This window comes from Nicotiana tabacum, chromosome 10 (genome assembly GCF_000715075.1).
Source record: "Nicotiana tabacum cultivar K326 chromosome 10, ASM71507v2, whole genome shotgun sequence".
In the NCBI taxonomy this organism is placed as follows: Eukaryota; Viridiplantae; Streptophyta; class Magnoliopsida; order Solanales; family Solanaceae; genus Nicotiana; species Nicotiana tabacum.
Window position 1 is genome coordinate 25,899,707 of NC_134089.1, and position 72,089 is coordinate 25,971,795.

At 37.6% G+C, this 72,089-nt stretch overlaps 3 protein-coding genes and 1 pseudogene across 3 annotated transcripts; 2 read left to right on the top strand and 2 right to left on the bottom strand.

Moving 5' to 3' along the window:
* The first annotated feature begins 9,061 nt into the window (after window positions 1-9,061).
* On the top strand, window positions 9,062-12,198 carry LOC107810854 (laccase-17-like; annotated as a pseudogene).
* A 12,838-nt stretch (window positions 12,199-25,036) lies between these two features.
* On the top strand, window positions 25,037-28,609 carry LOC107810853 (laccase-4-like). The gene is made up of 6 exons (XM_016635682.2): window positions 25,037-25,222; window positions 25,311-25,462; window positions 26,144-26,388; window positions 26,685-26,813; window positions 26,935-27,897; window positions 28,275-28,609. Exons 1-6 carry the CDS (start codon window positions 25,103-25,105, stop codon window positions 28,403-28,405), a joined length of 1,740 nt encoding a protein of 579 aa, XP_016491168.1. The 5' UTR covers window positions 25,037-25,102; the 3' UTR covers window positions 28,406-28,609.
* Window positions 28,610-37,931: 9,322 nt separating this feature from the next.
* On the bottom strand, window positions 37,932-40,861 carry LOC107802478 (laccase-17-like). The gene is made up of 6 exons (XM_016625990.2): window positions 40,705-40,861; window positions 40,435-40,586; window positions 39,939-40,183; window positions 39,718-39,846; window positions 38,336-39,301; window positions 37,932-38,262 (listed from the first exon to the last, which is right to left on the bottom strand). The coding sequence occupies exons 1-6, from the start codon at window positions 40,822-40,824 to the stop codon at window positions 38,132-38,134; spliced, it is 1,743 nt and encodes a 580-aa protein (XP_016481476.1). The 5' UTR covers window positions 40,825-40,861; the 3' UTR covers window positions 37,932-38,131.
* Window positions 40,862-53,786: 12,925 nt separating this feature from the next.
* On the bottom strand, window positions 53,787-54,644 carry LOC142165041 (uncharacterized). The gene has a single exon (XM_075223685.1). It carries the CDS (start codon window positions 54,642-54,644, stop codon window positions 53,787-53,789), a length of 858 nt encoding a protein of 285 aa, XP_075079786.1.
* Window positions 54,645-72,089: the final 17,445 nt, after the last annotated feature.

The window sequence follows — 72,089 nt, forward strand, 5'->3', positions numbered from 1 at the left end:
TGATGTTGTGTGCTGGTGAGTTGGGAGTGAGCCTGAGGGGCTGATACTATACTGAGATTTACATATTGAGCCCGAGGGGCAAGCTTTTGATTTATCCTTACTGTGGAAATTATTTGTCATTACTCCCTGCAAAAAGAAGAATTATCTGATACTCACTATTTTACTGTATAACTGATTTTACCGCTTGGGATAGCGCTATATTGTGCCGTTATGAGATTTCATGTTTTCAGTTGTTATTTATTTTTATTACTCACTGAGTCGGAGTACTCACATTACTCCCTGCAGTAACGGTCGGGTGGCTCTCAGTAATGGTCCTCATGAATTCAAAGGGCAAAATGTGGTGAATAATGATGTCGACATTATAGATACAGATAAGAATCAAGCTTTTTAGCAGCTTATGAGAAGGTGCCCAAAATGTTCTATAATATTTTGACTTGCGGTGTAGCATTTGGGAGATATGAAATGGTTTGTGGGATTTGAGACAGCATGGTTTCGTGATTCAAGGTCACTCCAGAGGAGTGTAGATGGAGTATATTATGTGTTGAATGGAGAAGTATTATTTCCAAGGAAATTAAGGGAAAATTGGAAGGAGGTAGGTTGATTAGCCATAGTTGAATTGGCATATTGGTGTCAGTGATCAGTTCCTTCAGTGTGAGCAAGTTATGCAAGTGATTTGTGGCGGTACGTGTGAGGCTTGTCGGCCGCCGTAATTTATTTTGTTCAGAAGCATTCTTCTGTTATGGATTGTTATGTGGAGGCAAATCCCGGAAGGGTTATGGTGGCTTGGACCACTACTTAAATATTGGCATATTCGACGGTTATGAGAATTCACCTGTATGTTGCTATAGTTCTCCCGAAGTAAGTTAAATGGAAAGCCTTATGTGATGAAATATTAGCCTATCGGTGGTTCCAGAGTTGTGATGGAAATCATGTCTATCGTATATCGGCACGTGAGATGCAGTGAGTGGTATGGAATTTGAAGTAAGGACCAAGGTCGCAGTTTGGTCAATGACTATGATGTCACAAGCTCGGATGAGCAGGAAAGGAGTTCCAGTGTTTTGAGTAAGATGGGTATTGATGTCAGTATCACCTGAGACCGGTGTTCTGTGAGAAAGGCTTTGCATCCTGGTTAGGGATTCTTGATCACTTTTCAGTGTTAGTGCAGCCGGTGGTTTGAATGTGCGAACCCGTTAATTATTTCGGAAGATGGTGGGAGATTGTCCCACAGGAAGATTGTATAAGTGTGACATGTAGTCACTAGATTGATTAAAGATGTAAACCAAGTATGACGTTTGTGATGGTGTCGTTAAATTAAAGATTCATGCCTGGAGGGCACTTGGCATATTGGGTTGTGAACTGGGGAGGATTACCCCGATTGTGTCGGTTGTTCTTGTGTGCTATGAGAAAAATGGGAGTTATTATGGACCTTTGAAAGGTCATCAGACTAGTTCAGTGTGATCAGAATCGGCTTGAAGTCGATGGATAGATTTAATGTGAATAATGGCTCTATATCAGGCCAAATGTGTGCATTTTAGTAACGCGGTCCTCATGGAGGAGTAGTTAGGTTGATGTTTCATTGTCAGATATTTCGCGTAGTGATACATTGCACCGTGTGAGTTGTGAGACGACTTGATAAATTGTTATGTGTTGAGAATCTGTGTAGGAATGACGTTATATGAGCATCTTGGCTCTTGAAATTCAGATTGTACATCGCACCTCAGTTGTGCTTGAGTTTTGTAGCTTATAACGCTATATGTCCCTCAGAGTTATTATTATGCACTTAGCATGATTACGACCGATACTCGGTATTTTTTTTGTAATGAGCAAATTTGGCTCGATGTGCATCTCCTTATGTGAGATCTATGTGTGGATCGGGTGGCACGCCGCCATGGGTATGTTATCTGGATTGGGTTGCACGCCGCAACAGTGTGATGTTGAGTATAGTTTTCTATATGCTATTTTGTATGCCTTGCTTCCTATTTTCTAAGGAAAGTCTGTATTAGTGTGTGAGATTGGTAATTCCTTCCAGAGTTTGTTTTCCTTTCGTACCGCGTTCAAATTGGTAGCTTATTGGCATATTGAGGCATCATATGCGACTTTTGATTATGTCTGGGGTGTCTTATTTCCTGAGCAGTTCGTACCGGGTGAGACGAGATCATTGAATTTGAGATTAGTGTAATCTAAGTATATGAAGTAAATTAAGGAGCTAAGACCATGATTTTGCTCAAAATGAGGTGATAGTTCTTGCCAGGAGTATAGAACCAACGAATCGTTGTCTCGACAGTGGTCATGAATTTATGCATACCTCATCCGTTATGTCAATATTGTAAGAGTTAGAACAATACCTATGTACATCATGCAGAACATGAGATGTGTAGCGATTTTCTTCTAGGTGATTAAAAAAAAGCTTCAGATGATTAGGGCGAATGATCTTCGGATGATTGGGGAAATAGTATTGCTAATTGAAAGTGACTTGATGAGAGTATATGTCTTATAAAAAGGTAATGTTATTAAACTAATGATATTTCGGTAGTATTGCGACATGTTCTTGTTGGGTCCGTTGATGGTACTGATGAGCTTGAGGTACGACTCTTTCGTTTGAGTCATTTTTCATGACTTGACTATGTTCAGGTCGTTTCTTATTGGTGCACGTATTATGAAAGTTGTGGCTTAGGCCTGTATTGAGGGTCATTGATGAATACGAACTGATTTGATTTCAGCATGTTTGATGGGTAAATATCGAGGTTCGGTTTTAAAAAAAATGTTACTATAATTGCTAGAGGAGAAATGGCCTCATGAATGGTTGATCTGAGCAATGGTTATGATTTATTGCGTGTTTCAATTATCATTGGCAGTATATGAGAGTGTTGGAATGAGACATTGGCTAATAAGAGATTTCTATCAGTATTTGGTTGTTGTGGGCAGCTGCTGTGAATGGAAGTTATTGCTGCATTTGTTTGAGTTATTGGTATATCATACAATTGCACCTAAGGTTGCAGGCATGGTCTATTACAGCTGGTTCAAACTTATTCTGAATGTAGGTGTGAGGTTCTGATCTTGTGTATGATTCCGAAAAGGTGAAATGTGGCTCTATGATTTATGGGCTAGACTAGATTGTGTGATCTTAGTTACAACGCGTTATCGGACCCATGTGAGATAGGGTGACGTGGGATTATCTCCGGGTTTATGCTTGATAAGGTCATTCAGCTTTTCGTTGGCTTCTAGGACAACTCTGGATACGCTCGAGGACGAGCGTTTGTTTTAGTTGGGGAGAATGTAACGTCCCGAACCGTCGTTTCTTGTATTTTCATCCCGTATTCCCCGTTAAATGCTTATTCATGTTTCAATATGTGTACTTGGTGAATTTGAGTCAATTTGGATCGAGTTTGGTATGAAATGGGACAATTAGTCTCTTTAAGGAAGAATTAGTTTGGAAAAGTCAACCGGACGTTGACTTGTGAGTTAGAGGGCTCGGAATTTATTTTCGATGATTCGGTTTGTTTTGGGGGATGATTTAAGGCTTAGGAGAGCAACCGGAAGTAATTTTGGAGGTTCGGTGTAGAAGTTAGCCTATTTTGGCGAAGTTAGGATTTTGGCGAAATCTGGTTGGTAGGTGAGATTTTGATCCGGTGGTCGAAATGGGATTCCGAGAGTTGTTGTAGCTTCGTTAGGTGATTTTGGACTTGTGCGCAAAATTTCAGTTGATTCGGAGGTGATTTGGTCGGGTTTTTGATCAAATGCGTATTTTGGAAGTTTTGGAAGAACTTAGGCGTGAATTCGATGTAACTTGATGGTTTTGATGTTGTTGAGATGTTTTGATGATTGGAATAAGTTTCAATAATGTTTTAAGATATGTTCGTGCTTTTGTTTGAGGTCCCGGGGACCTCGGGATGATTTCGGATGGCTAACGAGAACTTTTGAAGTTGGAAATTTCATAATAGACGAAAGTTGTAAATGAGTGCGCACAAGGCCTCAGTTTGAACGATAATATCTCTCGTTATATAAGGAGTTGTGTGATCTAGAACCTATCAAATTAAAGCTCTTTGAGTCTAGTTTCCAAAGCAGTAAACCGTTCGTCATTTGGAAGTGTATTCAGGAAGTTATGACCATTTCACTGGTCAGGTGTCAGAGCGCGCGAAGTATTGCGCGAAGTTGCGCGTTTCGCGCGTCTGAGGCAGAAAGCTCAGCAAAAATGCGCGAACAACGCGCGAACTCGCGCGACTGGAGGGTTTTTAAGTACTCTAAAGACTGGAAATGAGAGGAATTGAGTCATTTCTCAAGCTTAGAGCTTCCTCTACATCCCAACTCGACCAAGGCACCAATTGCACTCCTAAGTCAAGCTTTTAAGTGTGTTTTCATGGTGATTTCACTTCACAATCACAAGTTACAATATGATTTTGATTGGATTTCATAGAATTTCTTCAAAATCTCAAGAACACTCCAAAGTTGACTTTCAAGATTTGGTCTACAAGAGGTAATCCTACACCTTAGACTTACATATATGGAGTTAATATGGAATTATGAGTATGAATCATGTATTACAACTTATGGTATGTTGATTGGAGGCCATAAATTCCCAATTTAAATACATGAACATGGTAGAGATTTAAAGGTGTTTAATTGATGGAATTTTGTTGGTTGGGTATGAATGGATGGTCATACATGTGTAGTTGGAAGTTATAAATTGGTTAGGAATGATGGTGAGATGAATTGTTGGTTAATGGTAATAGTTGGAAGAACCAATACTATAGTTATGAGGTGTAAATATCTATGCCTACAAGGTGTTTGATAATATGCCTAAATGGCATAAGTTATGGAATTTAGTACTAATATTGGCCCTATTGAATGACGTATTGTAGATTGAAGTTTACCTAAGAGTAGTGGATCATTGTAGTACCATTAAGGGGCAAGTCCCATATATGTATGGTTACAACCCCGTCTTTTAGAAATCGAACTTCATCGATGTTTGTGTGATTTTTTTGGCAGATTCGTCGTACGAGGAGGCCAACCGGAGAGGCAAGAGCATAGCGAGCTAGAGGTGAGTAATGATTTTAAATGATGCACTGAGGGTTTGAAACCCCGGATTGCACAACATACTGCTATGTTGAGATGAGACACGCGTTGTATGACGAGCGCTGGGTTATTTACTATTGGGGATTGTGACTTGGTCCATCCCAGTTGATATTTTTACCACGTAATTGATAAAGATTTATTGTTTTTTTTACTATGATTGGGCTTATTGCCATATTTGGGCTTCGTGCCAATTATCTGAAATCTTTTGTGAATTTACATCACTATTTTCCTCACGAATTGAAATATTATTTGAACTCAGTCCAATTGAATTATATTATTTTGTGAACTCAGCTACATTTATACTCAACTCGAGATTTAATGATATTTATAATGCTGTTGAGCTGAGCACTATTGTTTTACTGATGCCCAAGAGGCTTATGATTATTTTCTGGACTGATTGAGGCCGAGGGCCATACATGAGGATATGTTGAGTGATGTAAGGAGGCTTTCAGGCCTCGAGTGTTATATGAGGAGGCTTTCAGGCCTCGAGTGTTATATGAGGAGGCTTTCAGGCCTCGAGTGTTATATGAGGAGGCTTTCAGGCCTCGTGTGTGATGTGTGAAGGCTTTCAGGCCTATTGATATGGCACTTGGGCTGTAGGAGCCCCTCCGGAGTCTGTACACACCCCCAGTGAGCGCAGGGTACCCAGGTAAGTTGGGAGTGGGCCCGAGAGGCCGTTGCTTGTGTGTGGTGAGTTGGGAGTGAGCCCGAGGGGCTGATGTTGTGTGCTGGTGAGTTGGGAGTGAGCTCGAGGGGCTGATGTTGTGTGCTGGTGAGTTGGGAGTGAGCCCGAGGGGCTGATACTATACTGAGATTTACATATTGATCCCGAGGGGCAAGCTTTTGATTTATCCTTACTGTGGAAATTATTTGTCATTACTCCCTGCAAAAAGAAGAATTATCTGATACTCACTATTTTACTGTATAACTGATTTTACTGCTTGGGATAGCGCTATATTGTGCCATTATGAGATTTCATGTTTTCAGTCATTATTTATTTTTATTACTCACTGGGTCGGAGTACTCACATTACTCCCTGTACCATGTGTGCAGATACAGGCAGAGCTGAGTTCGCTCCTGAGCGCTGATTCTTTCCAGGCCAGGCGGTGACTATGAGTAATAGGTAGCTGTTGACGTCCACAACCCCGTTTTCTCCCTTATCTTTGTTATTTATGATAATTTCAGTCTTTGTAAAATATTAGTAAACTCGGTAGTAGCTCATGACTTGTGACACCCCGATTTCGGGCTGAGTTGGGATGGTTTTCCTTGTTCTATCACATATATTTTGCATTTAAGATTATATTGCCCATGATTTAGACTTATTCCTGCTAAATAATTATAAAGAGATGTACTGTTTTGTTGATTGGCTGGCCTTGTCCTCACGAGAGGTGCCATCACGACCGGGTTGGGATTTTGGGTCGTGACAATGGGCGTGAGTGTTGGCCAGTCAAGATCGCTCATGTCCAGAAGATGAAGGCAGCAGATATGAGCATGTTGAGATGGATGTGCGGGCACACCAGGTTAGACAGGATCAGAAATGAGGTTATTCGCGACAAGGTGAGTGTGGCCCTATTGAGGACAAGATGCGGGAAGCGCAGCTTAGGTGGTTTGGTCATGTGAGGAGGAGGAGCACCGACGCTCCAGTGAGGAGGTGTGAGAGGTTGACATTGGAGGGCCTACGGAGAGGTAGAAGTAGGCCTAAGAAGAGGTGGGGAGAGGTGATTAGGCTAGATATGGTGCAACTTCAGCAAATCGAGGACATGACTCTGGATAGGAAGGTGGGGAGGTCGAGGATTAGTGTAGTAGAGTAGGTAGTCTAGAGTATTCATAACAATATTATTGGCACGCAGTCTCGCTTTTTGTTGGTACTGTAGATTTTTATGACTATCTGTTGTTTTTCTTTCACTGTTGATCACCTTACTATATATCTTATTGTTTTATTATGCTTTTATATGGCTTTTTGGTACTGTCCCTTCTTGTCTATATTTTTATTAATGTGGTGCTTATGTTTTCCTGAGTCAGGGGTCTATTGGAAACAACCTCTTTATCCTCACAAGGTAGGGGTACGGTCTGCATACACACTACCCTCTCCAGACCCCCACAGTATGGGATAACACTGGGTATGTTGTTGTTGTTGTTGTTGCTAAGAAAGAGTGTAAATATTTTTGTTAAAACTCTTTACTCGCATCTTTGATTAAAGAAGAGAATAAACGTTTGTAAAGTATGTATTGTTTGAAACTCTCAAATAGGAAACAAAAAAACAAACTTAGTGAGATAACTCGAAATTTTATGAATTTTTTTAAAAAAAATTCTTTCAAAACTCTTAAATATAATATTTTTTCTCTTATCTTTCTAAAAATATGTAAACCTCCTATATAATGAAACAAATTAAAAGTAAATATAAGATAATTTTGAAGTGGAAAAATAAATAAACAAACTAAAATAAAAATATGAACAACTTTTTATTTATAATTCTAATTTATCTTTTAATATACTTAGTTAAGATATTCCTCGTTGAGAGTATATGTGTAGGTATTCCATAGTATTCGAAATTGAATCATATTATAGGAATTTTTAGTGTAACTAACCCATCTTTCTATTGGGTGAAAAACTTTTTGCAAGAAACTTTGTCACACTGTTCAATACCTCTCTCTAAAATTTAGAAATTATTTTAAATGAACATCGTTGGTGAAGAAAGTCATTTTTCTTCTTATAATTAAAAAAATAAATTGATTTTTGATTGGCAGATGATGACTTATTTTCTAGAAGACATTTTCTTTCCTTCTAACATGACTAGAATATCTAAAGTTCATAAATTGGCAACTGTTGTCGAAGAAGTTTTGCTTAACAGCTTGTTTGGATGGTTGTTACGCATCGTTTCATGTATCGTATCGTATTGTATTGTTTGATAAATATAATATTTGGATAGATTATATCGTTTGCCATCGTTTCATGATATCACACACCAACAATATGAAGAATAAACTTGCAATATTATAAAGAAAAATTATGATACAAGGTAAAATTACTATATAAAAAAGTAGGGTAAATGATAAAATAAAATAATTTAATAATAATAAAGGGTGAGATTGAGAGAAAAAGACAAGGTAACGACGCGACCACACCAAATCGGTTGTTACATAAAGTGGCACATTTCGTCATTATGTAACGATGGATTTAACAATACGATACAATAAAATTTAAATAACAATCAAAACAAATATTGTATTTAAAGTAACAATACGATACGATACAATGGGTAACAACCATCTAAACAAGATGTAAAAGAAATAAATGTGTCGCTAGCAAATTGATAAATCATTTTCCCCGATATATCAAAAGATCATACATAAAAATATTCGAATTCCCATTGGCCTCAAAGATTTTTCATATATTAAATTAACTTTGCTTCTTCAAACTCCAACAAGGGGCGGAATTATAGCCCAGATTATGAAATTTATAATATTATTTGATGGCCCCTATTTCACTTTATCTAAAGGAATAGGGATCGATTTCACTTAATACTATTTTTTCTCCTTTTTTTAACGGTATACTCACGTTATAAAAGTCCTAAATCCGCATCTGACTCGAACGAAGAAATATTTTGATAATGACAATGCTTGTAATGCATGATAAAAACTTTTTCCTCAGGCTATCATCTGTGTATGGAAGAGTGTCAAAATCATGCCTATAGTTAGCTAGCTGTCTATGAAGCTTTAATTAATCTTAGGAAAAATCTATAGAAAATGAAATTCTGCATGTCAAATATACTATACACATCTTGTATTCTTTGACACCACTCCAAAGTTTGTTCTACAACTACACTTGGTCTAACCAAAGATAGCTTAGAATCAATCTATTTCACTTTTCTCTTCAACAATATTATCTCTTTATATTTTATTTCACCAAATCAACCAAACATCATATGACAATCTATATATACATATGACTTCCATGCAATTCCAGAACAACAGCAGCAAGAACTTTACAAAAAAGAAAAAGCAAAGTGATCATTTTCTGTGCAAAAATGGGTGCTATTGGAATATTTTTTGTCTCTCTCATTGCATCATGTCTCCTCCATAGCGTTTCAGCTACAACAAGACAATATAAATTTGAAGTATGTATATTAATTATTACACAGTTCCCTCTTCTATATCATTGGATTTTAATTTATATACATTGACATTATAAACTTTTATGTTACCGGTGCATTTTAACATGTTACGGCTGGTTACCAGCCTTAATTAGTAATATTTTAAAACAAAAATCTTTTAATTGACCTGATGGTATTAAAATTCTTTTACAACTATGTAATCATTTTATGTCTAGAATTAGAATTATCTAGGTTACCAATCTCTCTTATTATAGATAATTAATCATATATAAATTTCTTTTAGGCGATCAGATAGTATACTAAGCTTAGCTCTATATCGTTTTGTGTTTAGAGTTAGCATGACTAACATTACCATGGCCATAATTTTATTGTCTTTTGGGTAAATTTCAGATCAAAATGCAAAATGTGACAAGACTATGCCACACGAAGAGTATGGTTACAGTGAATGGACAATTCCCTGGACCTAAAGTTGTGGCAAGGGAAGGTGATCGTCTTGAAATTGAGGTGGTCAATCATGTTCAGAACAACATCTCCATCCATTGGTAATCATAAGAATTCTATTATTTTCATGATTTAATTCATAGGGTTGAACAACCAATTAATATTTCACGATTAAGGGTGTCTTCTTCTTACAAATTAACTTTACTCCAAAGCTTAACTATATATTTGCTCCTACAATAGGCATGGAATTAGACAGCTTCGTAGTGGATGGGCAGATGGACCAGCATATATAACACAATGTCCCATTCAAACTGGCCAGAGTTATGTCTATAACTTCACTATAATTGGCCAAAGAGGAACATTTTGGTGGCATGCACATATTTCATGGTTGAGATCAACTGTTTATGGTCCTATAATCATTCTTCCTAAGAAAAATACTCCTTATCCATTTGCCAAACCCTACAAAGAAATTCCCATCATCTTTGGTAATAAGCGATCATTAATTAATTTGAATATAGGAAGTTATTAAAATACTAATGATGAACTGATGAATACAATATGTCACAGGAGAATGGTTCAATACAGATACTGAGGCCATAATTTCCCAAGCTTTGCAAACAGGTGGAGGTCCTAATGTTTCTGATGCCTATACTATCAATGGACTTCCTGGCCCTTTGTACAATTGTTCAGCCAAAGGTAGTAAACTTCATTTTGTACCATTACCATGCTATTGTTAAATATATTCTGTAATCCTTTCCAAAATGAATAACATAATTTGGAGTATATACACAAAGTCAAATTTATATTTCGGAAAATAAAATTTGTCATCGATTGGATACTGTTTTTAATTAAGGTAACAGTTAAATGAAATTTCATACAATCTCAGCATCATAATTAAGGTTGTTTGATTTTTCATATGATCACTATATATGCTAAAGAATATTGATATATTTGAATGTGCTTTATACAGATACTTTTAAGCTGAAGGTGAAACCTGGAAAGACATATCTTCTTCGATTGATCAATGCTGCACTTAATGATGAGCTTTTCTTCAGCATTGCAAATCATACTCTTCGAGTTATCGATGCAGATGGCGTTTATGTTAAACCCTTTGAGACAGATACACTTATTATTACACCGGGACAAACTCACAATGTTCTTCTCAAAACTAAACCTCATTTTCCTAATGCGACATTTTACATGACTGCTCGGCCATATGTGACAGGCCCTGGCACATTTGACAACTCTACAGTTGCTGGAATTTTAGAGTATGAATCAAAATCAAAACCCCATTTGAAAAACCTACCACTCTTTAAGCCATTACTACCAGCTCTCAATAATACAACTTTTGTCACCAATTTTACGAGTAGATTAAGAAGTCTTGCGACTCCTCAATTCCCTGCGAATGTACCTCTAAACGTCGATAAACAATTATTTTTCACAGTAGGTCTTGGAACAAGTCCTTGATCAAAACAAAAATTGCCAAGGACCTAATGGCACAAAATTCTCAGCTTCAATTAACAATGTATCATTTGTGCAACCTACAACTGCACTTCTCCAATCTCATTTCTTTGGACAATCCAAGGGTGTATACAAGCCTGATTTTCCTTATAGTCCTTTAAATTGGTTTAACTACACTGGGAACCCTCCGAATAACACCTCAGTTAAGAAGGATACAAAACTTATGGTTTTGCCATTTAACACGAGCGTGGAGTTAGTGATGCAAGACACAAGTATTCTTGGTGCTGAAAGTCACCCTCTTCATCTTCATGGATTTAACTTCTTTGTCGTTGGCCAAGGGTTTGGGAATTTTGACCGCAATAAGGATCCAGCAAATTTCAACCTTGTTGATCCTATTGAGAGGAACACTGTGGGTGTCCCTTCTGGTGGTTGGGTTGCTATTCGATTTCTAGCAGACAATCCAGGTAATTTGATGTTCTGCATGCATTCAAGCATTTTACTAATATCATTCATCTTATAAGTCTCTAAATCAAAGTAAAACCACATAGATACTATATAAGTTATAGTATATATTTATTCACAAAAGAACATGATAGAATAATTATGACGCTATGTACATGGGCAAAGCTATATGGTTTGAAGAGGATTCAATAGAACCATTTGTCATAAATTATATTATACATTAAAATAACGTAAAAATAATATTTTTAATATACATAGATACTTGAACACCCTTTTGACATACTAGAATCTTTTAGTGTAGCATCAAAGGTGGCTCAAAATTTGTATGGAAATGTTGTAGGTTCTAATCTAGGTGTGAATAATTAATGCATTTTTAATTCGCGTGTTAGTTAATTTCTGGCTCCGCAAAATAATGACATATGATGTTGTTTGTTACCAGGAGTATGGTTTATGCATTGTCATCTGGAAATTCACACAAGTTGGGGACTGAAGATGGCATGGTTGGTCCTAGATGGAAAACTTCCCAATCAGAAGTTGCCTCCTCCCCCGATGGACCTCCCAAAGTGTTGAGAATTTAATTTTGTGCAATTTTTGTACCTATCATTTGTGTTTTCTCATTTTTTTTTTATCAGTTCATGCTCTTTATAATTGATTACGTGTGTGTGAGAGAGTCGAGAATTTTTGTAAATTCAAATCTCTGAGAAATTTGGAATCAATAATTAGAATCATTACCTTCCTTTTGAATAATCTTTATCTTTATAATAATTGACGTTTATATCCTTTAAAGCACATTTTAGAATATGGTGTCCAAAATGTATAAGTGCTTTATAAAATAGTAGTTTTTTGATAAGTAAAATGGTAAAATTTGTTTGTTATTTTGAATCTTTGACCTCAGTCCTCGAGAACATATCCTAATCACAAAGGGATCATAACTGGAATTCCAATGTCGTGAATCCATCAAATCTCAACTAATCTGTAATTAGAAAAACGAGGTTTATCGTGACGTTTTGATGTCAACAAGGTTGAACTGCTGACCTCTCTCAGCTGGAAAGAGCAAACGAAACTAGGTTGAGGGTCTATTTCGTCTATTATTGTTAAAATAACATTTAATCATACTTGAACAGATTTTTTTAATTTAAAAAATAACAAAGCTACTTCTGCTTATATTTTGACCGACTAAGAAAATATTAGCTTTTTATTCTTCCGTAAGCACTTTCTTCTTCTTTTCTTCTTTTCTCATTATTCCTCTTTCTTCTTCGTCGTCTTCTTCTCCTCCGGCATCTTTTCTCCTCCTTTCTGTAACAACTCAGTCGGTCATTTAGAGAGTTGTAGCCCGTTCCCCCATTTTTCTTCTCCTTATATGCTTTACATTTGTTATTTGAGTTATCGGGTTAGTTGGTTCAGATCCGGAAGAATTTCGGAATGAATTGAGACACTTAGTCTCATAATTGAAAGCTTAAGTTGGAAAAATTGACTGGATATTGACTTATGTATAAACGACCTCGGATTTGAATTTTAATGGTTCCGTTAGCCCCATTGGTGATTCTGGACTTGGGAGCATGTCCGGATTGTGATTTGGAGGTCCATAGTGGAATTAGGATTGAAATGGCTAAAGTTGAAATTTTGAGAAGATTGAGTGGGAGTAGACTTTTTTTATATCGGGGTCGGATTGAATTCCCGAAAGTTGAAGTAGTTTCGTGGTGTCATTTGTGACCTGTGTGCAAAATTTGAGATCAATCAGACTTGATTTGATAGGTTTCGGCGTCGTTTGTAGCATTTGGAAATTTCTTTTTTTGGTGTAAAGAAAAATATTATTAATCTCTCAACCAACCAAATATAAAATTTCTTTAAACTGTACAAACTAGAAGAATAAGTACTTACCTTCCTCTATGATATACTAGAAAACAACTCCTCTATCCATTTCCTTCTACCATCCCCCTCTTTCCTAATACTTTGCATATTCACTCGTAATTCAAGCCTAATGAAATTTCAAAGTTCATTAGGCTTGAATTAGGGTGTGATTCGTGTTTTTGATGTTGTTTGAGGTGAATTGAAGGCTCGACTAAGTTCGTATCATATTTTAGGACTTGTTGGTATGTTTGGTTGAGGATCTAGGGGCCTCGAGTTGATTTCGGGTGACTAACTGATCAAGTTTTGAAGTTGATGAGTTGCTGCAAAATTTTCACTACTGGTGTAATCGCACCTGCGGAGTGGGCACCATAGGTGCGAGCCCGCAGAAGCGGGAAGAAAGCTGCAGAAGTGGGCAAGGAAGAGATAAGCTGGGACCGCATGTGCGAAGATTCTCCCGCACCTGCGAGGCCGTAGAAACGGAGTTGAGGGGAGTCAGCAAAGGTCGCAGGTGTGATTGTTTTTCCACACCTGCGATTGCGCAGATGCGGGTCAGGTGTCGTAGAAGCGAAGGCAGCTGGGTTAAGTGATTGCGCAGAAGCGGAGTTTCTACCTCAAAAGCGGGACCACAAAAGCGGATTTTGGGACCAGAGGTGCGGTTAAACTGGGCAGAACATATAAATGCTAGGGTTCACGATTTTGGCTTCATTTTAACATTTTGAACTCGGAATTGGGCGATTTTTGATAGAGATTTCGAAGGGATTTTTGAGGTAAGTCACTTTTGGTTAAATTTCTTCAATAATTATGTTTTCCCATTGATTTTCTCACCTAGTTGGTGTGTTTTTAAGGTGTAATTTGGGAATTTGAGGCTAGGAATTTGGAGAGTTGATTTTGGGGATTTGAGTGTCGAATTGGTATCAGATTTTGATAAATTTGGTATGGTTAGACTTGTAGTTGAATGGGCTTTCAGGTTTTGTAATTTTTGTTGGATTGCGAGACGTGGGCCTGCGGGCCGACTTGAAGCCGATTTCTAATTTTGATTCATAATTTCGTATTTTTCTGGTGGAATTGATTCTTTTAGCTTAACCGACGTGTGGCTAGATTCGGGACATTTCAAGTTTTGGCTCAGATTGAGGTAAGTAACAGTTCTAATTTTGGTTTTGAGAGTATGAAACCCCGGATTATGTGTTATGTGATTGTTTTGGAGGTGACGCATATGTTAGGTAACGGGCGTGTGTGAACCATGAAAATTGTGACTTGGTCCATTCCGTAGAACTGTAAAGTTGAATAACTTGTTGTTAGCTATATTTTCTCTATGTGTTATAGAAATTTGACTCTAAATCATGTTAGAAATTATTTTTAGGCTATATGTTGGTATTGTAGGGACCCACAGAGGCCGTGATACCTGTTGAATTATGTCATGACCCGAAATTCTCACCAACGGGACCGTGATGGAGCCTAAACATCACACTAGCTACGTAAACCAATGTAAGAGATTTATTAACCATTTTCCTTTACAATTCATTGAATAAAATAAACAAGTTAAAATAAGTGGTCATAACTGCGGAAGTAAGTAAACACTGCTTTATTTATAAACTATTGCCAGAACTATTACTACTACTACCCAGAAACTTGTATCACAATCCGCGAACATCCTATGAATTACTACAAATATTGGTATGAAAGAAATTACATCTGTTTGAAATGAAAGAAAAATAGAAATGTAGAAAAGTAGAAGGGGACACCAGGGCCTGCGGACGCCTACAGGACTACTTTGGGTCTCCCAACTGTGAACCTGCAGCCAATCTCTCAATCAGCCACTGCCTGCTCCGAAATCTACAGAGAAAGTATAGAGTGCAGTATCAATACAACCGACCCCATGTACTAGTAAGTGCCGGTCCTAACCTCGATGAGGTAGTGACGAGGCTACGACGGGGCAATTACAATATAACCTACATACAGTATATAATAAAGCGAAAAAGAAGTACGGTACAAAATGAAATAGTAACTTGCAACAAAAATGAATACGGAACTCAAATATCTTATCAGTACCAGCTATAACCAATCCTTAAGTGAGATACAACACTACAGAGTAACTTCACAGTAGAAGAAGGATACTTAAACAATAAACTAATGTGGCGCGCATTCCGATCCTAACATATAATCAGTAACAGTATGAACATTCACCCTTATTACTCCTTATCAATCCACCCTTATTCCTCCTGTTGCGGTATATAACCCGATCCTACTATACAATAGTAATTCACCCTTATTACTCCTCAATATATCACCCTTATTCCTCCTGTTGCGGCGCGCAATCCGATCCCACCATATAATAATATTTTACCCTTATTCCTCCTCAATATATCACCCTTATTCCTCCTATTGCGGTGTGCAAACCAATCTTACCATATCAGTACCAATCACATAATAAGGATAGAAATTTTACAATTTGGCTCAAAACTCCTTGCAATATTTAACCTCAACTAAAACAAATGAAAAGTGGTAAAATTATGAAACTTCACTTGAATTATACTACTCAGCGAGACCAATCCAAAGTATATTAATAAACACTAATATATATATCTTAAACCAATAATATGAAACGATGAAACCACGTAATGTTCAATATTTTTAACAACGAAAGTAATATCCGACAAGTAGCAACTAATCATGAAAATATCAATAAGACAGGTAGCAATTAAGGCACAGAACAATACATTAAGAATGGGAAAAGAACAGTGAAAACAGATAAATTGGCGTCGCATAAGTACTCGTCACCTCACCTATACGCCACGCACATGGAATTTCACATATCAATTAAGTCGGGGATCCCTAATACCTCGAGTCAAAGTTAGACCAAACACTTACTTCGATCCACAGGTCACTCACTGCTCAATTACCGCTTTTCCTCTAGTTTCCACCTCCGACCCACTCGTATCTAGTCATAATTAACTTACTAACATCAATTATCGCTAAAGAAATCAATTTCAATACATAATTATAAGTTTCCCAATATTCTCCCAAAAAGTCAAAAACCAACCCCAGGCCCGTTTGGTCAAAACTTGAGGTTCGAACCAAAACCCATTCACCCCCGAGCCCGAATATGTAATTTATTTTTGAATCTAACCTCAATTTGAGGTCTAAATCCTCAAATTTCGAAATCCCTAATTTCTACCCAAACATCTCCAATTCCACCATGAAAACCTTAGATTCTAGGTTGCAATCTTATAATATGAAGTGAAAGATTGAAAGAAATGAGTTAGGAATCACTTATCTATGATTTGGAGAAGAATTGGTCTTTAGAAAATTGCCTAGAGAGTTTCTTGTTTTGAAAATTTGAAGAATGATTGAAAATCCCGTCTAAGTCCCTTTTACACAGTTGCAGATGTTGCATTTACGACCTGAGCTTCGCAATTGCAAAGCTCGCAAATGCAAGAAAGGTATCGCAAATGCGAACCTGTCGCATTTCTGCTTCTGTCGCAAATGTGTAGGACCCCTTCCCCAGACCAACTTTACAAAAGCGAAGGATTGTTCGCATTTGCGAACATAGGCTTGCCCAGCTTCTCTTCGCATTTGCAATGAGAAGCTCACAAATGCGACCTCAACAGTAATCACAAATGCGAACCTTGACCTCGCATTTGCGAGTCTGAGGCCTTCAACATAGCTGAAGAACACCAACAACTTTTCTAAGTTCCAAATCACTCTGTAGCCTATCCGAAACTCACCCGAGCCCTCGAGGCTCCAAACCAAACATGCACACAAGTCTTAAAATATCATACGAACTTACTTGTGCGATCAAATCTCCAAAATAACATCTAGAACTACGTATTTAGCACCAAAACACATGAAATTTGTAAGAACACTTTGAAATTCCTATTTTCACAACCAGACGTCTGAATCACGTCAAATCAGTTCTGTTTCTCACCAAATTTTATAGATAGGATATAAATATTATATTAAACATGTACCGTGCTCCAGAATTAAAATAAGGGCCCGATACCAACGAGATCAAACATTAATCAAATTCTTTAAATCATTAGATTTTCAGTCTTATAATTTTAATCAAAAATTTATTTCTCGGGCTAGGGACCTCGGAATTCATTTATGGATATACGCCCAGGTCCCATATTTTACCAAGGACTCGCCGGGACCGTCAAAATATGGGACCGGGTCTATTTACTCAAAACGTTGACCGAAGTCAACTAAAATCAACATTTTAGGCCAAAATTATTATTTCATCAATTGTCCACGTAGAAGCTTTTCGGAAACGGGCCCGGACTGTACACACAAATTGAGGAGAGATAAAATGAGGTTTTTAAGGCTTCGGAACATGGAATCGAGTACTAAAACATAAGATGACCCTTTGGGTCATCACATTCTCCACCTTAAAAAAACCGTTCGTCTTCGAACGGACATAGGAAAGTACCTGAGCCGGTAAATAGGTGGGGATATCTGCTCCACATATCGGACTCGGACTCCCAGGTAGCTGCCTCAACAGGCTTACCTCTCCAGTGCACTCGAACCGAAGGATAACTCTTCGATCTCAACTGACGAACCTGCCAGTCTAAAATGACTACCGTCTCCTCCTCGTCGGTCAAGTCCTTGTCCAACTGGACAATGCTGAAGTCTAACACATGGGATGGATCGCCGTGATACTTCCGAAGCATGGACACATGAAACACTAGATGCACAGTTGATAAACCTGGTGGCAGCGCAAGTCTGTAAGCCACCTCTCCCACTCTATCAAGTATCTCAAAAGGCCCGATATACCTAGGGCTTAACTTGCCCTTTTTTCAAACCTCATTACGCCCTTCATAGGCGACATCCGAAGCAACACTCTATCTCCGACCATGAATACCATATCACGAACCTTACGCTCGGCATAACTCTTCTGCCTGGAGTGAGCTGTATGAATTCTATCCTGAATGATCTTAACCTTATCCAAGGCATCCTATACCAAATCTATACCCAATAACCGAGCCTCCCCTGGATCAAGCCACCCAACCGGCGATCGACACCGACTACCATATAATGCCTCATAGGGAGCCATCTAGAAGCTCGACTAGTAGTTATTGTTGTAGGCAAACTCCGCTAATGGTAAGAACCTCCAAGTCAATAACACAGGCGCGGAACATATCCTCCAAGATTTGAATGGTATGCTCAGGTTGTTCATCCGTCTGAGGATGAAATGTTGTGCTCAACTCGACCCGCATACCCAACTCACGCTGTACTGCCCTCCAGAAGTGTGAGGTAAATTGCGTACCTTGATCAGAAATGATAGACAAGGGCACACCACGAAGACGAATGATCTCACGGATATAAATCTCTGCCAACCACTCCAAAGAATAGGAAACTGCCACAAGAATGAAATGCGCTGACTTGGTCAGTCTATCCACAATAACCCATACTGCATCAAACTTCCTTTGAGTCTGTAGGAGTCTTACAATGAAATCCATAGTGATATGTTCCCACTTCCACTCAGGATTCTCTATCTTCTGAAGCAAACCACCAGGTCTATGATGCTCGTACTTTATTTGCTGATAATTTAGACACTGAGCTACATGTGCAACTATGTCCTTCTTCATCCCCCTCCACAAATAATGCTGCCGCAAGTCCTGATACATCTTAGCGGCGCTCGGATGAATAGAATACCTGGAACTGTGAGCCTCCTCTAGAATCAACTCATGAAGTCCATCCATATTAGGCACACAAATACGACCCTGCATCCTCAAAACTCCATCATCTCTAACCGTAACCTACTTGGCATCACCGTGTCACACTATGTCCCTAAGGACAAGCAAATAAGGATCATCATACAGCCGATCTCGGATGCTCTCAAATAGGGAAGACCGAGCAACTATGCAAGCTAAAACACGATTGGGCTCAGAAACATCTAACCTCATGAATTGATTGGCCAAGGCTTGAACATCTAATGTAAGCGGTCTTTCACCAACTGGAATGTACACAAGGCTGCCCATACCAGCTGACTTCCTACTCAAAGCATCGGCCACCACATTGGCCTTCCGAGGATGATACAAGATGGTGATATCATAGTCTTTTAATAGCTCCAACTACCTTTTCTGCCTCAAATTGAGCTCATTCTGTTTGAACAAATACTGCAAACTCTTATGATCCGTGAACACCTCACACGACATGCCATATTGATAGAGCCTCCAAATCTTCAGCGCATGAACAATGGCTGCTAGCTCCAGGTCATGAACTGGATAATTCTTCTCGTGAACCTTCAGCTGCCGTGAAGCATATGCAATAACCTTGTCACCCTGCATCAATACCGCAACAAGTATAATACGAGATGTGTCACAATATACGGTATAAAGCCCTGATCCCGTGGGCAACACCAATACTGGCGCCATAATCAAAGCTGTCTTGAGCTTTTGAAAGCTCACCTCACACTCGTTTGACCATCTAAACGGGGCACCCTTCTGAGTCAACCTAGTCAATGGGGCTGCTATAGATAAAAACCCCTCTACAAATGTCTTTTCGTGCTTTCCAAATTCAGCCGCTCACAACTTACTACCGGGACATCTGGGTTTGTCCTCTGTATGTGCCTGAACCTTCTGAGCCTCGCTTCCCGCATCTTGTCATTAATGGGAGCCATACCCACTTTCTCCCGAATATTCTCATTCCTAATCTTATCCATCCTAGTGTGCCCGCACATCCACCTCAACATCCTCATTTATGCTACTTTTATCTTTTGGATATGTGAGTTCTTAACTGGCCAACACTCAGCCCCATACAATATGGTCGGTCTAACTACCACCCTATAAAAATTACTTTTGAGTATCGGTGGTACTTTTTTGTCACACAGGATTCCAGATGCTAACCTCCACTTCCTTCACCTCACCCTTATACGGTGTGTGAGATCCTCGTCGATCTCCACATCTCCCCTTATAACCAACCTAAAGTACTTGAAACTACCTCTCTTAGGGATGACCTATGATTCAAGCCTCACGGCCATGACCGCCTCTCTCGGCTCGACGCTGAACTTGAACTTTGGGTATTCCGTCTTAGTTCTGCTCAACTTGAAACCCTTAGACTCAAGGGCCTGTCTCCGAACCTCCAGCCTCTTGTTAACACCACCTCGCGTCTCATCAATTAGAACTATGTTGTCAGCGAATAACATACACCATGACACCTCCCCTTGAATATGGTGTGGTAGTGCGTCTATCACCAGGGCAAATAAGAACGGGCTGAGTGAAAATCCTTGGTGTAACCACATAGCAACTAGAAAATGCTCCGAGTTGCCTCCCACAGTCCTAACCAGAGTCTTAGATCCATCATACATGTCCTTAATCGCCCTAACGTAAGCAATCGACACACCTTTTGCCTCCAAAAATCTCTAGTGAACATCTCTAGAGATCTAGTTATACACTTTCTCTAGATCAATAAACACCATGTGCAGACCCTTCTTCATATTCCTGTAATATTCCACCAACCTGCTAATAAGGTGGATAGCTTCTGTAGTAGAATGACCCGGCATGAACCCAAACTGGTTGTCAGATATAGACACCACCCTCCTCACCCTCACTTTTACTACCCTCTCCCAAACATTTATGGTATGACTCAGTTATTTGATACCCTTATAGTTATTACAACTTTGTATATCATCTTTGTTCTTATACAACAGAACCACTATACTCTACCTCCACTCATCCGGCATCCTCTTCGTCATAAAAATAACATTAAACAGCCCAATCAGCCACTCCAAGCCTGCTCTTCCCACATACCTCCAAAATTCTACCAGAATTTTGTCTTGCCCGGTCGCTCTGCCCCTACTCATATTACACATAGCCCCCACGACCTCCTCAACCTTGATGCTCCTATAGTACCTAAAGTCACGGTGACTCTCGTAATTCCCTAATTCACCTATCACAATATCCCGATCTCCTTATTCATTCAGAAGCTTATGAAAGTAAGACTGTTATATCCTCTTAATCTGGGCCTCTCCCATCAATACTCTACAGTCCTTATCTTTGATGCACCTCACTTGGTCCAGATCTCGAGCCTTCATGTCTCTTACCTTGGCTAACCGGAATAACTTTTTCTCCCCGCCTTTGTATCTCAGTTCCTCTTACATACAACCAAAAGCCACAGTCTTAGCCTCCGTAATTGCCGGCTTAGCCTCCTTCCTAGCTACCTTATACATGTCCCTGCTCGCTCTCCTCCCCTCCTCACCTGTGCTCCTTACTAACTTCAGGTACGTTACCTTCTTTGCTTTACTTTACCTTGGACGACTTCATTCCACCACCAGTCGCTTTTGTGCCCCCACAGTAGCTCGTCGAGACTAACACCTCTTTTACAGCCTCCTTTATACAGTCTGCCATCGTCGACTACATAGAGCTCGCGTCCCCACTACTCTTCCAGGCTCCCCTAGCCGATAAACTCCCCTCCAACTCCTGAGATTTATCCTTAGTTAAGGCTCCCCACGTGATCCTCAGTCGTTCTCGTACAAACATTTTCTTCCTCTTCAACATAATACCGACGTCCATCACCAAGAGCCTATGCTGCATCGCGAGAATCTCACTCGGGATAACCTTACAATCCTTGCACAGTCCTCTGTCATATCTCCTGAGGAGGAGATAGTAAATCTGAGTCTTTGCCACCGTACTTTGGAAAGTAACCAAATACTCCTCCCTATTCAGAAAACTAGAGTTTGCAATCACCAGCTCAAAATCCTTAGCAAAATCCAATAACAAAGTACCTCCCGAGTTCCTACCCCCAAAACTGAAGCCGTCATGCACCTCGCCATAGCCACCTACAGTCGACCCAATATGTCCATTGAAATCCTCTCCTATAAATAACCTCTCAACAGGTGGAACATTATGCACAATCTCATCCAACCCCTCCCAGAAGTGCCTTTTAACCTCCTCATCCAGGCCCGCATGCGGCGCGTAAGCGCTAACGACGTTCAGGGTGCACTCTCCAACCACCAACTTAATAGTCATTAATCTATCATTCACCCGCCTTACCTCTACCACAGACTCTCTATATTCCCTATCCACCAAAATACCCACTATATTCTTACCCTTCAGGACTCTAGAGTACCATAGCTTATACTCGTACACATCCTCGCCTTCGATCCTACCCATCTTGTCTCCTGGACACACGTTATATTGACCTTCCTCTTCTGGAGGATCTTCACTAACTCTATAGACTTACCCGTCAATGTTCCTATGTTTCATGACCCAATTCTCAACCTATAGGCTCCCTTGTTCCCCTTACCTCCCTCCCACCCCATGTTCCCCGTCCTACCCCTTCCCCCGAGGACATGACTTTACTCTACCATCCCATATTACAACCACTATACCTACAACACACTAAGGAAAAACACTAACAAACAATAGGCAACAGACCAAACTAGAAGAAAACAAGTTGTAACTACATGCATGCTAATATGATGATTAAACTAATGCGAACTATAATGGCAACAATTTAGTTAACACAAAGAAGGGAAATAGGAAAATGGGAGGTATCAACTTCCGAGAATAGAACCTGTAAATTGTCTTGGTGTACACGACGATCTTGCGGCACCTGGCGCATTCATGTCCAACTTCCCACTGCCCTTTGCTGACAATTGCCCGGGCTGCTCTCCTATGTTTTCACACGCACTTTCCGCTCGAGTCCAATAGCCACTGAATCTTACCTGAAATATATACAAAATACCACGAAATCAGGGGGGCTGTCACCGCTACCACACCAGCAAAATCGAAGGGAGAGGAAAAAAAAAGAAAATGGGGAGAAGAAAAATAGTGTGTGTGTGTGGGAGGGTGGGGGATTACACGCAAGTAAGAAGAAGAAGAAAAGAAAGGGAAAAATGTGTTGTGGGTGCTGCAGTCGCCGGAAAAGAGGTCGGCGGCGGGAGAACGATCGCCAGAAATGCCGCTCCTGTTGGGATTGGGAGTGGGGAGAAGAGGAGAAAGAAGGCAAAGAGTGAGAGGAGGGATATGGGAGGTAAGAGAGATGAGGGAGGGAGAGGGACTTACCTGCTGGGACGAGTGGTCATCGGTGCCTCTATTGGTCGCCGGCCGACCGTTAGTGACCGTTAGAGCAGAGATTATAAGCGCCTCTTACGCTTATAATGTGTAAATATTCATATACATAATATTAATATTCATGTTAAAAAATCATTTATATATTAATAGCACAATAATATTACAAAAAAAATCATGTATTTATTAATTGCACAATAATCTTACATTATATTAATGGTTCAATTCTTATTGGCCACAATCTCTTGTAATAACTTTTTTTTTGAACTCTTAACGGAAATCCTGCTTCCGCTACTGGTTGCGTCGACGGTTGGAAACTTGGAATTTAAAATCTCTAGGTGAATTCTTTCTAGTTTCAGCTACAGAATAGAAGCAATTAGCGAGTTCTCTGTAAAATAATATCCATATTCGGAAGTGTATTATTGCCTTAAAGAGTTCACTCTAATTGGAATTTTTACAAATTCACAGATATGAAAAATAAAATGAGCTATCAATAAACATCAAAGTTGTTATTAGGTACACAACAATTGAGAAAAATGAACAACCGACAGCAACTAACAGAAGATGAAGTTAAGATTAAGTCCCTAACTTGATTAGTACTTAAGTGTTAAAAGTTGGAGAATGAGTGCAACTGATTAACTTAAAATTTGCCAATTGTTGGTTCACGAATTATCCAAATATTTTCTACTTTAACTTGATATGAGTATTCGAATTTCAGCTCCAAGTTACAGATTGCAGCTGTCATATATGACGTTGATATTAACAAATTAATTATTTATCCATAACAATAGTATTAGTCATCACTATACTTGCAAACGTAACCTTTATTTTCCTCTATTTCAGCTAAACACTAGTATTAAGTTGTGTAAAAAACACAATCAGATTACTTATTAAGCATTACAGGTAAATCTCTTGATAAAAATTAATTAGTAATCTGTTAAAAATAGTTCTAACATACCTACTATTACATTAGATATTCTCTGTAGGTAGTCTCCTTATACGACCAATATATATAGCTTGAATCCTTCGAGTTTTATGGCTTGCGTGTAGAGGCAGAGTCAGATTTTAAGGTTTACGGATTTTAATTTTACCACGGAACCTATAGCTCATCTTAGTTACTGGATCACAACTAGATATTTATGTGTTTAATAAATTTTCTAGTGTAAATATAATATTTAAGCTAAAGTAACTGGGTTCGGCAACTCGCACATAATAGGCTAGCTCCCTGGGGGCAATTTGCCCATGCAAGAATTCATTTTTTGTCTTCTTGTCGTAATCAAGATTGCAAAATTGTTGTTATGGGTACTGAGGCAGCTGCCACAATGTTAGAAAAATTAAAAGCAAAATCTTTTTTTGGTCATATACAGGATTCAATTCATAGACATCAGTTCCTAGCTATCAAAAGAAAAGAAAGAAGCTGCAAATATCCACCAGAATTCATTGAGAAACCGTTATATATGTGGAATATGAATAGAATAAGAGAATAATTATCAAACTTGAACATCACTCAAAAATATGGTTGGTCCAACACCCTAAGCAGGTTAATATGGAGTCTATAATTTCCTATTTAACCACCAAATTGACCAAACGCTCAAAATATATATAAATGTTCCATTTTCATTATCATCCAAAGCAACTCAGTTTTCAACTCATCACTCATCTGTATATCCCAAACAAAAGAATCCAAAACATGGAGTACTCTTTTGTGAAGAGTTCAAATCTCGTTTTGTTGACTCTATTTGTGTTGGTTTTAGTTGATACACTAGCACTTGCAAAGCATGCAGGGATTACCAGACACTACAAGTTTAATGTACGTGATATATATATGGTTGATTACTTCCCATTAATGCATAATAGGTTCATGATTATTTTCTTTTAAAATGTCTCTGACATTGCAGATTCAAATGCAAAATATGACGAGATTGTGTCAAACAAAGAGCATTGTAACAGTGAATGGCCAGTTTCCAGGGCCTAGAATTATTGCAAGAGAAGGAGACAGACTTGTTATCAAGGTTGTTAACCATGTTCAGTACAATCTCACCATTCATTGGTACGTAACAATCTTTCCTGTTGCGAGCTATTTCTTTCCTACGGAGTATTATATTTTAACACAAACTTTAAGTTATATACATTGACGGTATAAAGAATTTTTACAACTGACTATAGCATGTGATTACTTTATATTCTGTGCTATCATATCAGACTTACTATGAAGATTTAACTATTTCAGGTAAACTTAATTAAGCTTATAGTGTAAACAAATTTATATACTGTACATGCAAATAACTTAATCTCCTTAACAAACAGAGTAATCAAAATATAAAATACTCCACCTTGCCTATGGTTCAGCTATACATGTTGTTCGGACTCTTCAAAAAGTGCGTGTTAAATGCTCCAAAAGCAATGCATTATATTTTTGGATGACCCGACATGAGTATGACAGCATAGAGAGTCCGAACAACATAGTGGCTCAGCAGTGACGGACCCAAAATTTTTGCAAGCGGGTTCAATCTTAGAAGTACATAACTTTAGTCGTAAAATAGTAGTTGTCCAGTGGGTTCAAATAAAATATTTATACAAAATTTACGCAGTTTTAATCGTAATTTATACATATACACAATATTATTTTTTGATGAACCGGGTTCAGTTGAATCCGCTTGCCACCACGTGCGTCCGCCACTGTTGCTCAGTACGTCTAGTCTAATAATATATGCTTATTATGTTACTCCAGGCATGGAGTGAGACAACTAAGAAGTGGATGGGCAGATGGACCTGCATATATTACACAATGCCCTATTCAGACAGGCCAGAGTTATGTATACAATTTCACAATAACTGGTCAAAGAGGAACTTTATTTTGGCATGCTCACATCTCATGGCTGAGAGTTACACTTTATGGACCCATTGTTATTCTTCCAAAGAAAGGTGCTGCTTATCCTTTTCCACAACCCTTCAAGGAAATCCCCATTCTTTTTGGTAATATTCAAACTTAATTATTAATCAGTTATATCAATACTCTTTTTATTAGTCTATTGTCATACAGTATAAGGGATCCCTTGGAGCAACAGTTAAGTTGTTTGCGTGTGACCTATAGGTCACGGGTTCAAACCGTGGAATCAACCACTGATATTTGTATCGGGATAGGCTGCCTACATCACATCCTCTTGGGGTGCGGCTCTTTCCCGAACCCTGCGGGAACGCAAGATGCCCTTTTTATTGTCATACAGTAATTTTTAACCAAAATTACTCATATATATTTGCATGGATTATAGGTGAATGGTGGAAGGCAGATACAGAAACAATTATTAGTAAAGCCCTTCAAACAGGAGGAGCTCCAAATATTTCTGATGCTTATACCATCAATGGTCTTCCTGGACTTTTCTACAATTGCTCTGCTAAAGGTATAATACTCACTATAACAGTAAAATCATAAAAGTATTTTTTTGTCACGTAACTATAACAGTAAAGTCATAAAACTATTTTTGTCACACTAAAATAACTGAACTTTCATACATTTTACAGATACATTCAAATTGAAGGTGAAACCAGGGAAGACATATTTACTGAGATTGGTCAATGCTGCACTGAATGATGAACTTTTCTTCAGCATAGCAAATCACAACCTTACTGTTGTAGAAGTTGATGCAGTTTATGTAAAACCATTCAAGACCAACACAATTCTTATAACACCAGGACAAACCACAAATGTCCTATTGAAAACCAAACATTTTCATCCTAATGCCACCTTCCTCATGGCGGCTCGGCCTTACGCCACTGGTCCTGCTGCCTTTGATAATTCCACCACCACTGGAATCTTAGAATATCATCAACCCTCTAATAACACCAAGAAAAGCAACACATTTCCTCTGTTAAAACCAAAACTTCCCATATTCAATGACACAACTTTTGCTACAAGTTTTGTCAAGAAAATCAGAAGTTTAGCCAATGGAAAATTCCCAGCCAATGTTCCTAAAAAAGTTGATAAACATTTTTTCTTCACTGTAGGATTAGGATTGAATCCATGTCCTAAGAACCAAACATGTCAAGGACCAAATAACACTAAATTAGCAGCTTCTGTTAACAATATATCCTTTGTTCAGCCAAATGTAGCACTTCTTCAATCTCACTTTTTTAATCAATCCAAAGGTGTTTATACCACAGATTTTCCAGCCAATCCACCATTTAAATTCAATTACACAGGAAATCCACCAAACAATATTTTTGTTACCACAGGCACAAAAGTTGTGGTGCTACCTTTTAATACTAGTGTGGAATTAGTTATGCAAGATACAAGTATCATTAGTGCTGAAAGTCACCCACTTCACCTCCATGGTTTTAATTTCTTTGTAGTTGGTCAAGGTTTTGGAAATTATAATTCTAGTAAGGACCCTGCTAATTTCAACCTTGTTGACCCTGCTGAAAGGAACACTGTTGGTGTACCCCCCGGAGGTTGGGTCGCCATTCGCTTCCTTGCTGACAACCCAGGTATTAAATTATAGTTTAAGTTATATATACTGATAGTGCAATTCAATCGGTTGTAGCAGGTTAATGCTCTGTCATTCAAGTTACCATATATGATGGCTACGGAAGTTACATATTATTGTACGTCAATTTAACCTGATAGCTAGTGTAAAAATTCACTACCATGTCAGTGCACAAAGCATAAACAACAAACCCTTGTGGAAATGTAAGGTTGCGTCCAATAAACCCTTGTGGTCTGACCCTTTCCCTGAATCGCACGCATAGCGGGAGCTTAGTGCATCGGACTGCCCTTTTACAATTTGAATTTAAATGTTGAAATATCTATTTTGAGTTGAAATTTTTTTGACATGAAATTTATGAATGTGTATATGAATTTTTAGGAGTATGGTTCATGCATTGTCATCTTGAAGTTCACACAAGTTGGGGCTTGAAAATGGCATGGATGGTTATGGATGGAAAAGGTCCCAAGCAGAAGTTACCTCCTCCACCAGCTGATCTTCCTAAATGTTAATACTCTAAAAGCACCTTCTTCTCTTTTTTGTTAAGGAAGAACATTTCTCTTGTTTTTCTTCCCTTTTATTATTGTTTAGAGTATCCTTTATTCTTTGAAATTTTTTGGTTGAACACACTAGCCTTGTAATACAATTAGTTTCTTGTTAAGGAGCTGTAGGTGCAAGTTTTGTGAAATTGAAAAGAAAAACATGAATTCAGAGAAACATCTTAGTATAATGATTTTTGTTCCTTGTTAGTGTTTATCTTCTTGTTTGGTCTTGCATATTATCACTCAACAAGTATGAAGAGCAAATATAATACTCACAATACACAAAACTATGAGAAAATTTAATTGCACAGAAGCGTTTTGGGAAATCACCGTGGATAAATATCAGAATGAGAGGGGGTGCACAAACTTGAATATGCACAAATTATTTATTTAGAATCCAATATTAAAAATTTCGAACCTATAAACTTTAAATCCTATCTTTGCCTCTGAATCCAACTATTATTTTCTGTAAGAGCTTTTATATGTGGAGATAAAAAGAGTCTACAGAACCCAGCAGAGATAGTTCCTAGAATGTGATTGGATTGTGAACTTAGAACAGCCAAGTCTAACCTGCTATATTCTAAAACAGAATATCTTCAAAAATATGCAGTTCGTCCAAGATATTGGAATTCTCAGTGTAAAACGGTCAAAGCTCTTTCTGATCGGTACTCACCTCTTAAACATTTATACAACGTTAACCAATTAAATTCAATACAATTTGTGTCACGGCCGGGAATTCCCACTTCAGGATCGCGATGGCGCCTAACATTTCACTCGCTAGGCAAGCCAACATTAGCGTATTTGTCGATTTTTAACAGTTCAAATTAAATAATAATAAAGAAACCGAAATAGCTGAAACAAACTCTAAAGTAAGGAGGGGGAAATATAACAACTAAAATCTCTAATACAGCCCGAATCTGGTATCACAAGTGCACGAGCTATTAGAATAGTACAAATAAAGGTCTGAATAAAACATAGAGTTGTCTGAGAGAAAGTACACTACTAGTAAAAAGAAGGGGACTTTAGGGGTTGCGGACGCCGAACATCTGTACCTCAAGTCTCCACACTGATAGCCAACCCGAGCACGCTAATGACCGCCACTGGACTGACTCCAAAATCTACACAAGAAGTGTAGAGTATAGTATGAGTCTAACCGACCCTTTGTACTATATAAGTGTCGAGCCTAACCTCGACGAAGTAGTGACGAGGCTAAGGCGGGTCACTTACACTATAATCTGTACGCAGTATAAAACAAAGACAGGAAAGGAAAATACAGAACGAAATAAGGCATTTAACCGAAGAAAATAGCGCAATCCTCAAAGAAAACCAGTGAATGTCAGAATTACCAATCCTTAGAATTCCGTATGAATATACCGAAAACCAACACAACACAATAAGGAAATATGAACATATAGACTGTTGCGACGCGCAACCCGATCCCACCGTACAACACAATCCTTCCTTATTCCACCGTAATAATATCAATAAATATATATATATATATATATATATATATATATATATATATATATATATATATATATATATATATATTGCAGCCCGATCCCACCATATAATCAGAATCAATATCAAAATCCTCCCTTATTTCACAGTATCAATCCATCCTTATTTCACCTGTTGCGACGCGCAACCCGATCCCACCATATCACTACAAATTCACCATTATTCCACCATATCAATCCATATTTATTTCACCTGTTGCGGCGTGCAACTCGATCCCACTATATCAGTACAAATTCACCCTTATTCCATCATATCAATCCACGCTTATTTCACATGTTGCGGCGTGTAATCCGATCCCACCATATCAATACAAATTCACCCTTATTCCACCATATCAATCCACCCTTATTTCACCTGTTGCGGCTTGCAAACTGATCCCACCATATCAGTATCAAATAATCAAGGAGTACAATTAAATATATAACTCGAATCACAAGAACCTCTACGATTAACGAATATGAAGCTGAATCAGAAAGGAATCCTCTTATCAAATTAAGGATTTGCCATTTGTAATATTAAACGGTAAGATAAGTCCAGTAAATGAAAATTAATGGGTGCAAGTAAGTCAATTAAGGCAAATAACAGTGAGTCATGAAAGCATGAGAAGATCTAATATTTTTAACATGAGACCAATGATTAACAAGTAGCAAATAAAGGCATGAGGAGCATTTAAAGCACATAACAGTTAAGACGTGGAAGGAAATAATTAAGGAAATGCAGAAAAATAAGGAACAAGCAATTCGGGTGTGTATAAGCACTCGTCACCTCGCATATACGTCGCAACACATGAATTTCACATAGCACATAGTTTAAGGGTTCCTAATTCCCTCAAATCAAGGTTAAATCCAACACTTACCTCACTCTACAGTCAACTCAAAGCTCTACCGTGCCTTTCCTCTAGAATCCCCCTCCAAATCACTCGTATCTAACCACAATTGACTCGATAATGTCAAATAATGCTAAGGGAATCAATTACAATGCATAAAGTTAGGATTTCCACACTTTTCCCAAAAAGTAAAAAAAAAATCAACCACGGGCCCGCTTGGTCAAAATCCGAGATTCAGACCATAACCCATTTACTCATTCACTCCCGAGCCCGATTATGTAATTAGTTTTGAAATCCGACCCTAAATTGAGGTCTAAATCCCAAATTTGCAACCCCCCCCCCCCAATTCTTCCTAAATCCCTAGTTTTCTACCATGGAAGAATAAAGACTAAGGCTATAAATTAATGGGTGATATTAGAAATAGAAGAAAATGAGTTAAAGTATACTAACATATGAATTGGTATTGAAATTTCTCCTCCAAATTGCCTGTAGGCCGAGCTCTAACGGAAAGATTATGAAAAATGGGTGAAATCCCGTTTTTGAAATATTTAAGTCATTGAGCGTCAGGTGTTCATCGCGATCGCGTGAAATCTGACGCGTTCGTGAAGAGCACTGCCTATCTGGCTTACGCGATCACGAGTAACTCCACGCGTTCGCAAAGGTTTAGCCCGCTTCACCTCCGCGTTCGCGAGCCTAGGCTCGCGTTCGCGTAGAGTAACCTCAACTCCCAGCCCCCGCCTCTCAAAGCTACGCGTTCGCGTTGGTATGGACGTGTTGGTGAATGGCAGTCCCCCCCTTCTTCGCATTTGCATCCAAAGACTAGCGTTCGCGTAGGGTAATTTCCCTCCCTAGCCCAAATCACTCTTCGCGATGGCAAAGAAGGAAACACCAGGTGACAGCAACAGCTAATGAAAATCAGATTTTTCTAAGTTTAAACCATCCGTAGTCTATCCGAAACTCACCCGAGCCCTCGGGGATCTAAACCAAATATGCACACAAGTCCAAAAATATTACATGAACTCGCTCGCGCGATCAAAATGCTAATATAACACCTAGAACTACAAATTTGACACCAAAACGAATGAAATTTTTAATAATGCTTAAGAACTTGCAATTTTTCAACCGGACATCCGAATTACGTCAAATCACTTCCGTTTTGCACCAAATTTTGCAAGCAAGTGATAAATACAGTAATGGACCTATACCAAGTTTCGGAACCAAAATACGGACCCGGTATCAACAAAGTCAAACATCGGTCAAATTTGTAAATTCTTTAAACTTCAAATTTTTGACAAAATGCGATAACTCGAGCTAAGGACTTTCGAATTCGATTCCGAGCATACGCCCAAGTCTCAAATCACGATACGGATCCACCGGAACCGTTAAAATAAGGACCCGGGTCCATTTGCTCAAAATGTTGACCTAAGTCAACTCAAATGGATTTTAAGGCACGAATTCATATACTAATCAATTTATCATATAAAAGCCTTCCGAAAAAAGGCACGGACTGTACACGCTAATCGAGGAAGACTAAAATGAGCTATTTGAAGTTTCGAAATACAGAATTAAGGGTTAAAGCTCTAGATGACTTATCGGGTCATCACAATTTGCAATGACATTTAACTTCCCGCAGGAAGAAGTAAAAACCTGCAGTCAAGGATGTTAAGAACAACTATAGGAACTTGAAAAGGGACACAATGTTGGCACAAGTACCTCCTTGTGACACGAAAAGCAGCTGCTTTTGTACTTAAATTTTGATACACGGGTCTCACTCCTAGTTCTACTGTGAGCAGGACTGTTGAAAAATGAAAATGGAGAGTGAAAACTGTTGCGGAAGCCAAATGTATAGAGTGTGAATAAGTCACAACTACTATACCAAAATTTATGACAGCCACCAAATAATAAATAAGACAACAAAGCAACAATAAAGGGAACACCAGAATTTACGAGGTTCGGCTAATTTTGCCTACTCCTCGGACACAACCAATATTTTATTCCACTCCAAAAATACAAGTGAAATAATACTAAAAAGAGAAGATACAAATGCCTTAAACAGATGAGAAGGCAAATGAGAGGTGTATATAAATCCTAAACATTAAGCCTTCTTTTATAGGGGGAAAATCCCCCCAACTTTTGTTTTCCCACCGATGTGGGACAAACATTTTGTCAAATTCAAAAAATCTTCACCTTGGCAAAATTCCACATCTTCAATTTTCTCTCAATAACAAATTTGGTTGTGTCTTCATCTTCAATCTTCAGTGTTCAACAATGTTGATCAAATCCAAACAATGTTGAAACTTGATCGCAGTCACCACCTTTGTCAGCATATCAGCAGGATTCTCCGTAGTATGAATTTTCTTCACTGTGACTCCACCTTCTTCTATGATTTCTCGTACAAAATGATACCGAACATCAATGTGTTTCGTCCTTGCATGATAAACTTGGTTCTTCGCTAATTGAATAGCACTTTGACTATCACAAAAATTGTGATACCTTTTTGTTCAACATCAAGCTCCTTTAGCAATCCTTGAAGCCAAATTGCCTCTTTCACAGCCTCTGTAATAGCCATGTACTCTGCCTCTGTTGTAGACAAAGCAACTGTTGACTGCAAAGTAGACTTCCAACTAACTGGTGCCTTTGCAAAAGTAAACACATAACCAGTAGTTGATCTTCGTTTGTCCAGATCACCCGCAAAATCTGAGTCACAATATCCAACTACAGACTGATTGTCTTCCTGCTCAAAAACTAACCCGACATCTAGAGTATTATGAATATACTGTAGAATCCACTTCACAGCTTGCCAATGCTCCTTCCCTGGATTGTGCATATATCTGCTAATAACTCCAACAGCTTGTGAAATGTCAGGCCTTGTGCAAACCATTGCATACATCAAGCTACCAACAACATTTGCGTATGGTACCTTTGACATATACTTTCGTTCAACCTCATCCATTGGCGACATAGTAGTACTTAACTTAAAATGGGAAACAAGTGGAGTACTAACTGGCTTAGTCTTGTCATCTATGCCAAAACGTTGAAGTACTCTCTTCAAATATTCCTTTTGAGATAAACAGAGTTTCTTTGAACGTCTATCTCTAATTATCTTCATGCCAAGAATTTCTTTGCCTCACCCAAATCCTTCATCTCGAACTCCTTCTTCAGTTGAATGTTCAACTTATCAATTTCTTCCAAATTCTTGGAAGCTATCAACATATCATCAACATATAGGAGAAGATATACAAAGGAACCATCTTTAAGCTTGTACAAATACACACAATGATCGTATTTGCTTCTCTTGTACCCTTGCCGCAACATAAACTCGTCAAACCGCTTGTACCATTGTCTAGAAGATTGTTTCAATCCGTACAACAATTTTTCAAGTTTGCACACCATATTTTCTTTTCCAGCAACTTTGAATCCTTCTGGCTGAGTCATGTAGATTTCCTCCTCCAAGTTTCCATGTAAAAATGCAGTTTTTACATCCATCTGAACTAGTTCCAAATCCAATTGTGCTACCAAAGCCAACATAATTCTAATGGAGGAATGTTTTACAACTGGAGAAAACACTTCATTGTAATCAATTCCCTCCTTTTGAGCATATCCTTTGGCCACCAATCTTGCTTTGTAGCGAACATCTACTTGGTTAGGAAATCCTTCCTTCTTTGCAAATACCCATTTGCACCCAATTGCTTTCTTTCCCTTCGGGAGATTGGCCAATCTCCATGTATGATTCTGATGAAGGGACTGTATTTCATCATTCATGGCAATCCTCCACTTATCTTCTTCTGAACTTTGGACAGCGTCTTTATAAGTAGTAGGAACATCATCAGCTACAATTGAGGTTGCACAAGCAACCGTCTCTATGAGACGAACATGTTTCGTTATTGTTCTTTTTGGCCTGCTGGTTGCTATTGATTCAAGTTGTTGTTGAGGTTCCTGAGTTGGAATCTCCTCTACTGGCTCTCCTTCCAGAGGGTAATCTTCATTTGTTTCCTCATCTGCTTCTTGTGTAGGAAAAATAAATTTTCCCTCAAACTCCACCTGCTTAGAAGCACCTTTATTTTGTTTGGTGTCTTCTGTTACCTTATTTACCATAGCAGATTCATCAAAGGTAACATCTCTGCTGAATATTACTTTCTTTGTCATAGGACACCATAAGCGATATCCTTTGACTCCAGAAGTAATTCCCATAAAAATATCCTTCTTTGCCCTTGGATCCAATTTTGACTCCGTCACATGATAATATGCAGTTGAGCCAAACACGTGCAAAGAGTTATAATCTACAGCAGGTTTTCCATACCATTTTTCAAATGGTGTCTTGCCATTAATAGCAGCAGATGGTAAGCGATTAATGAGGTGGCATGCATATGTAATTGCCTCAGCCCAAAATTCTTTGCCCAAGCCAGCATTGGACAACATACACCGTACCTTCTCCAGCAAGGTCCGGTTCATACATTCTGCCACTCCATTTTGTTGTGGTGTATGTCTAACAGTGAAGTGTCGGACGATGCCATCATTTTCACATACCTTATTGAAATGATCATTTTTGTATTCACCTCCATTGTCTGTGCGAATACACTTGATCCTCCTGCCTGTCTGATTCTCCACCATCGTCTTCCATTTGAGAAAAATTCCCAACACTTCATCTTTGCTCTTCATTGTATACACCCATACTCTTTGGGAAAAATCATCAACAAAGGTTACAAAATAGTGCTTCCCACCCAATGAAGGTGTTTTGGAAGGACCCCAAACATCAGAGTGTACATAATCCAAAATGCCTTTAGTATTATGGATCGCTGTACCAAATTTAACCCTTGTCTGTTTCCCTTTGACACAATGCTCACAAAACTCCAAGTTGCAAGCCTTTACTCCTTTTAACAATTCTTGATCTGATAGAGTTTTCAAGGATTTTCCTCCAGCATGTCCCAAGCGCATGTGCCATAGCTTGGTTGCTTCTGCCTCTTTGTCGTCACTGGATGTCACTGTCGCTGTCCCAATAACTGTACTGCCACGATAGCGGTACATATTATTATTCTTCCGATTAGCCTTCATTACCACTAGTGCACCGGAGCATACTCTCATCACTCCATTTTCTGCAATGATTTTGAACCCTTTTGATTCTAGGGCTCCCACAGAGATGAGATTCTTCTTCAAATCCGGTACATATCGAACATCTGTTAATGTTCTGATCATTCCATCATGGTTCCTTAATCGTATTGAACCAATGCCATATGAGGTAAGAGGGCTGTTATCCGCTGTGTGGATGACTCCATATTCTCCTTCTTGAAATTCCACAAACCAGTCCCTGTTGGGACACATATGATAGCTACAAGCCGAGTCCATCAACCATATGTCTGATGATGTTGATGACTCTGTTGTAACTAATGAGAAGTCTGAATCATCACAATCAGCTACATTTGAATCCATAATGGCCTTTCCATTGTTATGTTTGGCTTTATTCTTCAACTTCGGACAGTCTTTCTTCCAGTGCCCTTTTTCTCGACAAAAAGCACATTCATCTTTGCTGGGTCTGGATCTTGACTTGGATCTTCCCTTCTTTGTCCTCGTTTGATTTTGAGGACGACCCCTCTCCGCCCTTCTGTTTTTCTCGCTTTCTTTGTTCATAGCTGTACAAAGCCGAACAAACTTCTCTGAGAGAAACTTCGTCATTTCCATGGAGTAGAGTAGTTTCAAGGTGCTCGTACTCATCAGGAAGTGACGCCAACAACATCAAGGCCAAGTCACCATCATCATAAGTTGTATCCATATTTTGCAAATCTGTGACCAACTTATTGAAACTGGTGATATGTTCATTCATCGTGGTACCAGGAACATAGGTGAAGTGAAACAGTCTCTTCTTCATGTACAATTTATTTTGACTGTTTTTCTTCAAAAATTTATCCTCCAGTGCTTTCCATAATCTACTTGCAGAAGTTTCCTTTGTGTATGGATATTTCTGCTCTCTAGCAAGGTAGGATCGAATGGTACCGCAAGCAACACGATTGATAATTCTCCAATCTTCTTCTCCAATAGCATCTGGTCTCTTTTCTTCAATAGCAAGATCTAGCCCTTGTTGAAAAAGGACATCTAGAACCTCGCCTTGCCACATCCCAAAATGCCCGGACCCGTCAAAAATTTCTACCGCAAATTTCGCATTTGACACAATTCTTGTCATAAGCGAAGATGCCAATGATGACGTATTGTTGACACTTGATGTAGATTCTTCTTGTTTATTATCTCCCATATTTGACACAAATATTATTTAATAGCTGACGATACAAATCAAGATTATTTCCTTTCTGATGTAGAAGATCAGACTAAGCTGCAACTACAGAGTATACTCAGACAGAACCTTGACACAGTTACCAAGATAAATCTTTTCTGATGTGGAAGATCAGACTATGCTGCAACCACAGAGCATACTTAGACAGTACCTTGGCTCTGATACCAATTGTTGCGGAAGCCAAATGTATAGAGTGTGAATAAGTCACAACTACTATACCAAAATTTATGACAGCCACCAAATAATAAATAAGACAACAAAGCAACAATAAAGGGAACACCAAAATTTATGAGGTTCGGCTAATTTTGCCTACTCCTCGGACACAACCAATATTTTATTCCACTCCAAAAATACAAGTGAAATAATACTAAAGAGAGAAGATACAAATGCCTTAAACAGATGAAAAGGCAAATGAGAGGTGTATATAAATCCTAAACATTAAGCCTTCTTTTATAGGGGGAAAATCCCTCCAACTTTTGTTTTCCCACCGATGTGGGACAAACATTTTGTCAAATTCAACAGAAACACCCTCAAAGGAAGAGGGGCACTGCTTAACTAACAATTCTGATTGCATCTATGAACATTCGGCCAATGCTGTTCACTACCTTATTAAATTGGTCCCTTGCTTGTGGAATTTATCTATTATTACTTTCCGCATATCAATGTTGTTTACTAGTTATCTAATTTATTTTCTTGTAATTATAATGCTTCTGCTGCTCAAATTCTCTTCCTCATTCTGTAAAGTTGCTAATTGATCCTTTCTTCTGTAAAGTTACATGTTAGTTATTGTTTCTGTGTAAATATATACACTTCAAAAGTTTGAAGAAATGAAATCATTTGATATGAAGGAATTGAAGTGAACGTTTAAGAGAAGTGGCAACAAATTTGATGGAGAATACTTTTGTCAAATAAGTGAGGAACATTGTTGACAGTTCTCACTGTTCAAGGTAACAGATCGAAAAGAATAACACATTAACTTAATAAACAAAAATTAGCCGGAACGAATAAGGAAATAAAAACACTCAAGAAATTGCAAAGCGAGCCGTTAAATTTCTGTTCTTGTTCAACATTTTGGAAGATCTGAAGGTGGAGGAGGCAGCTTTTGACTCTGTAATGGCCCATCTAACACGATCCAAGCCATCCTCAGTCCCCAGCTTGTGTGCACATCAAAATGGCAATGCATAAACCATACTCCTGTTTCATACTTGCACTTTAGGATCATCATTTTCGTCGAAGAAAATTGATTTGTTAAGGAAAAAGTTCTTACCTGGGTTATCTGCAAAGAATCTAAAAGCAATCCATCCACCAGCCGGGACACCAACCGTGTTCCTCTCAATAGGATCCTTGAGATTGAAGTTGGCAGGGTCTTTGTTAGGATCAAAGTTGCCAAACCCTTCACCAACGACGAAGAAATTGTAACCGTGGAGGTGAAGGGGGTGATTTTCAGCGCCAAGAATGTTAGTGTCCTGTAGCACAACCTCAACGCTCGAATTAAATGGCAAGACAACAGTCTTTGTTGCATTGGTTACAAGAGTGTTGTTTGGTGGTGTTCCTGTATAGTTGAATGGATTTAGAGGGTTGGTTGGAAAATCTGTGGTGTAAACTCCGTTTGATTGTCCAAAGAAATGAGATTGCAGAAGTGCTGTTGTTGGAAGAGCAAAAGATACATTATTTACTGATGCTGCAAATTTTGTGCCATTAGGTCCTTGACACGTCGTGTTTTTGGGGCATGGGCTCGAACCTAGTCCTACTGTAAACAGAAAACGCTTGTCAACAGTTTGTGGAACGTTTGCTGGGAATTGAGCACTGGCTAAGCTGCGGAATTTCTTGGTGAAATTGGCAACAAAACCTGTTGCAGTTATATTTGGTAGAGTTGGTTTAAAGAGCTTGAGTTTGTTTTTGTTGGTGGGAGAACCATTTAAGGGGGGTTTATATTCTAGGAATCCGGCAACAGTGGAGTTGTCAAACGTTCCTTGGCCGGTGAAATATGGCTGAGCCGCCATTAGGAAGGTGGCGTTGGGGTGAAACGGCTTTGTTCTAAGAAGAACATTGGTGGTTTGGCCAGGGGTAATAAATACTACATTTGTGTCAAATGGTTTGGTGTAAACAGCGTCTGCTTCAACAATGGTGAGGGTATGATTGGCAATGCTGAAGAACATTTCATCATTCAGTGCAGCGTTGATCAAACGTAGCATGTAAGTCTTTCCCGGCTTCACCCTGAACTTGAATGTATCTGGAGAAAAATTATAGGAAACATGATACATTAAATATACTTTACTTCAAAACCGACATTAGCCTCTCTATCTTCACAAGATAGAAGTAAAGCGTGCGTACACATTACCCTCCCCAAACCCCACTTGTGAGATTACATTAGGTTTATTGTTGTTGTTCAAAAGCTACATTAGTACTATCCTAATTAACCTAGTACTGGATTAGTGCATGCTCTAATTTGTATTGAGATTTTTAAACCTCAATCACTATATTCTTAAACTTTGCATGTAAACAATGTTAGTTATTATCATTAACCTTAAGTGCTGAGAAAGTAGTGTGAGTTGTGTAATAATGCACTCCTAAATACAAATGGCTATAATGATGGTTCTTCATTATGAAAACATTGTGTTTATCATTAATTATAGCCATTGATTATACCTTTAGAGGAACAATTATACAAGGGCCCTGGGAAACCATTAATGGTATATGCATCTGAAACATTTGGACCACCTCCTGTCTGAAGAGCCTGGTTAATTACAGCCTCAGGATCTACATTCCACCATTCCCCTGAAAAACGACAGATCATTAATACTTTATAAACTAATGTAAAAAATTTGACTATGCAAAGGTACAAAATGGTTCTGGTTTATGATACTTACCAAATATGATTGGAATTTCCTTGTAAGGTTTCTTAAATGGATAGGACTCATTTTTCCGTGGCAGGATGATAATAGGTCCATAAACTGTTGCTCTCAGCCATGAAATATGAGCATGCCAGAACAGAGTTCCTCTCTGACCGATGATCGTGAAGTTATACGTGTAACTTTGGTTAGTTTGTATCGGACATTGTGTTACATATGCTGGTCCATCTGCCCATCCGCTTGTAAGTTGCCGAATTCCATGCCTGCATACCAAGAAACATTAGATTCAGCATCTTTTCTGAATGCAGGTAAGTGTTTGAATTAACTTTCTTTTTTGATAACTGTAGTGTGCGGGCCAACTTGCGCACATCTCGACTAATTCCACTAGGTACCTGCTATCTCCCACCAACACAGGTACCGAATAACTCTATCTACCAAGGCTTGAACAGATAGGAAAAAATTACTTAGTGTTTTCGATACTGTTTTTTTTCATGGTTAATTTCTGAGTTCTTACCAGTGAATTGAGATATTTTTGGATACATGGTTAACCACCTTAACGATCACTCGATCACCTTCTCTAGCAACAAGACGAGGGCCAGGAAAACGTCCATTCACGCTAACTATGCTCTTCGTGGTGCATAATCGCGTTACATTATGCTGCACAATCTGTAAGAACAAATATGAAACAAAAATGTATTTAGCTTCAATGACATTAGAGTCAATCAGAAGAAGTAAAGGTAAATTAAGTCATATGACCACTTTTTTCGTTGGAAGTTTTGCATACATTGAATGTATAGTGCCTTGTCGTGCAAAATGCAGACTGAGGCAATAGCCAAAAAATGGAAATTCCAAAGAGCAAAGATGCTGCCACAGAAGTGGAACAAGAAAGATTACAGTAGCCCATGTCTTGGTTATTTTTGTGTTAGGATATTAATTATCATATCTAAGGGGACTATATATAGGGACATGATTAGGTAATAGTACCATTGGAATTATGACTAGAATAAGAGAATTCAAGTGGTTTGAATGAAAGAAAGGTTTCATTTTCGCTTTGCTGTTGGTCGACCTTAATTTTAGAGTGTTAATAAAGTAAGAAAATTCTCATCTAAATGTTCAATCTAATCTTTATTACCAAGGCGAATCCATCCTAATATGAACTTTTCTTAATCGGCATTTACGATTAGTTTAATCATGCTTAAAAGTAAAATTATAGATAAACAAATGTCCCTGTGTTGTAGTTAAAATGTTCAATCTTTTCTAACCCCTCTTGTTTTGTTTTACTATTATTCTGTGGTTGGACTGTTATGATCCTTATAAAGAGGAATGAGCCAGTTAAACTAAGTTTTTATGTCGTTTGTATTAATTATTCACCTAGGATATACTACGTATAATTAGCGTGAATAAAGCATCTTGACGTGATTATTTTCTAAATCAACGACCACATCATGCTCTGTAAAAAAAAAAAAAAATTCTTGAACGTCGTTCTGTTGATTCCGCTTATTATTTATTTAATACATGCTAGGAGTCAAACTTAACATGAATTCCTTTATACTCAGTCGCAACCATAATTAGTTTTGCTTTATTTTATTTTTGTCGTTATTTTCCAAGAAGAATCAAGTCATAAACCATATTCAACTATGATCATAGGAGGAGTATGCATATATAGCCGAGTCATTTAATATTCTAATAGTAATTTCTATTGACCATTGAACAACAATAAATCAGACAATAAAAGAAAAATATACCCAAAAAAACACAAAAATTTAATATGTTTCGGTCAATTGACCTACGTCCACAAGCAGAGATGAGCAATTCACTATATAAAAGAGAGTACAAAATATTGAGAAAACAAGCTCACAAAGAGGCAAACACAAGTGGCAGACTAACACATGTCCCGAAATTCTCCCCTAAATAAGATTCTCAAACTCCTTAGAGACTACATTGTGGATGCTACTAAATGGGAAGAAATTATCCTCAATTTATAGAAGTACAAAATATTTTGCTCTAAGAAAAAGAACAAGCTAAATATGAGAAATTTATAATTTTATTTGAGGAAAAGAAAAGCTCAATTATGATAAATATGTAGCCCTTCCTTTCATGGAATAGAAAAATCAAATATAGTAAGAAAATAAGGACAAACACCTAAAACTTTGCTCTAACTATTTATAACTTAGATTATTAGGTTATGACGACCTTCAACAATTTGTCACTCAATATAATAAGCCTAATTTGGTAATATAGAAATAAAGTAAATGACATTTTATAAGTGGCGGATCCATAATTTTATACATGGGATGAACTTGTGACGTGAAGAAATTCTTGACCCCCCTTTGCCATTTTACTAGAAATTTTCCTCATGTTAAGGCGATTCAACTAGTTTTTTTTATCCTACTCAGTGGCGAATTCAGAAATTTACCTAATGTAGATTTGAAAGAGTAAAAAAAAATATTTTCAATAAAGGGTGTTCAGTATATGTTATATACATCTAAAATTTAATATTTTTATTATATATACAGTGTTATTTTTCGTAATATATATTAATTTTTGTGGGTCCCAACTATTTATACACTAAGTGTAGTTAGTTGTAATTTCTTAGAGTTAGTTAATGTGTATAAATAGGATTACTGACTAGTCATTGTACCACTATTCATTTTCGCCTTTGAAGGATAAGAACAGAAGAGCTTTATTTCAGTCTTCTTCTTGTTCTCTCACCTTCTAGAATCTTCAGTTCCTCCATAGCCAAAGCTTCTCAACATGGTATCAGAGCTTGGTGCTCGTTTCTCTAAAGCTCGGTTGTGATAGAATTGGAGTAATTTGATTGCGTTGGTAGATTCTCAATTTCATCGATCGATCGAGCTATTTCTTCAACACAAAAGACTTCTCACTCATTATAGGGTTTGAGAATTCTCAATTGTCTGGTTGAATCACGGTCAAATCGAAACTAATTTCGTGAGAAATCAACAAATTGAAAGTTTATCTTTCAGAAGCAATTTGTTTCTGCTACAATGGCGATCAATGAAGAAACTGGTGATTCTTTATTTGTGGCTTCAATATATACGCCAACTACAGAGCTGGTTGATCACAATCATCCTCTTTACGTTCATCCTTTCGATACTCAAGGTTTTGTACTCATTTCTATTCAGCTTCAAGGTTTAGAAAATTATTAGATTTAGAGTAAATATATGAAGTTGTTTTACATGGTAAAAATAAATTAGGCTTTGTTATAGGAACTTGTATAAAGACTAGATATGATGCTAGTTTACATGAATTGTGGGATAGATGCAATGCTATTGTGCTTGCTTGGATAATGAACACAGTTTTACCTAATTTGATCAGCTCTGTGATCTATGTCTCCGATGCACACACTGTTTGGGAAGACTTCAAGGAGAGATTTGATAAGGCAATGCATGCAGGGCTTGTTATTTGCACAAAGAAATTGCCACATTGACTCAAGGCATATCCTCTGCCTCAGTGTACTAGACTAAACTGAGAGAACTCTGGGATGAGTATGAAACACTAATACCATCGCCTTCTTGTGGCTGTGTTGAATCTAGGAAACATATAGAATATTACCATATACAAATGCAATATCAGTTCCTCACTGGTTTAAATGAATCATATGAGAATGAAAAAAATCAAGTGTTTATGACCCAACCCTTACCAAATCTGAATCAGGCCTATGCTATGATAGTAAATATGGAAATCCAGAGGATTAGTGGAAAAGGTGTATATGCTGAAAGCAATGAAGTTGCAATGATGAGTATCAAGATGTATACTAGAGGTTACAATGGTGGAGGATAGCCTAATATCAGTTCAAATAACTCAAATGGAAGCTACAAATCTAGGAATTCAGCTGGTAAAACTGCAGTCTAGTGTGATTATTACAAATACAAAGGTCGTACCAGAGAAAATTGCTTCACGCTTCATGGTTATCCATATGATTTTAAGAACAAGAGAAGAAGGGGAGATCCACATGCTCAAGCCAATAGTGCTGTCAATTCTGGTATTTCAGAGCCACAAGGATAGGGACATCAGGTGACAACTACTCCAGCTCCAGCTCACTTTTTAACTCAAGAACAATATCAGCAAATCCTGCATCTGTTGAACAAGGACAATGAGGTTGAATCTGTAGCCAATGTTGTTGTTGCAGGCCCAACAGGTATTGTACATGCATTCATGACCAGTTTAGTGCATAATAACTGGATAATAGACACAGGTTCCACAAACCATATGGTTCATAGTTTGAATGTGCTAGAGACTTATGATGAAATACTAGAGAATGCTAGAAGTAAGGTTCATTTACCAACTGGAGAATATATGCCTATCACTCATGTTGGTATCTGTTCTTTCTTCAAGAATAAGAAAGTTTAATACATCCTTCACATTCCAGAATTTAAGTATAATCTCCTCTTAGTGTCTAAACTCACAAAGGAATTGAGATATCTTGCAACATTTTACCCTGACTTCCGTGTCTTTTAGGAACTCTCAAGTGGGAAGATATTGGGGATTGATAAGGAAGAGCTTGGTTTGTATATCCTCAAGGCAGATGACAAACAAGTGTTCAATCAACAAGCTTCTCAACTAGTATTTCTTTCTACTTCAACTGTAAATACCATGTCAGATGACATCAATAAATGTGATAATCTAGCAGATAATAAGTCATGTACTGCATCCTCCTTATGGCATCAGAGCTTAGGTCATGTACCTTTGAAGGTTTTGAGGTCTATGAAAGTTTTGCATGACATGCATTTTAGACAACATCATTGTATTGTGTGTCATATAGCCAAGCAATCAAGGATACCTTGTCCTGTTAGCTCCTCTTACTCTAAATCTACTTTTGATATGGTTCATGGTGATGTTTGGGGGGTCTTATAGAGTACCTACTCATGATGGAAAAAGATATTTCTTAACTTTGGTGGATGATTACTCAAAATACACTTGGATTTTCTTACTGCACTCTAAGTCAGATACCGTTGAAATATTGAAAAACTTTGTAGCACTAATATCCACACAATTTGATAGCAAGCTTAAATGCTTAAGAACACACAATGGAATAGAATTTCTCAATGATCAACTACAGACCTTATTGAAAAGACAAGGCATTGTACATCAAACCTCTTGCATATATACTTCTCAACAGAATAGAATTGTTGAAAGAAAACACAATTCCAACTTGGATATGGCCAGAGCTCTTAGATTTCAAGCTCATTTGCCTCTCAGGTTCTGGGGAGAGTATGTCTCTATTACAGTATATCTCCTGAATAGATTGCCAACTATTGTGCTACAAGGCAAATCTTCCTTTGACAAACTCTTCCAAAAGAGTCCTTCTCTGCAACATATGAGGGTCTTTGGAAGTCTGTGTTATGTTACCCAGGTGAGGAAAGGTGATAAATTCTGTCCCAGAGCAATCCATGATGTACATATGGGCTACTCATCCTCACAAAAGGGTTATGTTCTATATGACTTGTGCTCAAAAAGATTTTTGTCGGCAGGGACACTGTCTTCAAAGAAGAAGTATTCCCATTTAAACATATGTCCTCAGGTGCATCACCTTTGTTCCTTGTATTAGAGCTTGTAGAACAACCAACTCAGTCACCTGTTGTTCCTAATGCTACTTCCTCACCAGCAGGGTCTCCAACTCTTACTAATACTGATCTTGCTAACCCCAGTTCAGCCTTCCACTCTCCCAGCCACTCTCATTTGTTCTCACCAGTGTCTCCTACTACTTCAGCTAGTGAACCATCTGCCCTTCCTGTGCCACTCAGGAAGTCTTCAAAACTCACTAAATCACTTGTGTGGCTAGCTGACTATGTAGTTCCACCAAAGAAGTCAGTTTGTCCTTATCCTATGACCAATCATGTGGCATATGATTATCTGTCACCCAACTGCAGATTTTCTTTTGCTGCATTCTCAACCATTGTGGAACCTATATCCTTTGTAGAAGCCAACCAAGACCCTAAGTGGGTTGAGGCTATGAAGGCTGATATCACTGCTCTTGAAGAAAATCACACTTGGTCCATTGTCTCTTTGCCTCCTAAGAAGGTTCCTAGAGGCTGCAAATGGGTATTTAAAGTCAAGTATAAATCTTCTAGTAAAGTGAAAAGGTATAAAGCCAAACTGGTAGCTAAAGGTTATAGTCAACAGGAAGGTTTGGATTATGCAAAAACCTTTTCTTCAGTGGCTAAAATGGTCACTTTCAGAGCTACAATTGCCTTAGTTGCTGCTTCTGGTTGGTATGTATTTCAGATTGATGTTCATAATGCTTTCCTTCAAGGAGATCTTCTAGAGGAAGTGTACATGCATGTTCTTGATGGCTTTTCAAGTTAGGGGGAGTGTCAGCAGGTATGCAAACTCCATAAGTCATTGTATGGATTGAAACAGGCTCCTAGACAATGGAATCTGAAATTAACTAAAGCTTTGGTGGATATGGGCTTTGTTCAATCTCACTATAATTACTCTCTTTTTATACAGAAAGTAGCCTCAGAACTGGTTGTTATTCTAGTTTATCTGGATGATCTCCTGGTAACTGGAAATAGTCTAGCACTAATCAAACAGGTCAGAAAAATATTGAAAGAGAGATTTATGATGAAAGACCTTGTTAAACTCAAATACTTTCTTGGCATTGAATTCTCTAGGTCTCAAGAAGGCATAGTAATATGTCAAAGAAAATATGCTCTTGAACTAGTGTCAGAGCTTGGCCTAACAGGAGGTAGGCTAGCAGTCCCACCTCTTGAATTCATTCATAAGCTCACATCCATTGAATTTGACAAAGAGATACCAAATGACAATACTACAGTGGATAAGGAACTTGAAGAAAAAGGAAGTTATCAGAGGCTAGTTGGCAGATGTTTTACTTGACTATGACAAGGCCTGGCATTACCTTTATGGTTCAAGTACTCAGCCAATACATGCATGCACCTAAGCTATCTCACATGGAAGCTGCCTTAAAAGTAGTAAGATATATCAAGATTGCACCTGGCCTTGGACTGTTCATGCCCGCTAAAGCATGCAAGCAGTTAGTTGCATATCGTGACTCTGATTGGGGTGCTTGTGTGGAGACCAGGAGGTTAGTGACTGGTTATGCAGTAAATTTGGTGAAGCATTGATATCTTGGAAGTCCAAGAAATAAGGAACATGACACATCTGAACAACAGAGCAACTGGCAGACCTATTAACTAAGGGTCTGTGCAAGCCACAACATGAATATCTCGTAGGCAAGTTGGGCATGAAAGATGTATTTCATCCCTCAGCTTGAGGGAGAGTGTTAAGTATTGTGGGTCCCAGATATTTATACACTAAATGTAGTTAATTGTAATTTCTTAGAGTTAGCTAATGTGTATAAATAAGATAACTGACTAGTGATTATACCACTATTCATTTTTGTCTTTGAAGGATAATTATGGATGTTTAATGGGTGGGTCGGGCCGAGCCGGGTTGGGAAAAAAGGTGACCGGGCAGTTTTCAATCCGGGCCGGTTACGAATTATTCGAAATCAGGCTTAACGGGTCCGGGTCCATCCGGGTAAAAAAATGAACGGAAGGGTTATGGATCCAAGGGACTGGGTGGGGCCAGGTTAGTGTTATTTTTTTTTGTATTTTGTATAACTATCGTAATTTATATTAATATAAAGTAAAATTAAAAAATTAAAAAAACAGTCTTATAAAATGAGTGTTTGAATAAAAGGATGCAAAGACTTTAAAATCTTTATATTTGAAATTTTGAATATTTCATTAAGAATTTAAAATAATAGAATACAATGACGATAGAAAAAAATTGCACTTATAATTTCCAATAGTGTTTTTTTTCAAACTTACAAATTGAAGTTTACATTTAACAACAAGTAAATTAACGAAAAAAGAGTAAATTCAAAGGTTTTGCATTGCCTTAGTAAGTTCTTCATAATCAATATGAACTTTTTGGCCATCTTCTGGAGTGTTAAATTCAGATGGGTTACCATATGTTAATATATCTCCAAGTTCCTCGTCTTCTGGTCTATCAACATCTTCATGTCCCTGATTTCTTCGTTTCGATCTAATCCAATCTCTAAAACATACTAAAACTTCCAAATCATTGCTTCCTAATGAGTGACGGGTGTCTCCAAGTTGTTGTCTTGCTTGACTAAATTCACTCTTTGATGTAATAGTTAAAATTGGCACATTCAGCACGTCCCGAGCCATAGCGGAAAGAACAAAAAATTTCTTTTCATTCTCATGCCATCATCCCAACGGTGAAAATTCCTTTGTGCGAGGCTCTTTTTGCTTTTGCAAGTAGAATTAAAGTTCATCAATGTTCCTGCTACTGGTTTGAGTGGTAGGAAATGTAGAAAACATATTAAAACTATCAAGGCCTTCATCATCATCCATATTAGTAGAAGTGGTACAATTTCAGAGAGTAGAATTTTTTTTAGCTATATGTACTAAAGTCATAGTAACAGTATGATAATATGCTCTAGAAAACTCAACAGTAACTATATAAAATTTATGTAAAAATTTAATAACATCATTAATGGCCTCCCAAGTAGTAGTTGTTAACATATGGTTTGGATCAGTATAATGCGCATTAGCAACTTCAATTATTGACAATCTATATTTGTAGCAACATTTTAAAAATAAGTATGTATAATTCCATCTAGTAATAATTTCGTCTAGCATGAATCTGGGGTTAAGGTTACACTCGGTACACTTATTCTTAAATTCCCTAATTCTAGATTGTCTATTATTTCCTTGAATAACACCAACTGCTTTTCTAATATGAGTAACCTCAATTGAAAATAAGTCAATGCCACTTTTAACAATTAATTTATAAACATGACATGCACACCTAACATGAAAAATTTCATCAAGTGGTGGTTGCAAATGCAGTTTTAATATTAAAATTGCAGCATTATTGTTAGAAGCATTATCAAAAGACATACACAATTCCTTAAGATTATAAAATTCAATAACTTCACAAATAGTAGTACTTATAAACACATCAGTATGACTCTGATCTTCATCATATTTAAAAGAGATAACGTTTTTGCATAAAATAATTATCATTTATGCAATGACATGTAATTATCAAATAATCATTTTCATTAACAGCATGACCAATATCATAAGTTAGAGAAACTCTACAAGGAAGGTGGTCAAACAAATAACGTATGTATGTTTGATATTGTCCATGAACTCTAACGATATTAGATCTACAAGTACTTCTAGGGATACCATTAAATAAAGGATTATAAATCCTTTGAATATACATAATAAAATATGATGAAGAAGCAAAAGAAAAAGGTAGACAACCCAAAGCAATCATTTCTACTAACTCCTCACGATCCTTCATTTTATCATATTTCATAAGTCCTCCAGTACTGGGGTTTAGAGTTGCTTGATTTTCATCTAAATCAGAGCCTCATTGTATAGGATGCTCAATTCTCATATGTCTACTAAGTGTCTCAGTCCTCCCTAATTGTCCTATAATAGTCTTATGTTTAAAATCATCATTACAAAGTCTGCATCTAACTTTATCAGTATTCTCTATTTCATCAAAAAAATTTCAAACCTTACTTCTTTTTCTCCGATTATTAGTCGGGGTCATAGGTGGTCTATTACTAGCACCACGACCACCACCCCTACTACCAACTCCAACACTACTAGGTCTATGTGGTGTCTCTTCTTCAATTTCTAATTCATTATCTTCTATACCGAAATCTTCCTGTAATTGTTCATAATTTATATTATTATCAGGTGATGCTTCAAAAACATGTGTAGAGTCATTTAAATTACTACCAGATATTGAAGTAGTATCTTTTTTCTATTTTTTCGATTACCCCGATTAACAACCTTATTACAAACTTTTTTTGCAGCATTAAACATATTGTGAGAATTTCACTACTCGCAAAAATTAAATATGCAAATAAAATAGTAAATAAGAGAAAGAGTTGGAGGGAGTGCACCGAATTCTGTAATAAATTGAACACTTGATGATTTCGCAACTCCAATGTTACCGCAAAGAAACGTCAATTGTTCAAAGTTTGAAGTTTAATCGTTCAAACTTCAAATAATAAATAATACGATAAATTAAATTTAAAAAAAAATGGGCGCCCTAACTACTGGTTCGGGCTGGTCCGGGTTACAACCGATCTGGGCCGGTCCAAAAACGGGTCAACCCGGCCCATTAGACTGGCTTAAGAATAATAACAGAAGAGCTTCATTCCGGTCTTCTTCTTGTTCTCTCACCTTTTCGAATCTTCAATTCCTCCATAGCCAGAGCTTTTCAACCATATCTCGGCGAAGGGTGGTCAATTAACTACACTTAACAAAAAGTGGCTTCGCCCCTGGTCCTACTTATATAATAATTTTTCGACGAATGAGATTCAATTTAACCTCTTTTCTCCAAGCTGCGTCTGCCCTCAGTCATGGTAACAAGTTAAAACGCAACAATAAGTGTTTTTGACGCTGTCACAGTTACTTAAGTTACATTCTTCTTTCTTTTGCGAGACTTGAATATGCAATTGTAAAATTCCATACTCAACTGTAGCAATTTACCATGTCTATTTTTAAACTTGGTGTAATACATCATTCCTCCTTGACAACGTTAGCATTATATTTGAAAGGAATATAATTGATACTGCTTAACAAATTATCTAATTATATATGAGCCAAAATTTTATGTATTTTGGGTTTAATTTTGAATTAAGTAGACAAATGTAAAACGTCTGTTGATCAATACTAATCTTCAATAATGATGATAGGGAAAGGAGAGTAAAATGTATTTGCTCCAAAGGAAAGACTAGAATTCAGACAGCTACAATTATAATTAACTGGTTAATATTGATTATAGTGTCTGAAAGCGAGTTCTAATTCTAATTAAAAGAAACTTCTTATCAACAAAAAAAAATGCTTTATAAATTCTTTTTGTTTTTGGGTGAATGTAAGTCTCGAATGGAGACTGTTTATCTCACCATATCTAGCAAGAAACTTTTTGTTCTAGAAATAGGGAACTTAGGGTAGTTGCAGAAATGACCCGTTTTACCATATTTTTGTTTAGTATTTTTTTAATTGATTTCTAATTTTCGAATTTAATCCAGTGGAATGTGGTTATATTGGACCATATTCCCAACTTATATCTTTCTTTGCAATCAAGAATCTAGGTTTTTACCTTATTTTATTCACCACATTAACTAGCAAATTTTTACTTAACTCCCACATGTTAAACTCAGAGATTTCGATACCAACCCCTTCACATTCCCGTAGTTCCATTTCACTTCTTTAGCTCCCACATATTAAACTCACAGATTTTAATATTATTACTTGTTTGATTTTTCTCCGTAAGTGGCATTTTAGAATGGGCAAAGACATATTTACGATTTAAGTTTTATGGGTTCAATATTTTTTTTTTTGGTAAATAAATTTTTTTTACCAATCGAAAATATGTACACAAGAAAAAAGAAACAAACCGGCTGTTGGACATGATGCCCCAACATCAGGATCTACAAAGCCAACCATATCGTCTCACAACTACACCATGGCTAACTACTACAACCACAAAGTTAAGGATATAAATTTAATTGATCAAGTTTCCTAGCTAATCTTGCATGCATTGTTCCTCTACAACATATCTCTTGGATAATCTGTTTCATAATATGCTTCGGATCTATGGAATACCCGTTGGTTTCTTTCTTTCCAAATGTAGTACACACTCGCTGCAAGTGCCATTCTGTATATGTCTGCCTCGACTCTTCTTCCTCTTGCATAAACTTCAGCCCACTTAGTTCCTCTTGCCAATCCATTACCATTCTGCTTATCCCTTGCCAAGCTAGGACCTTTTTCCAGTTATGGGAAGACATATCACATTGAAAAAACAAGTGTGAAATACTTTCGTTCCCAGTATTACAGAGTGGACAAGCCAATGGAACCTCCATTCTCCATTGTATTAGTCTATCTCTAGTAAGCAATTTTCCATGTGCCACAAGTCTTAATATGAATATCCATTTAGGAGCTCCTAAGTTATTACACACTAACTTCTTCCATGAAACCTTAGTAAAAACACCTCTCATTTTAGTGTACAGCTTCATAATAGAGAAGTTTGATAGTGATTGAAACTCATTACCAGTTATTCCTGCTAGTTCAACATAGGTTTTGGCTTTTAAGATTTTTTGCAGTACCCAGGATGCTTGTTTTGGTGCAACCTCACATACTTGTCTTTCCTTTATATAATAGTTATGTACCCACTTGACCCATAGGCTATCCTTCTTGCTACATAAATTCCATAATAGTTTGCATATGGCAGCTTTGTTCCAGCTGCAAATATCAAGGATATTCATACCTCCCGCTACTTGAGGATAGCAAACTCTATCCCATGCAAGCAAAGCTCTCTTTGATAGTTCAAATCCTCCGGTCCGTAAGAATTTTCTACATGTTGCCTCAATTAGCTTAACTACCTTTGCAGGTAATACAAATCTCTGTGACCAAAATACTTGGACCGAAAAGAGAACATTCTTTATCAACTGGACTCTTCCTGCATAAGAGAGGAATTTCGCTGTCCAACTTTGAATTCTTTCCATCATATTTTCCAGCAAAGCTTGGCATTGAGGCACTGAGAGCCTCTTGGTGCTCAGGGGAACACCAAGATATCTTATTGGTAACTCTCCTTTAGTGAACCCAGTTAACTCCATGATTTGCTGTTGAATTGTTGTATCTACACCTCCAAAATAAATGGAGTTTTTGTCTCTATTAGCACTTAGTCCAGAAGTTATTGAGAACTCTTGGAAACAATCAAATAACATTTGAATAGACTTCACATCGCCCCTGTAAAATAGTAGTAAGTCATCAGCAAATCCCAGTTGTATAACATTCATCTTCTCACACTTTGGATGATAGTTAAAGTCAGGTTCATTCCCCATACTCTTTAGCACTCTACTGAAATATTCCATCACTAGAACAAATAGAAATGGGGACATTGGGTCCCCCTGCCTTAACCTTTTCTTTGCGTTAGAAGGCTCTGTTGGTTGCCCATTGATAAGAATAGAGTAGGATACATTTTTCAAGCATTCCATGATCCACTGAATAAATTGAGTAGGGAAGTTCAGTCCAACCAAAACTTGTTCTATGAATATCCACTCTACAAAGTCATATGCCTTTTGCATGTCCACTTTTAGCATACATCTTGGAGATATGCCCTTCCTATTATATCCTTTCACCAGTTCATGGCTAAGGATTATGTTATCACTGATTAGTCTCCCAGGAACAAAAGCTTACTGACTTCTGTCCACCAAAATATCCATCACCTCTTGCATTCTCTTTGTAAGAATTTTGGACACAATCTTATATATCACCGAACAACAGGAGATTGGCCCGTATTGCTTTACTGAAGAAGGGTTCTTGACTTTTGGTATTAAAGTAACAGAAGTACAATTAACTGATTTGTACATAACTCCAGTCTCAAAAAAATTAAGTATAACATCTACTACCTCATTACCAATCACAGGCCAAGCTTTTTTGAAAAAATATACATTGAAACCATCCACTCCTGGTGCTTTCATATCATTAATGTCCTTAACAGCCATGTAAACTTTCTCTCTTGTGATAGGATTAATCAGTTGGAGTTGTTGGCTTCTATTCAGTTTAGGAAAAAACTGAGAGTTTTACTGCAGGCAATTAGGGTGCTGTTGTGCCAAGAAGCTGTTTGTAAAATTTCAGGACCTCCTCCTTGATATCTTTTTCTGCGTGTAACATTACTCCATCTACTGTTACTAATGTTTTGATATGATTAATAACACTTTTATTTTTCATACAAGCAAAAAAAATAGGCACTATTAGAGTCCCCAAGCTTTAACCATTTCACCCTTGACTTCTGCTGAGCTATCATCTCGTCAATTTTCACTCATTTCTCTAAATCCATCTTTAGTGATTTTTCCTTATCAAACAAAGCAGGATCATGCCCAGGAAGTCTCATTTGTTCTTGAGCCTCTTGTAAGTTGCTTCTGATGGTACTGATCCTCATATCTACTGCATTATACTTTTCCTTATTAAGAAGTTTCATTTCAGTCTTCACATTCTGTAGCTTTTGCCATATGCTTTTCAGAAAAACCCCGCTCACTGGTTCCCTCCAACCTTTTGCTACCTTATCCAGAAATTCTTGATGTTCAGTTAAATGGTTCAAAAATTTAAAAGGTCTAGCTCTTCTTCCTATATGATTATCAAAGGTAATACTTAAGGGAGAGTGGTCTGAGAACCCAGGATCAAGTACTGTCACTTCTAGATGAGGTAGTCTTATCATCCAATCCCCATTTACCACTGCTCTATCAATTTTGCTGCATATGTGGTTTTTTGTCCATGTGTATTTTCTTCCCACCGTCTTCAGTTCAGTCAATCCTGTTTCAAATAAAAAATCAGTAAAATCTCTAGTTTCCTGTTCTTGAATCTCTGCACCATTTAGTCTGTCATCCACATGAATTACTGCATTATAATCACCCATTAAAAGCCACGGTCCTTGCTGTGAATTTTCTAGTTCTTTCAGATCTATCCACAAATATCTTCTGTCACCCACACTGTGCAGTCCATAGATTGCAGTGAAGTAGAAGTCAATAGTTTGATATTGATTTGACACTTTGATAGGGGTATGATCTATAGGATTATGATCCCATAGAATCCAGATCCTCCCTCTATCTGAATTATAATTGGCATGCCAACTCCAACTAGGTACTATCTTCTTTATTATTTTCTCCACATTCTGCTCCATCACTCTATGTTCCACTATAGCTATTATTTTTACTCTATTACTATGTATAAACACTTTAATCTCCTTTTGTTTGTACAACTTATTCAAGCCCCTGACATTCCAAGTGATCAAACTCATTTAAAAATAGGAGGTGGTGCAAGACTCTTCACTCCTCCACTCTGGATACTTTGTCCTCTATCCTTTGTGTTTCCATGATCATTCTGCATAGGAAACCCTTTTTTCGTTAATGTACTAAATCCATTAGTAACCTTAAGCAGCTCTTGCCCAATATTTAGACTTTGACCATGCTTTGTTGTATTCTTGCCCACTGCTATCTGACAATTACTTTTTAGCTCTATTGTCTTCACTGTAGGTAATGCTTCTTTATCTTTTTGTGTCACCTTTGTTAGATTGTCAACAACCCTTTGAGGTACAACCTGATTGTTAGCTTTAGCATGCCACACTTGTATCTGTTTCTTAGGTTTCTCCCTCTCCTGCTGTGTGTGCATTTTCTGAATGGTTTTATTAGGACATACATGTCCAATTTGTAAACATTTATTGCAGTAATCAGGCTGGCAATTGTACCAAATTTCCTAATCAAAGACTTCCCCACTTGGATCCTTTACTTTGATAGATTGAGGGAGAGGCTTGGTCACATCCATCTCAATCAAAACTCTAGCAAAAGAACTTCTCTCTATATTAGAAGTACACTCGTCAGCATATATAGGATTTTCCAATACACTACTGATTCGACTAAGCGACTCCATGCACCAACAGTTTAGAGGTAAGTTTGGGAACTTGACCCACAATGGTATTCTACTCAGAGTTTCATCATTAAAATCAAAATTATCCTCCCAAGCCTTGATTATTATTGGTATGTTGTTTAAAGTGTGTGGTCCAGAAAAAATTACCTCATTCCTATCTTCCATTGTGTTGAATTTGATAATAAAGTAGCCCTCGTTGTGGTAGTAGATCTTAGGTTTTGCCACAAAATTCCATTGAGCTTTGATGAATCTTTCTAAAGCTCCTATAGTAGGAGAGCTTCCCACCACATAAAGGATCACTGATGTCTTCCACTTTTCCGTATCCTTATCTACATCTTCCTTCCTCAATTGTACAATATTTTCACCATCCTCAATAAGAGGACCTATATATTTTAAATTCATACCCCTAGCAGCCAACCTATTGCTGGCAAATAGATTTGTCCACTTCTGCTCCTTTTCCTTCGATTAGCACCTGTATTCTCATTCAATTGACGGGCCTCATGTTCCTTCTCATTGCTCTTCCTTAGATTCATAGAACTAGTAGTTGTAGAATTAGGGACTGAAATTTGCTTATCCAAACTCTGCATATCGCCCTCCATCCGGTCCACCCCCTGACTCTTCACATTTGTCTTTCCAACATTCATTGATGTATTGTTCTTAGTATTTGTCACTGAAACCTGCTTCTCCAAACAAAGATTGGTGCTAATCGGTGGTTTCCTCATCACATCTGGGCTCGAAATTTTCATATTAGGAACCCTAGTTTCCTTGGGCTCAACTTCGTCAATTTCCTCTGATGTAGGCCTTCAATTGATCTTCTTCGTTTTCCAATCTGATAGTTGAATTTTGTTTACTGCCTTCCGCTGCTTTCCCCTGGCCATTTCTGGCAGGAAGCGCACGTTAGAAGCACTCTATCGTGCGCCTAAGAGAGAGAGAAGTTTTATAAGATCTATTTTTGCTAATATTAATGTGTTAAACTTCCTCTATAAATATTGGGTTCAACATTTAAAGTTTTTAATATTGAATTCATTGTATTTTATAATTACAGATTTAATCTTCTATCTATTTCAATGAATTTATAATAGTGTGCATAAAAAATATTGGGTTAAGATTAGCTACGCAATAATGTATCCGCCTCTCGAGGTGGAAAAATGAAAGAAATTGGAGTCGACATAGTATTTGGACAACCAATGATATCGCAACCCCACTATTTCTCAAATCGAGTCATGTATATAGTTGCATCAACTATTACAGAAATGTTAGTTTTATATATACCGGAAGTGTAAGAATATCTTGTATTATCAAGTCACCCTGAAGATCATCAAATCTAACTATACAGTCGGTGGAATTAGTAATGTGAAATATGAGACAAGTAACACTCTAAACATGCATGTTACATTGCATTAATCGTGTAAAAATCAATTTGTACTATCAGTAGGTTTAGGGTAATTTCATTGTAAAATAACTTGGCACAGTTATATCGTACACTGAATTCTGAATTCAAAGTTGAGAAGAGGGGGATTCTCTTATTGTAAATTAGTGGCGGAGTAAGAATTTAAGTTATAGGTTCAGTCGAACTCATTAGCTTTGGTGCAATCATGTATTTATCTTAAAAGTTAATTAAATATGTGTAAATAACTAATTTAGAATCTAATAAATTTTAAATCATGACTCAGTCCTTGCCGTGCAAACATAATTTTAATCCTGAATTATCCGGGGTGGGAGGGGGGCTGAAAAGGATGCAACATCTCGTCCATGCGTCAGGTGAAACCTTAAAAGAGGACCTCCTTATAGTTGACGAAAATGATTTATATCTGCTCCAATCTGTTCTGTTCCAACAAGAAATAAACACCTACTACTAAATACAACCTCTCATTGTCTTCATTGACCTAGTTTTTGACCCTTGTCTTATTTCTTATTCCAAAAGCATATCCACCTAATTGCTTGCTAAAAGGTTGATTACACTATTCGAACCGGAAAATGTCTACTATTTACAGTCTGTAAAGGGAAAAGTGTCTTTTCTTCCCAAATAATTCTTTATTTGTTTTGCGAAAAGAGAAGAACAAGAACATGCTTCATTATATATATATTTGGACTTGAAAAGCTTAATCATAACTGGCAAATGTAGTTGAAGCTAGTCTAGACGACGACAATGCTATAGCTAGATTTAAATCTACTATCCAGACATTTCAGTGGTCTTTTAAAGTATATGTGGCGGTTTTTCAGGGGACCCTGGGTATAACATGGGAAGAAGCCCCTATTGTAGTTTTACTGGTTTTGTGGTGGAGCTTGAAGCCCAAAAATGGTGCTATATGATGATTATGAAGTGTACTCCTATATTATTTGTTGGGAACATTGGAAGGCTAGGTTTGCTGTTGGATATGGAGTCCGGAACCCAATTGTGGTTCTTTTGGACTCAAATTACGTAAATAAGTGTTTAAAAAAAAATTATCTTTCTATATATAACGCCAAAATACACCACGCTATACTTTAACGGTAACTTTTGCCGTTAAGGTATAGCGTGGCGTATTTTGGCGCTTTATATACTGACGATTTGACTGACAGGTATAGCGTGCTGTATTTTTACGCTATATATATAGCATAAAAAAACAACATGCTATACTATATAGCGTAAAAAAACAACATGTTATACCCCTAATTAAATAATCCCCTTCGTTTTCTTCCCCGACCAGAACGAGCCCTCCCCAATTTTTTTACTTCATTCTGTTTCTGGTCCCCCCACCCCATCGTCTTCTTTGGAAAAAAAATTGTGGGCCCCACCCATCACATAAAACGTTAAAAGCGTAGGTCCCACATCGTAGTAGACAACATCGTATTATTGTGGTTTCACTCTTTCGGACTCAAATTTTCACATAAAACCCTACATCGAGGTATTTCGATTTATTTTATATCGAAACTTGTATAATAATGCATATTAGTTGATTTAATGTGTTTCCATGTCGTTTTTTATTTTATTTACGAAACTAGTATGTTATATTTATCCGGGCATAGATATTAGTGTTCCAAAAAAAATGTAAAATTGAGAAATAATTTTTTCTGTTAATATCAGGATTTAGATATTAGTGTTTCCATGTTGTTTTGTGTTTTATTTGCGAAACTAGTATGTTATATGTATTTTTGTGAATGTTATGTGATTAAATGTATTTGTTGTTTATATTTAGTTTAGATTATTTGTTGGCGTAGTAAAATATAGAACCTTTTAGCGTAGTAAATTGTAGAGTATTTTAGCGTAGAATCCCTGTAGTTTAAATATTTCTTATATTGGTAGATGAAAATATATACTTTGTACAATTAAATAATTAAAAATTAAGAATGTAAATTATAAAACAAACGCACACAAAATTATCAAAATATTAAAATTGACACTCATAATTATTTATGATAGTTTGGTGCTATTAGGCTTCAAATATCGAGCCTGGAATTGGTAGGTGAAATATATACTTTGTACAATTAAATAATTAAAAATTAAAAATTTAAATTATAAAACAAACATACACAAAATTATCAAAATATTGAATTTGACACACATAATTATTCATGATAGTTTGGTGCTACTGAGCCTCAAATATCGAGCCTGGAACCCAATAGGTATATATAATTTGTACAATTAAATAATTAAAAATTAAGAATTTAAATTATAAAACAAAACACTCAAAATTATCAAAATATTGAATTTGGCACACATAATTATTAATGATAGTCTGGTGCTACTAGGCCTCAAATATCGAGCCTGGAACTCAATATGTATATATATACTTTGTACAATTAAATAATTAAAAATTAAGAATTTAAATTATAAAGCAAACATACACAAAATTATAAAAATATTTAATTTGACACGCATAAATATTCATAATAGTTTGGTGCTACTGGGCCTCAAATATCGAGCCTGGAACCCAATAGGTATATATACTTTGTACAATTACATATTAAACATACAATTAATGTTGTTTAATTTACAGTTGACGACATGGACACGCCGCCTATACATCACGGCCCTTACTCTCGTGAGCTATTAGTGCTACAGGGTGATCATAGGTCCGCCCATATATGGGACGGAGAATTACTGTCCCAGACTCTCCGCACTAGGAGAGTGGACGACCTGTGGGATTTTTTAAGGCCCAGAGATCTCCACGAGCGTGTAGTCCAGTGCCTACAAGGTACGGGATTTTATAGGATTATTGAGATCGGGCGGATGCAGCTCGACTGGGCTTTGATCACGGTGTTGATTGAGCAATGGCGACCGGAGACGCACACTTTTCACCTGCCCATTGGCGAGGCCACCATCACGCTGCAGGACATAAAGGTTTTATATGGCCTGTCCGTTGATGGCATGGCCGTTTCACTGCCTATTGCTATGAGATCTATGTCGCGCGATGATTATTTGGACATGCTGTAGCAGCTCATGGGTTTCAGGACAAGACTTTTTCGTCGGGTGCCAGTCAGTTGTCTTTGACCTCTATTAGACGGTACCTGGAGGTACTCTACCTCGATATCATCGACGATACAGAGGAGATACATATTACCCGTGGTATACGAGGTTGTTGTTACTTCTTCTATTTGGAGGGGTCTTGTTCCCGAACACTTCGGGGAACCTAGTCAGCCTAAGATTTCTTTATCATATTCAGCTGCTAGATGAGTTATCCTATTACAGCTAGGGTGCTGCTGTTCTCGCCTACATGTACAGGCAAATGTGTCGGGCGAGCATGGGCACTCAGAGAGATGTTTGTGGTTTTCTACCGCTTCTACAGGTGACAACATATTCGAATAATCTGTTCATCGGTTCCAACTCTACCTAGTTAGAATTTATCTTAAACTTGACGTCAACTTTGTATGTCAGGTTTGGGCCTGGGAGCGGTTCTTGCAGTTTCAGCCACCTCTACCACAATTACCTCCTAATGTAGCACCTCCGGAACTCCCTCTAGCCAAGAGGTGGGTTCTTTGCCGTAAACTTTCACGAGAGTATGATGCTCATTATAATCTCCCCCTCTGTAGGGATGTGTTGGATCTGCTGGAGGGCGCACAGGTAAATATGTACCTAAACTGACCTGGTATAGATTAACTTAGTGTTGCGCATACTCACGTTTTGTGTTCTTATTTGATAGTTCATCTGGATGCCATACAGCGATGATTTGATAGCTGGCCTACCACCTTATTGCTAGGCCGACCGATTGATTTGGAGCATTTCTGCCCGGCTCATATGCCTCAGTACTGTGGAGCATCATGCCTCGGAGCGGGTGCTTTGCCAGTTTGCACGCCCGTAGTATATACCGAGGGGGCCTATATGGGAGCCTAGACATTATCAGAGGGATGATCGTTCCAGGGTGGACGACGCATTTATGGTGTGGTTAGCGATGCAGATCCATATTTAAGACCAGCGAGAGCAGATGATTCCGCCCCCACCTACACATATCCAGAAGGTGACTATTCAGAGGTATATGTCCTGGTACCGCCACGTTACCCGACTTTTTATCGGGAACCCTATTCATCAGGCTGGCGGTCGGTACGTTTCATATGTCGGGCAACACGAGGCCCTGGTATGTTTTCTGTTATTATTAATTATATAACTGTAACTTAGTCCAATATATGTAGTTTATATTTTATACGTTATGAAGGCTATTGGACTACATACAGTCTATCAGATGGGACTGCAGATGCAGGATCATGTTGGCGATCCTGCGGCTGCCTTGCAGGATTATAGCCATCGATTTATAGAGTTGGTTGCCCGGACACTGCAGCGAGCCCGGGAGAATCAACGTTTGGCAGACATGCCTAATTATGTGGAGCCAGAGCGCTATAAGTGAGGCCTGGTGTCGCACGAGGTGGTGGTGCCCGACGAGGCGAGGGTGCCGGACGACGTGGCGGTGGGCGGAGAGGAGGTGGTCCCCAACAAGGGGGCGTTGAGGTCCCTGCTGATGATGTTGATGCCGATCTACCGGGTGGACTACATAATACGGACATGCCGTCATACAGCCTTGGGATGGATCTCACTCTAGGGACTTCACAGGTGACCCCGTTAGGTCAATTATTGATCACGGGCACGAACCTTTCTAGAGTGGATTGGGATACATACTTTCCAGGCCCGTCTATTGTTGCTGAGGAGCGGTCGACCCAAGATTTACATAGTGGGCACCGGCTGAGTTATGGTTCATCATCACAGGCGCATGTATGGTTTTCTTAGTATTGAATTATAATTTATCTTTATTAATTTCCTTTTTAAGGCTGAACGCGATGCTGACATGGCTGCGACAGATGATTACATTCAGGAGCCCGACGATATCGTGGTAAGACAATTTAAATTGTTGTGACTTATTATATACTTTACTATACTGAGCTTTCTATTCTTATGTAGGTTTCTACTGGACTGACGACTCCTTTTACCTATCCTGTCAGCACCACTGATGTTCATGATGCGGCACATCCGGCTATTAGGAAGCGACTTGATGATGATGATCCTGATAGCGTACCCAGGCGGGATGCGATGCGCCTCAGGCCAGCAGCTGCGTTGAAGCACATTGGATGCGGGACACATTGATTTTCTTTCCTTATTTTTGTATGTGATGTAAATAATATTTTTTTATATACATTAACAATAATTTTTATATAATATACGCATTACTTTTTTAATTATCCGTTCATTAGTTAGTTTCGTACTATAACTCAAACACACGCATTAAAACTTAAATTCCATTACAATTAATAAAAATAAAGTTCATTACAACTAATTTATTTTAATACTACAACACAGACACAAACATAGCAACTTAACATAATTAAAATTTAATACAACTAATAAAAATACGTGACACATGAAACATAAAGATAAAGTGATACACTAAACACATACATGTCAATGTTTAGTCCCTGTAGTAAATTATTCTCTGCTCCAACCACTTAAATTGTTCTTCCAGCTTATTTTTTTCTTCTTCTACCTCTTTCAGTTTCGCTTTCAACTCTGCAACCTCTCTTTTAAGTTCTCTTTCACGTCCCACTGTTTTAAACACAAATTATGAAGATCGTTCAAAGATTCTTTGTAGTATTCCTGATTACAGGGTTCATCAACCCATACCTCAAAATCACAAATAGGTTCATCGGGAACCTTATAAAACTTATTCAAACATTCCCACTAGCGGCGTCCAGCTTCACCATTATCCCAACAACTTTGCATCTGCCATTTTTTCCACACTTGCACCTTGGTACATAAAGAGGTTGAGACATTTCTGCGTTAAAAAAAATTGCTTTTAGTTATTTTTGAGAAAATAACTAGAATGAGCCCGTTATTTATAGGCAAGACAACACACATAACGTAGTATTTAACCGCGCTATATATACACATAACATAGTATTTCACCGCGCTATGCTTTGCATGTTAAAGGTTTTGACGGGTATGAAACAACTTTATGTCATTTGTGCAGCTTTTTTAGTTCGACAAGACAACACATATAGCGTAGTATTTATCCGCACTATATATACACATAACGTAGTATTTCACCGCGCTATGCTTTGCGTGTTAGAACCTAACGGGGAGTCTGGAATAACTTTATGTCAGTTGGGTAGCTTTTTCAGTTCGGCAAGCCAACACATATATAAAATAACAAACATAATTAACATTAAATTAAGCATCTTTATGAAATTTCAATGTTGTTTCCAGTTCTTCTGAATATATAATTTTTTTTAATTATAACTAAAAAACTGAAATGAAAAAGTTCAACTTATAATTAACAAACATAATTTTATTTTATAAATCTTGAAATATAAAAAAAATAACTAAGTATTACAACATAAACTCATTGATAGTTAGGCACAATAGAAGAACACCCACCACGAGCTTGATTACTAGTGCCACCCAAAGGACATTTTCGACGGTCGTGTCCTGTTTGCGAGCATATACCACATCTGTGTGCATAAACGGTATCACTAACATCCATTTGGTTCCGTATACGTGTTCTCTTCTGCACCTATATTCGATGCAAATAGGACTTGTTACACACCATTTTAAATGGTTCAGACGACCAATAATGCTCAGCATCCACTGGGTGCAACTGCCCACTTTATGTGTTTAGGTACTTCGCAACACTATATTGTTGATCAACATAGTTGGTTATACCTAAACCAACTTTTTGAAAGCACTTGATGGCATGTGAGCAAGGCATGTGGTAGATGGACCATTTCCCACAAGAGCATAACCTTGTAGATTCATTTACAGTATGTACATTATTCCCCCGATTTTGATGGATAGCGGTGCGAACTTCAAATATATTTCTTTGAAAGACTCTTGCTAACTTCCACAACCCGTTGAAAAACTCTAACACATTTGTAGTCAGAGTTACCCATCATCTACCACCATCCGCATGCAAAGTTCACTTTTCAGGGTCATGTCGTATTAACCAACGATAGGCTGACTCGTCTTCTTGCATGATATATTCCATGTGCCTCCGGAATTTATATTGTTGGTGGTCTGTTGTTTCAAATCATACAGATCCTTGTTGGGACATGCCTTCTGGAAATTGGTTTTAAAGTGTCTCACATAGTAATGGTCGTAAGGTTCTTGCTATGCATGCAAGTTTTCTACAGATCTTAAGATACCATCATGCCGATCTGATATTAGACAAATACCGGAACGCTGTTTAACAACGTGCTCTTTCAAATGGTTCAAAAACAGCGTCCACGTCTCTTAGCTTTCATTGACACAAATAGCAAAAGCTAGAAAAAATATCTGTCCATTAGCATCTACTGCCACGGCTATCAATAGCTTGATATCGTACTTTCCATATACATGAGTGCGGTCTATGGATATTACGGGTCGGCAATGCAAAAAATCATCAATTGCTGGTTTAAACGCCTAGAACACGTAATTGAATATATATTCTGGTTTACTCGGACTTCGCTCAAGCTTCCATTCAACAACCGTCCCAGGGTTAAACTGCTACAGTGCGGCCATGTACCTGGGCAGAGCTGCAAATGACTTATCCCAGTTACCATAGACTATTTCAAATGCTCGTTTGCGCCCGAGATATGCCTTTATTTTGGTAATGGTATGGCCATGTTCCTGCTGGACTGATGTAATACACTCTTTGATATTATACCTTATGGACGCTTCGATGTGTGGAATAAAGACAAGAGAAATCAAGTCAATATCCAAGTTGAAGTGATTCCCGTTGAATGTGTCCATTTCGCATGTGTGGGTGGGAATGTACTTACTCACTTTCCATAGACCTGTATTCTTCTTGCTCGCACGTAACATCCAATGACATGGCCAAAACCACTTGCAACAAACAACCTTGTATACATCCAAACTTGACTCTCATACCGTTATCTCATGACACTCTTTTACGCTGTGCATTTTACAAGCCCTGCTTACGTGTGCTTTATCACGAAAAAGCATGTCCTTTGCCAGCACTGTTGGTCTAAACTTATCCTACATTGTTGTCCGAATTTCATCAAAATCTCTTGTGAGATCTTCCACATCCGGCATGCTTGGCAAGTTATCAAGGTAATGAATCTCTCTTGAATGAAACGACACTTGGGACTCGTACACACTTTGTATAAGGGGGTGGAGCATACTCTCTGGTTGAATCAGGTCCTTCCTTCTAATCCTCCTCATCACCATCCTCACGAGGAAAGGGTGTCTCGTCTCCAGATTTATCAACATTGTTGTCGTAATCACTGTTCTCTTCTTCACTCTGTGCATCTGCCAGATCCTGATTTAATACGTCATCTTCGGGTAATTGAGTGAGTACATGTGGTTCAACTTGCTTATTTTCACTGCACAATCAACAAAATAATAAGCTACTAAAATTAATAAATACTTTCCATATAGCTGTATCACTTCACTTACAAGTCGTAATGTGATGAAATTCCATGATGGACATTTTCATTTAGGTGATGACTACCGGATGGACCACCATGATCCAACACACCAAAATTATGCTTGGGGTCATAATTTGTAAAATTTATATCTGGTCAGTACCCCCTGTTAAATGTATGAGCGTTAATACAAATTCAATACAACAAAAATGTACATCGTAACACAAAGGAAAATTAAAGTTTACCACTCGTCTTGTGAATTATGAAAAGCAGGCGGTGATAAGTTTAATCAAGGAAAACTCTTTCATCCGGAACCTGTCCGGCAAAACCTGCTCCAGAATAACCACCCGATGACTGGGGGTTATCCGGAACCTGTCCGACAACCTCATTGTTGGGAACATCTTCGACCTTGACGTACATATCCAATATTTTGATTACAAGAAATTCCCAGTATTCATCCGGAGTCCTCAGAAAATCCCTCAAAGTTTCATCATCGTAGATGTTTAACTTCGAGTAAAAAGCAGCCCCTTGCGGAGTGACGGAATACAGATATCTTCCGGTTACTTTAAGTATCACTCGGTGTTTCCTCACACTCATTTTTTTGCATAATAACGATATCAATTTATCGTACTCCATTGTAAGTGGTAATTTAACATGACCCCGTGGAGATAAACTATACCTCACAGAGTTATTCTCCATCACAACCTCAACCCCTCCCCCCCAGTATAATGAAACTCTTATTCTACGCTCTTCAGACATTACGAAAAAATGTTTGAGAATTTAACAAGAAGAAAAGATTGAATGGGAGTTAGAATTTTTTGTGAATGGATTTTTCTAAAATCCTAACCCCTTTATATAGGAAATGGCTAGCCCGGGGGATTGAAAATTTTGATGTATAGCGCTATTTGAATATACGCCATACACATTTGAATTATTTTTATGTCAGTTAACTTATTGGTGGGACCATAATCAAGGGTATAGCGTGCTATATTTTACGCTATATATATAGCGTAAAAATACAACACGCTACCTGTCAGTCAAATTGTCAGTATGTATAGCACCAAAATACGCCACGCTATACTTTAACGACAAAAGTTACCGTTAAGGTATAGCGTGGTGTATTTTGGCGTTATATATAGAAAGGTAACTTTAAACACTTATTTACGTAATTTGAGTCCAAAAGAACCATAATTGGGTTCTGGACTCGTTGGATATGGGGATATAAAATTGTCCTAAACCTTGCTCTGATACCAATTGTTGTGGAAGATCGTGGGTTAACTAGCACACAATCACAAACAAAACAAATAGAGACGAAAAATCAACATAAGGATTTAACGAGATTCAGCTAAGCCTAATCCTCGGGCAGAAAAGCAGAGATAGTTTTCCACTATGAATGAGAAGAAAAGCACCATACAATCTATAAATTCTCCAACTACAACTCCTATATATAGATCCCAAATAGTCCTAAATCTATAAGAGAAATTTTTTCCAATTTGACAAGGACAATAAGTTTTCCTTTTCCAAATCTATTAGAACAATGGGGTTCCCAAACCTATAGGGATTATGGATTTCCTAAATATACAAGGAAATAATCCAAGCCACAAATAACAAATCTTACCCTTGGCTTGAATTCTCTTCATCAAAGGAACAACGTCTCTCTACCTTGCCCTCAGCTCTCGCAATAGGTCTACCCATTGTCGCACACATCAACCAAGTCAAGGCAACACTTAAACTTGTTAAGAGACTCAATCTCTTCAGCCATAACACCAATCGGTCGATTCGGTTCTGCACTTGAAATAGCTTCTTGATAGCTATAACACTCAAATGCATCAACGGTCTCTATAACTGCCAAAACAAATTGATCCACTCCTAATCCACACTCAAAAATGAGTGTAAGAGGTCATTGTAAGAATAGTACCCAACTATGAGTCGGGGTAGATTTCCTCAGGGAGCTAAAAGTGGGTGTTAGAGTGTACACTTGATGAGTGTAGAAGAAATAGCTTAAATACGCTTCCAAACAAGATGGTTTTGCAAATTACTTCTACAATCTATACTAACAGTGATTAACTAGAGATTGATTAATTGTTTTTGGTTGTTTTCAAATAGGTAAAAGGTCTAGGGATGTAACTTTCGCCTAGGTATTAGCCTAGTGGGTTAATTACGTTAATACTTGTTTTAGTGATTGGGGTGTATTATAGCCCTCAACTCTAAGTTACCACTCAATACCTCTCAGTCATAGAGTGATTTTGCCCAATTTGACTTTCTCAAGCCCAAATGGGCATCAACCCAAATAGTTGATATGAGATCAAGTCGGGTTTTCCCTATGTCTAGTAGGGGTGGACATTCGGTATTTCAGTTCGGTATTTAGGAATTTTGGTTCAAAATTTCGGTATTCGGTTTATAAATTGTGTATACCAAATACCATACCAAATTATTTCGGTACGGTTCGGCATTTTTTATTTTGATTCGGTACGATTTCGGTTTAATAATCGCTAAATAAACTTATGACGCCTGACAGCCCTCTACCCCTCTCCGTGTACAATTCTTTACTGAATTCACAATAAATTCACAATTCACTGATTCAGGGATTCAATGAATTCACAAGTACGTTGGCATTCAAAAACAGAGGAAAAGAAACAAAAGCTAAGGATAGAACAACCATCCACAAAAAAGGGCAGTGGAAACACCTGAACAACCATCTATATTCGAAAAAAGGCCATCCACAAACAGAGGAAACATGATAGACTCGACCACAATGCTTGCACTCTATTTTGTGAACTTCTCCATTATTTTCTTTCACCTCAAAGTGTTCCCAAATAGGAGAGCGTACTTTAGGAGCAGGGGCATGACTGCACTTGAACCTAAAAAAAAAGATAAATCATAAGTTAGAATATTATTTTTTGATGATAATAAAATAATACTACAAAAGTATATCACCAAACAAATAGAGTATTAGACTTACCACTCAAGTTGCAAGTTGCAACTATACACCAAACAATGCTAGTAATGCTTCCATTATTTTTCATATCTAAAGATAATTCGACCAAATATGTCATACAAATAAACAAGTACGATATATTATTTTGAACTGAAATACATACAAAATACTAAAGCTTACCAAGCTCGAGTTCCTCAAGATACTCCATGTCTTCTTCAACACTAATAGGATTTTTCTCTTCTCTAAACCAATCTTGAACACAAACAAGAGCTTGCACACATTTAGGAGTCAATGAACTCCTAAATGAATCAAGAATACGGCCACCGGTGCTAAACGCACATTCCGACGCCACACTAGAAATTGGAATGACCAACACATCACGGGCCAACTCCGAAAGAATAGAAAATCTAGGAGCATGTGTTTTCCACCAACTTAAGATATCAAATTCTTTACTAAAAGGCTCTTGTTCTTCACTAATGTATTTATCCAACTCTGATTTAGCACCCCCACTTTCATTGTATTCCTTTTGTTTCTTCAATTGAAGCTTCGTCCTTATTAATGATGCAGTTATAACACTCCCACTAGATGTATTAGATGCGTTATTAGATAAAGTAGAACTAGATGGAGATTGAAGACAAGATCCAGTTGAATACTTTTTTAGATACTCTTCAAACAAAGAATTCATATAAGCATACACCTCAATATTTATTTTCTCCCCAAAAATTTCTTCAAGTGTTCCAACTACATATTCAAATTTTTTACGTGGATCCAAGACGGAAGCAATAAAAATCATTTTATTCATTGTTTCAGGCTCACCCCAATATTTCTTGAACTTTTCTTGCATCCGCTTAGCCATTTTTCTCAAATGCTCATCCTCACTAATTAAACACATTTTTAAATGACAATAAAGTTCAGATACATCCTCAAAATGAGAATTACAAGTGACATAACGTAAACTTGAAACATTTTTGGTGAGCTCGTGAAATCTTGCAAGAAACTCTATCACATTCCTCACATTCACCCAATCATCAGATTCAAGAGGACCTGCAATACTACCATCTTCACAAAGATGAGAATATTGATAAGCAGAAAATCCATCATCAAAAAGATGAAACTTGTCAAAGGTCTTTTCAAAGTTTTGTGCCGTATCCAACATCAAATAAGTGGAATTCCACCTAGTAGGAACATTCAAACACAATGTTTTGGTACATTCTACCTTTATATGTGCACAACACTGTTTAAACTTTAAGGTCCTTGCAGGCGGAGATCTCACATACCTCACAATATCTCTAGCACGTGTGACAGAAGCATCAATTTCTTTCAAACCACCTTGCACAATTTGATTTAGTATATGAGTCATGCATCTCACCACGAAGGTGTTTACCACTAATCATATTAGTTTTCCACATGTCTAACTTTTTAGACAATTCTTTGACTGTGACATCATTTGAAGAAGCATTGTCCACGGTAATAGTGAACACCTTGTCTAATTTCCATTCAAGCAAATAATTAGAAATAGTTTTAGCCATCTCTTCATACTAATGATAGGGCAAAAATTTAGTATTCTTTTATGCAACTTCCATTCCCTATCAATGAAGTGGGCTGTCAAACACATATAATTTATTCTTTGCAATGAAGTCCATGTGTCTGTTGTGAGGCAAATTTTTGGTTGTGCTTCTCTAAAAGACCTTCTTAGATTTTGCTTCAATTCACCGTAAACTTCATAACAATCCCTTGTTATTGTTCTACGAGAAGAAAACGAAATAGTGGTTGAGTTATTCTCATAAACTTCATAAAGCCTTCTTTTTGTACAAAGCTAAATGGTAGTTCATCAATAACTATCATCTCAATTAAGGCCCTCCTAACCACTTCTTGATCAAATTTCCAAAGTGATCCTCCATCATTTGGCAAGATTGAAAATTTATCTTTGTTTGACTATTATCTTTAACAATGTTAAGTGGGTATTTTTTGCATCTAGCCAAATAATTTTTCAATCATGTTGTTCCATTCCTAGATGTATTAGCAGCATAACCTTGCTTACAATATCTACACCTTGCTTTACCAAACCCATTTACCTCAAATTTATCAAAATATTGCCGAACTTCGGATCTAGGTTCCATGGTTTTTCTTTTCTTAGCATCTGGAGTATCAATTGTCTTAGTGTTTCTATCTTCAGTAATAGGTAAACTTTCAGTTGAACTGGCATTCATTTACTCTATTTTCATCTGCCATCTATACAAAATTAAAACAAATATAAACACAAATTAAGACTTAATTTCACCTTTTACAACTCAAAAGTCATATGATAAAACTAGTGTAGTTCACCTTTTACAACTCATGTTTACTGTTGTTGGTACTATATGATAAAAGCTATTGAATTGTTATTTGTCACGTAGTAGTTCCAACCAGCAACAAAAGTTTTGTTTTGTGTGAAAAAGAAAATTTCCAGAGAAATCTGTCTAATTTTTAAAATTGCCCTATAGGGTTTATGAGTTTCCTAAAAATACAAGAAAATAATTCAAGCCACAAAAAACACTATATTTTGGCTCACTTGAGATGGATTATAGACAAACACAATGTGAAGGTTGAAGGAACGCAATGTCATAGTATATGTGATAGAATTTTTTCTCTGACCCCAAGAATCAAATCCATCATAGTCAGATGGAACAACCTGATATGGAGTCCATCTCATTCAAATGATTTGATAGCCAATTTTGTTGACTTGGTTTGGTTTGGTAGCCAACCTTGTTGAATTAATGTAATTTGGTAGCAATTTTATTGACTTGGTTTGGTTTGGTAGTCAACCTTGTTGAAATTGTGAAAAGAGTGTGCAAATTGTCAAATATTGTAGGCTTTAGAGAGTGAGGTTTTTGCTATAAAAGGAGAGCTTTAACTCTCATTTCTACACACCAACAAAGAGAGAAAAGAGAGAGAGCAAGGTATTCCATAAACTATAAGAAAATAGTTTGTGAAGAAAAATAGAGTGTGAGAGATATTGTAGTGAGGTGGAAAAAGCAAAAGAATGTTTATTTCTTTTGAGGGTGTAGTGGTCTTAGGAGTATTTTTTACTTGTCACTACATAGTATAAAATTCCTTGCTATAGTGATATCAGTTGCTCTTCTTGGCCGTGGTTTTTTCCTTATTTAGAAGGGTTTTCACGTAAAATCTTGGTGTCATTATTGCTGCATTTCTATTCTTGGCGATTTAACCATAACTTAGTGTTGGCTTCCGCATTTATCAATAATACTGCGAATATTATTTATACGGGGTTTATTCCCAACAAGTGGTATCAGAGCCAAGGTTCTATCTGAGTATGCTCTGTGGTTGCAGCACAGACTGAACTTCCACATCAGAAAAGAATTACTTTGGTCCCATAATAAATAATATTTGTATTTGCGATAAACGATGGAAGCCAACACTAGTAGAATGGTTACTTTGAATGACATAAACTATGCCATTTTAAAGGGCAAAATGGAAGATTTGCTCTATGTCAAGCATTTTCATCAACTTGTCTTCGCCACTATAAATCCTGATAATAAATCAGATGAAGAGTGGAATTTGTTACACTGGCAGGTTTCGACTTTATTAGACAGTGGGTTGATGATAATGTTTTGAATCATATTTCTGGGGAGACACATGCTCGGACCCTATGGGAGCACCTTGAAAGTCTGTATGCTCGGAAAACTGGAAACAACAAGATGTTTCTAATAAAGCAAATGTTGGGTTTAAACTACCATGATGGTTCCGCAATGACAGATCATCTAAATAATTTTCAGGGGATCATGAACCAGTTATCTGCTATGGGCATTAAATTTGATGAAGAAATTCAAGGCCTGTTTCTACTTGGTTCCCTACCAGATTCTTGGGAAGTTCTTAGAACTTCATTATCAAATTCTGCTCCGGATGGTGTGATCTCTATGGATCTTGCCAAGACCAGCC

Bases quoted from the DNA above. Each gene is read 5' to 3' on its own strand.
- LOC142165041 (XM_075223685.1), bottom strand. From the start codon at position 54,644: ATGGAGCAGAATGTGGAGAAAATAATAAAGAAGATAGTACCTAGTTGG.
- LOC107810853 (XM_016635682.2), top strand. From the start codon at position 25,103: ATGGAGTACTCTTTTGTGAAGAGTTCAAATCTCGTTTTGTTGACTCTA. The intron at 25,223-25,310 runs GTACGTGATATA...CTGACATTGCAG, and splicing joins CCAGACACTACAAGTTTAAT to ATTCAAATGCAAAATATGAC. The intron at 26,389-26,684 runs GTAATATTCAAA...CATGGATTATAG, and splicing joins GGAAATCCCCATTCTTTTTG to GTGAATGGTGGAAGGCAGAT.
- LOC107802478 (XM_016625990.2), bottom strand. From the start codon at position 40,824: ATGGGCTACTGTAATCTTTCTTGTTCCACTTCTGTGGCAGCATCTTTG. The intron at 39,302-39,717 runs GTATAATCAATG...ATTTTTCTCCAG, and splicing joins GTATAATTGTTCCTCTAAAG to ATACATTCAAGTTCAGGGTG. The intron at 38,263-38,335 runs GTAAGAACTTTT...AGTATGAAACAG, and splicing joins ATTCTTTGCAGATAACCCAG to GAGTATGGTTTATGCATTGC.